We start from the raw sequence: 67147 nt of genomic DNA on the forward strand, positions 1-67147 counted from the left end.
TCCTGATTTTTCTCTCTAGGTCAATGCTGTCCAATTAAAATATAATGTGAGCCACACACATACATAATGTTAGGTTATCTAGTAGTGTTATTTTAAAAATAATAAGAAACAAGTGAAAGTAATTTAATAATATATTCTATTTAACACAATACAAACAAAATATTATCATTTCAATTTTGCCTGATGTATATTTTGTCTGGAATGTATTTTAATCAGGGAAGGATTATAATCATTATTTAAAGCTAATATAGTGATTCAGCAATCAGTACAAACAAATCATTAATGAGATATTTTTCATCCTTTTTTTCCATACTAAGTCCTTGAAATTCAGTATATATTTTACACTTACAGCATCTCTCAATTTGGACCGACCACATTTCAGAAGGCACACGTGGTGAATGGGTGGCTACTACATTGGGTGTTACAGCTCCTAGCTCTAGACTAGCAATTCTGCTTCTCAACCACTGCATATGGGACAGGTGGCGGGATATGTTCTCATGTGTGATTTGTTCTCACGGGGTCCCTGGTGGTGTATTCAATTGTAACATGCTGGCTGTACCTACTACCCTTTCTTTCCACTCAAGAAAACTTTCCAGTTTGTGAGCAAGGGAGGAAGATACTATTCTCGGGATTTTTTTTTTTTTTAAGCCAATTCTTTGTCTTGTTTTCCTTTCTTTTCTGCAGGTGCCTTACTTTTCTAATCCTATTTCCTTCTTTCCCTTCACTGCTCATCTCCAGGTACCACTCTTCTCTGTATACCTGGTTCTCCCCCACAAGCTCTGCTTCTCCGAGGCTGACACTTGTATCTTGTACACCTTGGGGCCCCTTCTCTTTAGCAAGGGCTGTGAACTTCCAGGTCATTTATGGCTTTACTTTCTGTTTCTGGGGGTGATTTTGTCTGTGCTTCTTCTAAGTCCTGTACTCCCAGGCTGTTTGTTTTTCTAACCTCCTCTTCCCCACCCTTTCCCAGCCACAAACTAGAGGGCTGGGGGAGCTAACTGGAATTTGTAAATTTTTTCTTTTTTATCCAGATTCTCCTTTAAATCAGCACCAATTTCTAGATATGGTCTGACTAATACAAAGTCAAGCAGTTCTGATGTCTATTTCTGTGAAAACTATGCTGCCATCAATGCATCCTAGTTTTGCTTTGAGTTGCTGGTAGTTCACATTAGGTTGTTAATTCATAATGAGCTTGAAATTGATTAAAACCTCTAAGTTTTTTCACATCAGCCAAGCCACATTTCTGCTCAGGATTGTATGTTGATGATTGTGACTTTTGTGGAAGTTATATTCCTTCTTGTTAAACTTCATTTCGCTTGACCAGCTTATCATTTGAGCCTTTTGTTTAAGAATCGGAAAGCATGACATTTGGTGATGGGTGCTTAAACGTTTCAGAAGACCTTTTGTCTAAAAGGCCTACTAAAGGAATTCAGGATTATTCCATATAATCTAGTTCATGAAAAAGAGTCATTTTTTGGCTTGATATATATTTTAATCAGGAGAGGATTGTAATCATATTTAAGACTAATGAAGAATAAGGTATTATTCTGGATCTCACACCCAAAAGAAGATCCCCCAGGATTTCCACTTTCGTTTCAGTTCAGCTCATTACATACTGGCTATGTTAACTATAGCTTCACTAGAATGACATGTAGAGCCTTAAAAAAAATACTCACAGCCAGGTTCTAATTCAGACCAATTAAATCAGAATCTATGGGGACTAGACCCAGACACTGGGGTTTTTGACAGTCCTCTTCTTCCCCCAGCATAAGTGATTCTACTCTGGCTCTCAGTTTGAGAGCCACTAGATCAAGTGGAGAAACCCAGCTGTGTGTGTGCGTGTGTGTATGTGTTCTCTCCACTCTGCACAAGTGTCCATGGACATCCCTCCGATTGCTGGGTCTGCTTTCTAAAAAGCAGAGATGGCTGCACTCTTCCCCACATCTGTAGAGTTTGCTGACACGACCTCAGCAAATACTCCCATCTTGCAAATTTTAACAAGAGCAGTAGACTTCATGTTACATAGGGGTTCTATGCTGAAAAATCCTTAGAAATAAAAAGTCAGACTGTTGAAACAGGCACCAAGCACTTTGAGATTCTTTACTTTGTAGAAAACCAGAATTCTCTAAATAGTACGTTTCACTGGAGAATTAAAGACATGAGTCATTACATAAAGTGAGACATACTGGTAATTTTATATTGCCTTTCTGGACTAAAAAGACTCATCACATACAGAGTCAAGGAAGTCAAAATTGTTTGCAATCATGGGATTTTAAAATGTGAAAGACCCTTAGGCAACCCTCTGCTTCAGCTTCTTTCTACAGAGAACAGCAATCTAGAGACAGTCTGTGTCCTAAGCACCCACCTGCTGACTGCAGTGTGGTACCTGACTGTCAGCTGAGGCATCACCAGAGCTGGTGTGACATGCAGCCTTTCAGGCCCCACTAGATACTTTCTGAATGAGAATCTGTATTTTATCAAGAAACTTAGGTGATTCATATGCACATTAAAGTTTGAGAAGCACTGGTCTAGAAATTTCATATTACAGATAACTGATAGGAAATGTCCATGTGTAGCCAAGTTTCAAAGAATCCAATTTAAATTTAATGCAGCTCCTTTGAGGAGAAAAAAAGGGGAAAACTGTTTTTTTCTGTGACCTTGTCAACTTGGATAATAAGAACTAATATAACAAAAAGGAATGTATTTTGACAGTAGTTCAGAAAATTAAACTCTGACTGAATGCACTTTCTTTTTCATACAGTTAAAGCTAAAATTTTCTTTCAAAACAGCATAAAGTGCTTATTATATTGTCCTTTGTTTCATTGCCAACTATGGATTTAGATGTGGAGCCATTCAAAAAGCAGTGGGACATTATGAGTCATTCACGACCTCCTGGGCTTTTGACATTACTGTAAAGCCACAGATTCCTGAGCACAGAGTTTAGTTAAGGCATTTCAAAAGCACAGCTCTGCAATTTTATTGAAGCCATGGTTGCAGATGTCATTCCCAGAGTGTATGGAAGTGCTGTGGCAGAGATTATTCGTAATTTTATCCTATTAGCATATTTTTTCTCATTGTCAAAGTTTATTTTGTTTGGTAATCCTTGCAATAATTTTTGAGGACTGCAGACCAGGGCCAGCTACTTACTTGCACTAATAGGCAAATCATGATTAATTCATAAAAGTATATATATTCTGGAATCTAAAAATATAAGAAAAATTGCACAAAAAATAAAACTAAAAGCATAGACATCATCAGGGCTTGACTTTAAATTTATTGTACTCACTTTTTTTTTGGTGGATATGAAAGTGGTAAGTTGTGTATTAATTGAGTGATGCTGGTTGTGTTACACACATAATCCAGTGTAGGGCAGTGGCTGTGGATGGGAATATGTTCTCATAAGATACGCAGGATAGTGAAGGGTTTTGGTGCCATGTTATATGAGGATAAACTGAAGAAAATAAGAATATTTAGCTTGAAGAGAGGTTAACTTCAGCATTTGAAGGAAGTACACAGACCCCTTTTGGATAAGGAGGCAGATTTTAGCACCATATGAAAAAGGAAGCAGGTAATGAATTACTGGAAATGTACAAGCAGGAGAATGTACATCTTTTGCTCTGGTTGTTAAGAAAGGCATATCAGCATCAAGTAGAAATTAGATTAGATGAGCTTAAAAGTCCCTCCAAACCTGGAGGCCTTTGGGCACCATTCTTTCTTATGTAATTGCCCCTCTACATCTCAAATGCTACCACTCCAATCCAAGCCACTGGCATTTCTCTCCTGGTCTATGACCACAACCTCCTAAGTGCTCCACCTTTGACCACCCTGGATTCTTTCCAACTGTTTCCATACAGCAACAGAGAACACTGTTATATATAAACCAGTTTCCACAGAAAGCAGAAGATTTCTGAGGATAGGCACCTTGTCTTTTTTTGGTCACATATATTCCCAATACTTCAAACAGTGCTACACAGTGGCTTCCATTTGGACTTAGAAGTAACTTGGAACTTTTTACCATGATCTATTAAATCTGTAATCTGGTCCATGCTTACTCCCCGACCTCATCTTAGGTCATGCTCTATCTTTCTTACCATGTTTTAGCTGCACTGGCCTTTCTGATCCCTGAGCATGCCATTCATCTCAGGGCCTTTGTACATCCTGTGTCTTCTTCTTGAAATGCCTACCCCATCTTCCCTGACCACTCCTCCTTAACCTTCAGATTACAACCTTTGGGTTCCATTTCCTTAGCAAGGCCTTCCTTCCTTCCCATCTGAGATCCCCAATTTACATATCGTGGTATTCTCTGCTTCCTAACACTTACAAATATGTGGTTGCATATTGTTATGTGTTTGATACCTTGGGGTTTGGCTCTTTCAATAGAGTGTAAGTTATTTGAAGACAGAAACCATTATATCCCCAAAGTCTTACACAATGCACAGGGGCTCAAGAAATATTTTTTGAATCAGTGGTTCTCACCTGGGGTGGTTTTGCTCCCCGCTTTGCCCCCTGGGACATTTGGTAATCTCTGGAGACAGTTTTGGTGGTCACAACTGGCATCTAGCGCACAGAGACCAGGAATACTTACTACTAACCCTTCTACAAAGGGCAGAACAGTCCCCACAGAATAAACTGGCTCGGATCCCTGGAATAAATGAGTAAACGCCTCTCTCTTTTGGTTGATTTCACTTTGTGGTTGGTGTTGATCCCAAATTATTCCTTGTTTTCCCACCTGACAGTGTCATCCTATACAGAGAGAAGTTAGGTTTATGCAAGAACAGCCAAACACACTATTTCTTGAGGAGCCAAGCTCTCCATAATTATCTGTTTAGCATTTCTTCAGGTGTTGGCAATTTAAAATTATTCAAGTGATAATCACAAATGGTTGCCAGCCATTTCCTTTAGAAATAAGACACCTGCATTTGGAAAGTTCTGATGGATTGAGAGAATGAGACTGTAGCTAATTGTTCAGGTGTAACTGAGAGAAAATTATGACTTTGATGGCACTACACCTTTCTGTTCCTGCATGGCTTTGTACAGTGTGGGTTGGAAAGGGCATTGCGGGTGAGGCAGTGTGGACTGTGCCGAACACTCGTTCCTCATTCATTCTAATTCACTTAGTGACCAGTTCTGTCTCCTTACTTTTCACCTCTTTAACCTCGCTGAATGTTGGGTCTAAGCCAGCAGAACCGTTCATGTCTTGGAGGCAGCCAGTTCTCACCTCCTGCCCTGCACGCACACCTTTCTCTCCCAGGGGCTGCAAGGCTTCTCATCTTTAGTTCAAGCCTCTGCATTTATGAGGAAGTCTTCTAAGGTTGCTACTTAAGAAAACATTGCATTCAGCTCTGTAGTCAGTCTAGGACACTGCTTCCCAGCTTCCTCACCTCAGGCACGGAAGAAATTGATATTTGTACAGCACACTGTGGGAAACTGACAGGACTACTCAAAGCAGGAGGAGACTGGGGCTCTGCTAGTTGCCCCAAGGCCTGAGAGAATCAGTATCTCAGCATATCTTTTAACCCTTTCCTGGCACATCAGTTGGGAAACACTGGTGTAGAAAAGCCCCACTATACTACGACTGCTCAGCTATGAGCCAGTTATGTATTTCCTTTTGAAAGTTGGCTGGTGAATTGGAGTTGTCTAAAAGCAAATCATATTTCTCTATCCCTAGAGAGAGGCAGGCAAGATATTTTTTAATTTTCCTTATTCAGAAATCTTGCCAACAACAGTAGTCTGGCTCCTCTGAGCTGTGGAAGCAGCACTGTCCGGCAGGAGCTGTCTGCAGTGGCCATCACAAGTCTTGCAAGGCAGTACTGCAGGGCACTGTAGGTCAGCAGGGGTCTTTCAGGACCCAAACCTGTGTGGCTGCATCTCAGAGGGCCAGCTGTGCTGCCCAGCTCAGCTGACTGCCGTGCCCTCAGACTCTGAGGTCCTAGGCAGGGACTCGTCAACAGAACAGTTCAGCTCAGAGTCTGGATGTGACCACAGATATTAGATGTAACTTGGAAACCACTAAGACAGGAGCTCAGGGATCTGTGTCAAAGAGTCCCTCTGAATGCGATAAGCTGGGAAACAAGATCTCCCATAAAGGGCAGGACTGAAGATGACCTGGCAGTTTCGCCTGGAGCAGCTGTGTGGATGGTAGTGTCAAGTGATGAAATACGAAGGCCAGAGAAGGTGGTGTAAACGGAGCCTCGAGTCTGACAAGGCCTTAGGCAGCTGAGAGGAGATGGTCTGAAGCCTGGAAGAAAGGTCCACGCTGGGATACAAATTTGGGATCACCTGCATTCAGATGGGATTTAAGAGTCCCATCTTGTGGTATTAGATTCATTCATTCACTTGCTCATCAAATATGCACTGAGTGCTTGCTGAGTGCTGGATGACATCACCTAAGAGAAACTAGAGGAGGAAGATGACACATTCCGGTATATTCCACCCCATCCTCTCTCCCTCCCTCTGCAGAAGGGAAGCTGATGTCCTTCCACCCATGCTTTTATATGCTTATTATGTTTGGATATAGCCACAATTAAAGCATTGCTTTTTTGTTTTTAAACTTTACATAAATGGTATGATTTAGTTTATATAATTGTACAACTTGTTTTCTTCACTCATTATGACGTTATTCATATTGACAAATATTACTGTGGACCAGTGCACTTACCTCCTGTATAGTATCCATCACAGAATAGTCCACAGTCTATGTATCCTCCTGTTTACATCTTTATATATGTCTCCTGGTGGCACATATGGGAGTTTCTCTGTAAGTAGAATTCCTCAGTCAAGTTTACCAGATGCTGCCAAACAATTTGTCAAAGTATATGAGAGTCTCTCTTGTCCCACATCCTCACCAACTTTCGGCACCATCAGACATTTTAATATTTACCAGTTTGATGAATAAGAGATTTTATCTCATTTTAATTTGCATTACTAAGCTTGAGCATTTTGTATAGTTTATTAGTCAATAGTTGTCTCTTCTGTGAATCATCTGTTTATATCCTTTGTCTGCTTTTCTGTCACATTGGATTTTTTTCCTTCTTAATGGTGCATATGAATTCTTTGTTGGATGCTAATATTTGAAACAAACTTTAACATTTTGTTGTTAATACACATTTTTCTGGGCTATATATTCAATACTTAATCTTCTGTCTTTCTATGGTTATTTCCTAAGTGTTGCTTACCTAAATCCTAATGATTTTTTTTCAAAATGGTTTTGTATATCTTTGCCCAGTTAAAGTTGTGGAATTTGCAGGCTGTTGAATCTAAAGCTGCGTCTAAAGGATGCAAAAAGTGTAGAAAATACACTAATTTTAATGGTTTTAATTCCCAAAGCAAAGTACATTCATGAAATCAAATCATTTTCTACATCACAAGTTGGTGATTACCACAGAGCCTTTTAAGTTTATTTTAAATTTACTTTTAGGTAATATAGAGAATATGAAAGAAATCCATGCATTTTTATCAAGAGCCACATAGTGTAATCTGAGCTCTTCTCCACCAAGCTGAGTCACTGAGCTGAGTGGGTTCAAGTCCTGTAGTTTTTATCTCTTCTGGAAAATGAATCTGCCCGACCAGATACTCTCTAGAGTCCATCTATCCCTAAAACTTACTTTTTCTCTTAGAAGCTCATTTTTTAAAGCCTGTAAGCCTTAGCAAAGTGAAATAATTTCTTAAGGAAATTAGGTACATTGATAGCAGCATGTGTAATGAAAATAAAAACCATCAGTGGAAAGTAGAATATATTTTACACCAGTGAGTTGGGACAGTTTAAAAAGCAACCTTTGAGTCCGGTTCTGAAATTCAAGAGGAGGCATTCTATGTATACAGACCAGTCACAAAAATTGGGAACCATGCGTAAGCGGTTTTAGGGCATGTTTTCGGTACTGCTTTGACTTGCACTCATGACTGCAGGGAGCCGGGACAGTGGCCTTAGTCCTGTATTCTGTGTCTGAGAGATTTGACACCAGCCAAAGCGAATTACTGTGTGATAATACAGGTTCAAGCATTTTTTCACAAGCCCCCCACCAAAAAGAAAAGGGTCAATAGGAGAAGTTGGAAGTGTGTCCATTGCTTTAAGATACTCCCGTGCTTGGGTGAATGAGTCTTTGAATGTGGTTCAGTTAAGCTCTGTGCCCCTGCTCCTGGAACATGCCCTTCAAAGAAGAATGTTGGCTTCAACCGACTTTAATCTGGGGAAGATCATTTTGGTCCCAGTTTCAGGGTTTCTGTTTCTCCTAGAGTATGGGATGCTTTCAGACTGATTGCTCGCCTTCCTTCATAGTGACTGTGACTTCAACCCCATCCTCTGAATGTGTGTCTTCCCTGCCCTCCTGGAGTGCCAGGCTGATGACATTTGCCAGTACTGGTACCATTAGTGATGTGGGGGTTCCAAAGCCCTTGTTAAGACCAGTAACAAGGTCTCTCTTCCATAAGTAACTTGTTCTTCATTCCCTTCACCATCATTTTGTGTAACTGAAGGGGGTTGCTGGGGAGAGGAAGGAGGTACTTTTAAAAGACACTGCAGAAATTATATTCATGCATTTCCATTTGTGGAATGAATAATATTGCCAATAATGTATTCTAGAGGACCCAGGTCATTTCTGGAAAATGTCCAGTTGAATATTAGATATCTTTGCTAATTCCTTAAAGAAAGTTATCTAAAGTTATCAGAATAGTAATATGCTGTCTGTAATGGCACTGCTAACCCAAGGGCAGCCGGTGGGCAGGTAACAGGAAGCATGTGTGCTGCGATATGCTTGGCACGTGTGAGAACTGTGCACCTGGTGGCTGCAGCCCTTGGCTGCTGAAGCCCAGACCCACCCTTCACTCTTCAAAGAAGGGTTTAGATCCTTCTTTTTGCATGGATTTTCTTGGGCCCTTAATGATTTGTGGGACGGTTCAGGGCCAACAAGTTGCATGAGACCAGTTCTACAAGCCCAGGGACAACTGAGAAGTAGGAAAGTAAGGGGTGCAGAGAAAAAGCAAAGGGAAGGGCAATACAAGAAAAGAAGCTGGCTGATTCCAGAAGAGAGACTCACTGCTGCTGGTGCAAGCAGAGTCTTGACATCCCATCAAAGCAGACAGGTAGAGTTCTAGAAAACACTGTGGCTTGACCTTTAGCAGGTATTTAGATTTTGTCCCCCTAGAGCAAGGTTGACTTGTTTTTGATTTCTATTAAGTATTGTAATTACTGGAAAAGATTTACCATTGTGAACATGTACTTTGCAGAATACGGATTGTGGTTTATATCTTAAACTTTTCTGATTTCAGCTGATTAGCAAAGCCTCATTTTTTCTAGCACACCTTAGCCAGTGTTTTTCAAACTGTAGGTTGCAGATAATTTATAGGTTGCCAAATCAGTTTTGTACATCATTTTAAAAATGAAATAGAATAGCATAAAGCATGCCAGTGTTTGTCTCACCCCCTGGGTGCCCTGTCTCTCGAAGTATTCCAGCAGGGGTTTGTAGAGCACTGTCTTTCAAGGTGTCTAAGTTTTGATCAGGGTTTTCACCCTGTCTGCCTCTGGTAGCTGTGTGGCCTTGAAAAAGTTACTTAACTCCTCTAAGCCTCATTTTCCTCTCCTTTAAAGTAAATAGAATAGGTCCTATGTCCTAGGGTTGCTGTGAGGAGGAAATGGTATTGTTCATACTAACTGCTTAGTTCAGTGCCTGGCACATGGACATTTATAACGTGGATAGTGCCTTCATTTATAATTGCCAAGTCTTGGAAGCAACCAAGGTGTCCTCCAATAGGTCAGTAGATGCATACCTGTGGTACACACATCCAAACAATGGAATATTCTTCAGCAATAAAAAGAAATGAGCTATTAAACCACAAAAAACCATGGAGGAACCCTACATGCTTATTACTAAGTGAAAGAAGCTAATCTTAAATGCTAAATGCTCTATGATTCCAACTACAAGACATTCTGGAAAAGACAAAACTATGATGACAATAAAAAGGTCAGTGAATGCCAGGGCTTGGGAGGGAGGGAGGGATGAACAGGAAGAGCACAGAGGATTTTTAGGACAGTGGAAAAAAAGCCCTTTAAGGGTGTCATTGCTGTTATTGTTATATTACAGATAGCATATACAAGATGAAATTGAATATAATGTGAGGTTTTATTAATATTTTTGAATACCATTCAATTTCCAATTTACATTATTCAAGTTTTTATAATGTGCAACCACCTATACATCTATCTAACAAACTCTTAACTACCAGGAAATCCTTTCTGAGCTTGATTCATCATCAAGGGCAGTGGTTCTCCATCCTGTTGGACCCACACCCTCTTCACTAGCCTGAAATTAAATTCCTAGGTAATGTCACTCACCTAAAAGCATAATTTCAAAAAGCAATATAATGCCACAATGTAATAAAAAAGAAATAAGATGAAGGACATTTCTGATAAAATATGCATTTCGTGTGTAACGTGTACATGACTGCCCTAGAGAATGTAATGAAGTTGGCAGATGCTGTGCTTGCTTATATGGAGACTCAGCATGAGTGGGGCAGCTGCAAATGCAGACTGACACAGCCTCAAATGCCACTGGTAGGGTTGCCATCAGTGACATGGCTTTCTGAAATTGTGAAGTTCTGAACAAAATGAAGTATAGTCTTCCTTGGATTTATGTACATAGTTGCAGTCCTGAAAAATTGAGAATATATTAAAACCATGCAAGAATTCCTGTGCTTGAATGTACAATGGAATTAGATTCTAGGCTTGGATAATTACAAATGCAGGTCTGGCAGGACATTTGGGTGTCATGCACATTGTAAGGTGTGTGGCATCCCTAGCCAATGCTCATTAAATATCAGTAGTGCTCCCCAACCTTTGTGACTGTGAGGACGTCATACATTTCTAAAAGCCTGAATATGGTCCAGGCCCTCTTCTCAGAGGTGAGGGTGCTGGAGGATGTGGCTTCAAGCTATGGGGAGCATCCTCCAGGATGAATTTATTTCTCAGCTAAAGCAGCTATTCAAGTCCTGGAGAAAGGGGTGGGAAGACGCTAGTATGCCTTTCTGGGGAGAAATTAGTTTCTTTGTTCTGATTCAGATTTCCCCTTGTTCCCTACAAAAATCTTTTGAGGAAAGAAAAGGAGAGCCAAGAGGCACGATCCATGAAAGCAAACATCAGCCAAGCATGGCCCTTCCCTAAAAGACTCCGTCAACAGGGGGAGCACTCTGATCCTGGCTCCCAGCAAATCATGGAAAGGCTGCGTTTCTCTGTTGCATCTTAACTGATGAGATGCCAAGTTTATTCCTCAGTGTTTACAGTGAGCCTTGTTTATTTTGGGACCCTTTCTGTGTTGTTGTGAAAAGAGCGGAATGTACAGAGAAGAGCCTATGAAGTTATATTTCTGTGATTAAGACAGCAGAATGTGTGTACGTTGTTGTTGATGTTGTTGTTGTTTAAGCCGTGTTTGCATGAAGCTTGTACGCAAGGAAGTATTTGGTTACATATACCCCAAGAATCTCTGGAGGTGGTCAGTTTTAGTCTTCAGGTCACAAAAGGGAAAACTCTTATGGTTATGGATGTCATCTTGAAAAATGATGTGTGAGGAAACAGCCTCCACCGTCCATATTTTTTTTTCTTTTCTAGGCTGGGTTTAATAGAGATGTTTCTGAACTGGCTTAGAGGGTCAGGGGTCAGGTCCAACACTGGCCTTGCAGAGAGCTTGAGTTCTTGGTATTGTTTTAATACTTCACACCATCATTATCTTTTGCAATGAAGTCTGATCTGTAGCAATTCCATCTGCGTTCTTTGGGACAGTGTTATTCTTCTAGGAGTTTTCCTCACAAAATTCCTTTCAGAACACTGTAAAGAAGAGGAGAAACATATTACTCTTAATTAAGAACTGTCCTTGAAGGAATTCCTGCATAAAGAAAATAGGAAACATCCTATTCCCAACAATAAAAATATCCTGACAACCAAAATGCCCACATGAGCAATACTTTACTTAGCAGATGTTTGTTGGGAAAACTGTAGTGTTTGCGTTCTAAAAAGAAATACATTTAAGTTTTATTTTTAAACTTATCATCAGTGAAATTTATTTTTTCCTGTTGGTGTACAGTTCTGTGAATTTTAACACTAGTGTAGATTTGTGTAGCCATCACTATAATCTGGATACAGAATAATTCTGTCACCCCAATAACTCCTTCCTCCACCCCAGCTCTTGGCAGCCACTTATCTGTTCACCATCCCTACAGTTTAGTCTTTTTAAGAATGTCATGAAAACTACATCAGTATGTCTTTTGGTAGGTATAATTGTTTTACAATGTTGTGTTAGTTTTTTTTGGGGGGGGTAATAGTTGTTTTACAGTGTTGTGTTAGTTTCTACTGTACAGTGAAGTGATGCAGAGTTCCCCGTGTTATACAACAGGTTCTCTTTAGTTATCTATTTTATGCATATTAGTGTATATATGTCAATCCCAATCTCCCAATTCATCGCACCCCCCTTTCTGACCGGTGTGAGGTGAACCTCCTTGTAGGTTTGATTTGCATTTCTCTAATAATTAGTGATGTTGAGAATCTTTTCATGTGCCTCTTGGCCATCTGTATGTCTTCTCTGGAGAAATGTTTATTTAGGTCTTCCACCCATTCTTTGATTGGGTTGGTTTTTCGTTTTTGGTTTTTTGGTTTTTTTTTTTGATATTGAGCTGCATGAGCTGTTTGTATATTTTGGAGATTAATTCTTTGTCCATTGATTCATTTGCAAATGTTTTCTCCCATTCTGAGGGTTGTCTTCATCTTGTTTATGGTTTCCTTTGCTGTGCAAAAGCTTTTAAGTTTCCTTAGGTCCCATTTGTTTATTTTTGTTTTTATTTCTATTACTCTACAAGATGGGTCAAAAAAGATCTTGCTGTGATTTATGTCATAGAGTGTTCTTCCTATGTTTTCCTCTAAGAGTTTTATAGTGTCTGGTCTTACATTTAGGTCTTTAATCCATTTGGAGTTTATTTTTGTGTATGGTGTTAGGGAGTATTCTAATTTCAGTCTTTTACGTGTAGCTGTCCAGTTTGCCCAGCACCACTTATTGAAGAGACTGTCTTTTCTCCATTGTATATCCTTGCCTCCTTTGTCATAGATTAGTTGATCATAGGTGCATGGGTTTATCTCTGGGCTGTCTATCCTGTTCCATTGATCTATATTTCTGTTTTTGTGCCAGTATCATACTGTCTTGATTACTGTAGCCCTGTAGTACAGTCTGAAGTCAGGGAGCCTGATTCCTCCAGCCCCATTTTTTTTTTTTTTTCTCAAGATTGCTTTGGCTATTCAGGGTCTTTTGTGTCTCCGTACAGATTTTTAAGATTTTTTTGTTCTAGTTCTGTGAAAAATGTCACTGGTAATTTGATAGGGATTGCACTGAATCTGTAGATTGCTTTGGGTAGTATAGTCATTTTCACAATATTGATTCTTCCAATCCAAGAACATGGTATATCTCTCCATCAGTTTGTGTCATCTTTGATTTATTTCATCAGTGTCTTATAGTTTTCTGAGTACAGGTCTTTTACCTCCTTAAGTAGGTTTATTCCTAGGTATTTTATTCTTTTTGTTGCAATGGTGAATGGGATTGTTTCCTTAATTTCTCTTTCTTACCTTTCGTTCTTAGTGTATAGGAATGCAAGAGATTTCTGTGCATTAATTTTGTATCCTGCAACTTTACCAAATTCATTGATTAGCTCTAGTAGTTTTCTGGTGGCATCTTTAGGATTTTCTATGTAGAGTATCATGTCATCTGTAAACGTGACAGTTTTACTTCTTCTTTTCCAATTTGTATTCCTTTTATTTCTTTTTCTTCTCTGATTGCCATGGCTAGGACTTCCAATACTATGTTGAATAATAGTGGTGAGAGCGGACATCCTTGTTTTGTTCCTGATCTTAGAGGAAATGCTTTCAGTTTTTCACCATTGAGAATGATGTTTGCTGTGGGTTTGTCATATATGGCCTTTATTATGTTGAGGTAGGTTCCCTCTATGCCCACTTTCTGGAGAGTTTTTATTATAAATGGGTGTTGGATTTTGTCAAAAGCTTTTTCTGCATCTATGGAGATGATCATATGGTTTTTATTCTTCAATTTGTTAATATGGTGTATCACATTGATTGATCTGCATATATTGAAGATTCCTTGCATCCCTGGGATAAATCCCACTTGATCATGGTGTATGATCCTTTTAATATGTTGTTGGATTCTGTTTGCTAGTATTTTGTTGAGGAATTTTGCATCTATATTCCTCAGTGATATTGGTCTGTAATTTTCTTTTTTTGTGATATCTTTGTCTGGTTTTCGTATCCGGGTGATGGTGGCCTCATAGTATGAGTCTGGGAGTGTTCCTTCTTCTGCAATTTTTTGGAATAGTTTGAGAGGGATGGGTGTTAGATCTTCTCTAAATGTTTGATAGAATTCACCTGTAAAGCCGTCTGGTCTTGGACTTTTGTTTGTTGGAAGGGTAGGTAACCTTTTGAAACAAACTTTTTTCACTTAACATAATGCTTTTGAGATTCATCCAACTTCTTATAAATGTCAGTAGTTTGTACCTATTTATTGGTAAGTAGTATTCCATTGTATGGACGTACCATTCATTTACTTGTTGAAGAACATTTGGGTTGCTTACAATTTTGGGCAATTATGAATAGAGCTTTTATAAACATTTGTTTTTGTGTGAATATAAATGTTCATTTCTCTAGGGTAGATACTCAGGGGTAGGAATGCTGAGACATACAGTATATGTATGTTTGCCTTTATAAGTAAAAACTGTTTCCAAAGTGTCTATACCATTTTGCATTTCCATCAGCAATGTATAAGAATTCCTTGCAGTTACTCTGCATCCTTGGTATTCTCAGGATTTTTAATTTTAGCTATTCTTATGATAGTTTTATCTAATCATGATTTTAATTTGCATTTTCCTAATGGCTAATGATGTTGAACATCTTTTCATATGTTTATTTGACATCCTATATCCTCCTAGAAGTGTGTATTTTTATATATTTTCCCATTTTTTTAATGTTTTTTCTTATTGTTGAGTTTTGAGAATTCTTTATTATCCATACAAGTTAGATATGGGATTTGTAATTACTATCTCCCAGTTTGCAACCTGTCTTTGTATTCTCTAAATAGTATCTTTCATAGAGCAAAAGTTTTTAATTTTGATGCAGTACAGTTTATCATTTTTTTATGGAGTATGCTTTTTGTGTCATGTCTAAGAACTCGTTACTCAACCCGAAGTTGTAGGTTTTCTTCTAAAAGTTTTATAGTTTTATATTTTACATTTAGATCTACAATTCATTTTGTGTTAACATATGTGTAAGGTTAAAATTTACTTTTTTGCCTATGGATTTCTCCTTGCTCCAGCACCATTTGTTGAAAAGCCTATCCTTTCTCCATTAAATTGCTTTTGCACCTTTGTCAAAACTCAATTGGCAGTATTTGTGTGGGTGTATTTCTAGATTCTCTATTCTGTTCCATTGATCTATTTGTTTACCCCTTTGCTAATACCATCCAGTCTTGATTACTATAACTTTATAGTAAAGTCTTAAAATTGGGTAGTTCGAATTTTCCAATTTTATTCTTCTTTTTCCTAATTGCTTTAGCTATTCTAGTTCCTTTGCCTCTCCATATAAATTTTAGAATCAGCTTGTCTATATCTATAAGAAATCTTGCTAAGATTTTAATTGGTATTAGGTGGAATCTGTAGATCAATATGGGGATAATTAACATTTTTACTGTATTGAAACTTCCAAGCCATGAACATAGTATGTCTCTTTAGTTATTTAGATCTTTGATTTCTTTCTTCAGAGTTTTGTAGGTTTTACATGCAGATCCTATACATGCTTTGTTACATTTGTACCTAAGTGTTTTATTTTTTGAAACTATTGTAAATGTTACTGACTTTTAAATTTCTGTTTTAGTTGGACATTGCTAGTCATGTTAGTTTAATATGGCTGCCATAACAAATTACTACAAACTTGGTGGCTTAAAAAAACAGAAATTTACTCTCTTACAGTTCTGGAGGTCAGAAGTCTATAATCAGTTTTGAGAAGAAATCAAAGTGTGGCAGATCTGTGTTCCCTTCACACACAGCGGGGAATCTGTTCTTTGCCTCTTCCAACTTCTGGTGGCTGCCAGCGTTCCTTGGCTTGTAGCTACATCACTTCAATCTCTACCTCTGTCTTCATATTGCCTTTCCTCTGTGTTGAATCCCCTCTGCCTCTCTTATAAAGACATGTGTGATGGCATTTAGTGTCCACCTGGATAATCTGTGATAATCTCTCATCTCAAAATCCTTAATTTAATCATATCTGCAAAAAACTTTACCATGTAAGGTAACATTCACAGATTCCAGGATTAGGACCTAATATTTTTGAGGACATTTTTTAGCCTACTACATTAGTGTCTAGAAATCAAGATTGTGTGTGTGTGTGTGTGTGTGTGTGTGTGTGTGTGTGTGTGAGAGAGAGAGAGAGAGAGAGAGAAAGAGACAGAGACAGAGACAGAGAGAGAAAGAAAGAGACAGAGAGACAGAGACAGAGAGAGATTTTATGTGTTGACCTTTTATCCTGCAGCCTTAGTGCTAAACTCATATATTAATTCTAGGAGTTTTTTGGTTGATTCTTTGGGATTTTGTACATAAATAATAGAGACACTTTTATTTCTTTCTTCCCAATTTGTATGACTTTTATTTCTTTTTCTTGCCTTATTTCATTGACTAGGATTTCCAATACAATGTGAATAGCAATGGTGAAAGTGGACATCCTTGCCTTATTCCTAATCTTAGGGGGAAAGCATTCAGTTATTCACCATTAAGTATGATGTTAGCTTCTATTCCTTCTTTGCAGAGAAGTTTTTAAATTTTATTTTATCATGAATGGATGTTGAATTTTGTCATATGATTTTTCTGCATCAATTGATATAATCATTTTTTCCCTTCTTTAGATTATTAATATGATGGATTACATTCATTGATTTCCAAATATTGAACCAGCTTTGCACTACTGGGACAAACCCCACTTTATCATAGTATATATTTTTTTATACATTGCTGGTTTTGATTTGGAATATTTTATTAAGGATTTTAATGTCTATGTTCATTAAAGATATTGGTCTGTAGCTGTATTTTCTTATACTGTCTGTCTGGTTTTGGTATCAGGGTAATTCTGGCCTCATAAAATAAATTGGGATGTGATCCCTCTTCTTTTTTCTGGAAGAGACTGTGGAGATTTGGTGTTATTTCTTCTTTATACATTTCATGGAATTTGCCAGTGAAACCATTTGTGCCTGATATTCTTTTTCAGAAGATTTTAAACTACATATTTAATTTTTTTCATAGTTTTAAGACTACTCAGGTTACCTCTGTTTTCAATTTCATTAATTTCTCATTTCTGTTATTTCCTTCCTTTTGCTCATTTTGGGCTTATTTTGCTTTTCTTTCTTTTTTTCTTTTTCCTAGTTTCGTAAGTTGGAAGCTTATATTATTACAGACTTTTCTTCTTTTCTAATATAAACATTTAATGGTATACATTTCCTTTTAAGCACCGTTTTAACTACACTGAAGAAAATTTGATATGTTGTGTTTTTATCTTAATTCAAAATGTTTTCTAATATCCTTTGAGACTTACTCTTTTGATCCACTGATTATTTATAAGGGTGTTGTTTAATTTCCAAGTGTTCTGAAATTTTCCCATTATTTTTTATATTAATTTCTAGCTTAATTCCATTAGGACATGAAACATACTTTGCATAATTTTGATTCTTTAAGTTTGTTAAGGTTTATTTTATGATCCATGATATGTTCTATGTTGGTGAATGTTTGGTTGTTTGAATATTGTGTTTTCTCTGAAGGGAGCCATATCTCTAAACTGGGCCCATTTGTTTGCTTATTCACTCAAGAGTCTTTCTGGAAGGTTGTCACTCACAGCCCATTGTTTCTTTTGTCTAGAATATCCAGGATGTGAGAAGTGATGATGAGGATGAATATGAAGAAGAAGAGGTTGAGGAAGAGGAGGAGGAGAAGGAAGAAGCCACCAAAGGCAAAGAGACAGACGGTTTGAAGAACAGCCTTGGGGACAACAGGCACCTCATTCCCAATGGTCAGCATGGCTGTTAGCTTGAAGCCCACATAGCTCCTGGCGCACAGTGCACTGCAAGGGCTGCTGGGAGCCGGAAGTGCTCCCTCCTCCCTTGCTGTGGCCTCAGGACCCACAGGGACCACAGATTTTGCCCTTCCCTCTTTCTAACCAGCACCTTCCCCCCCCTCCTAAGATGTATTTAACAAAATGTTGTTAATTTGTGTTAAAATGTTAAATATAAGCATCCCCATGGATTTTACTGGAGTTAGGACTCAGATTTCAAAGATTTCTCCAGAGAACCCTTCCAGTTCTAATTGTTCCATTCATGAATTTAGACGTTTGGAGTCCACTTTGTTGTAGGCCTTCCCCTTCCCACCTTGCCTGTGCTCAGGATACTTTGGGAAGTGCTAAGTCAACCCACTTTTTCCAGGTGCGTTTGGCCACAGAGAGCAGCTCATTTCCCAAAAATGAGCTAGAGGTGGCAATGGAATGATGGTGGCAGGACCAAACTAGGGGGCCAAGCTTCCAGGGCTCACGGACCCCTTTCTGCCATGGGCAGTGTTTAAACCTTCCATGCCGTGTGCTTCGTCTCTCCAATGGGAATAACCAGACCTGCCCTGCCCCCTCACAGGGTTGGAATAAGGATCAAATGAGATAATAATGGATATGAGAGTGCACACTGTAGGCTGTGGTGTTGCTGTTACCTGACCCTCTTTTCACTGTGATCACAGTCCCGTTTGGGAGAGAAGCCTGGTGAAACTTGGCACTGAACAGGCCTGAACAAAAGGCACAGTCTTGAAGAATTCCTTTTAAATGTGTCTGGAAATACCTAAAAATGCAAGTACCCAGAAAGCTGTTTCCAGTTTATCTGGTAACTGTTTATTTGTTAGCTTCCCAAAGGTAATTCTCATATCCCCCAGGTTCTCATCCCTCAGGCTCTATGGCCAAGGGGAGGGAGTTTGGGCCCCATTCCATCTTGTCCTTTGCTGATTTCTCACTTATTTCCTTTCTGAAAGGGACGCTTCCCTGCTGTGGCCCTGAGCCCCTCCTTCAGGCCAGCAGAGCTACCCAGCAGGCCATAGGGTCCACCTGGGGGCCTCTCTGGGGGCACTGGACCCAAGTCAGGTTGTTCCCCTAGCCACTATCACCCAGGAAGCCCAGTTTCTGGGGCATGCGTTTGAGCTCCTGATCCAAGGAGGTCTTGGAAAAGCAAAGAGACTCTGTACTTTAAACCCCTGCTCTCCAACCCAATCAGAGTGCATAACAGTAAAGCAGAACAAAACAAAGGGCTGGAAAACACCCCCGAGAATGTCCAAGGACAGGTGCTTGAGTCAATGTCAGCTCCTGGGGCTGCCTACCTCTCTGGGAGGACAGGTAGGGGCTGGAGGGTCAGTAGCCACCTCTCGGCCCCCACAGGGATACATCTCCTGAGGCCAGCATGCAGGGCAGACCTCAGAGACTTTCTCAGGTTACTGACTGAGGAGAGGCAGAGCCTTGTAGAGGAAGAGCCTGAGCAAAATGTGCAACTTTTCCCCACCCAATCTCATATTTTTGGGTCACATTTTGCATCTTCATCCTGTTTTGCTCAGGGCCCGTATTAATAAAGCCAAGTAAGTGGAAGCTAAGACTGTGGGGACTAGTAAAGCCCACACAGACTCCACCAATGGGGGCTGCAGCCTCTGGAGCACAAAGGACACTGTATACGGTAAAGGTGTCTGCTTTTTTTTTTTTTTTTTCAGTAAAAAGATGTTTTTAAAACCTTCAGGCTAAACAAAAACAAAAACCTTCAAAATTCTTTTGCAACAAAATCTCTTTTTGAGGAATTGTTAGAACAACAGAAAAACATGTGTCAGGTTTCTCTGCATAATATTTGCATTTATGAGTACAATAACATTATATGTGTAATGTATATTATAAATCTCAAATGCCTCCAGTCACTTTAGGGCGTAGCTGTTGAATTATTATTAATATTTATATATATTTTTTATTTTTGGTGAAAGATCACACTAAGATATTATTTTTATGTTCCAGTTAACAGACAGTTTTTTCCTTGATTTATTTTGGTCTTGTCTCTGTACCAAATAACTTCTTGCTTTAGGTTAAAAAAGTGTTTAGTTGTTGCTCTATCCTCCAGTTCTTTTTTTTTCTTATTTGAACATCGAAGGTAAAATTGATATGCCAATTTCAACTATCTGTGATACAGCTGGAAACACTAAACTATCTCTTAAGAGCTAGAGATGCATATTTTGTAACATTTTTAGGGCTTTTGTGGTTAATTTTAAGGGTAACCTCTCTTTCTACAGGAAACAAGAGCTCATAGTATATACCAGATGACTTTATAAAAATGTAGTCCACCATGCCACCAGTATTATTGTAATGGTAATGACTTACAATAAAATAGAGACAGAGCCCAGCATGTGTAGTGATTGAGTAGATTCAGCACACACATTGTTTGGCTTCTTAGAGATCATTACTAGTCCTACTGAGTGGTGGGAACAAAGATTTGCCAGTCCTCTAGAAACACCCTGCAGGGAATCAGGGTGAGCAGTGAGAAAAGAGCCAACTTAGGACATTAGGGCCGCTGGCCTTGGGGTACCAGACACCAGACAGGAGAGGTAACGGGTCGGGCCTGACTGGGGTGGGTCTCTTGTCCGTGCACAGTGTAGACAGACAGATGCTTGTGGGCTGGAGACTAACCTGGGTCACAGCACCTGAGCCCTGTAGCACAAGGCCCTGTAGAAGTGCTAAGTGAGGGGCATGGTCCTAAAGATATTTTCTCAGCCCCCTTTTCTGTACCTACCTTTCAAAGGTGGAGGAGGAAATAGGTCTATTGATGGTTCAACTGGCTGTCCATCAGAATTACCTATTGAGCTTAAAAACACACCTTGCCTGTTGCCGGCTCCACATTTAGATTCAGTACTTCTGGGGTAAGAAAAAGGAATTTGCATTTTAACCAAGTCCAGGTGCTTCTGAAGAGCAGTCAGGACTCTGTGTGACCCCAGTTGGTTTTATTCCTACTAGCAGTTTTATATGCTAATAAATGAGAATATACAATGATACAGAATATTTACTCCAAAATAAATTCAAATAAAATAATAAAGGAGGAAAGGAAACATGAGAGCAGTCAAGACAAATAGAAAACATTGTAAGAGTTTTACACTGGTTAGTACAATGGCAGTACTAATTACCAAATCCAAATTTATAGGTAATTACATCCAATGTAAGAACAGAGTACCAGATCAGATTTTTTAAAACTCCAACTATAGGCTACTTACAAGAGATATGCTATAAATATATGCAAAAAGAAATGTTGAAAGTAAAAGGAGGGATAAAGGTATACCATGCAAACTTTATCCCCAAAAAGCTGACATAGCTATTCTAATATCAGACAAAGGCAAGAAGAGCTAGTGGGTATTAAGAAGAATGTTTCATAACAGTGAAAGGGATCAGTCCACCAGGAAAATATTTAAAAATTAAATCTGTATACACTGAATAATACACCTTTAAAATATATAAAGAAAAATTTTACATAATTAAAAGGACTAACAAAGTCATAATTGTGTTTGGGTGGTTTTAACACACCATTCAGTATCTGATAGAAACAGCCAACCAAAAAGCAATAAGAATACAGAAGATTTGAACAATGAAATGAACAAAATTGGCCCAGATGACATATGTAGAGAGAGCACTGTACCCAACAAATGCAGGCACACTTTCTTTTCAGGTGCATGTGAACATTTACCCAAAATGACCACGTGACAGGCCTTAAAACAAATCCCAAAACATTTCAAAGGTTTTAAATCATATAGAGTATGATCACTGATCACAGTGAAATTAGACAAGAAAAATCACCTATTTTTAAGTTAAGTAATGCACTTCTAAATGTAGCAAAGAAGCAATCACAATGGAAATAAAACATTTTAAAATGAATTATAATAAAAAATAATGAAAAGTATGTGGGATTCAACTAGTGACAAATTTAGAGGAAATTTTATAATATTAAAAGCTTTTATAAGAAGGCTGATGAAAATTAATGATCTAAATGTCTCAAAAAAAGTAAAAAGGGAAATTAATAAAATAGGAAACAAACATATAATAGAGAATATCACAAAACCAAAAGTTGGTTCTTTAAAAGAAAAAAATTCATAAAATCCTAGCAAGACTGATCAAGAAAGACACAAATAATCAATATTAAGAATGAAAAGGATCTGTCACTATAGATCAAACAAAGAACAAATAATAGGAGAATATCATGAGCAACTTTATGTCAATAGATTTGAAGATGTAAATAAAATGTGCAAGTTCCTAGAAAAATACAGCTTGTCAAAATGGGCACAAGAAGAAACAGATATCTAAATAGCCTTCTATACAAAACAATTAAATCTGAAATTTTAAAATATGCCCCCGCTTAAAAAAATCTTTAGGCCCAGATGGCTTATACAGTGAATTCTTCCAGTATTTAAGGAAGAATTAACAGAAGTATTACACAAACTTTTCCAGAGAAAAAAGGAAGGAACACCTCACATTTGTTTTACAAGGCTAGCATAATCTTGATACTAAAATCTGACAAGAGTATTAGGAGAAAAAGACCCAACAAGTATAGGCTAAGTCATTCATAAACATAGGTGCAAATTTTCTAAACAAAAGCAAACTGAATTCAGCAATATGTAAAGAAGACAGTGCACGGCAAACAAGTTGGGTTTATTTCAGGGACATGTGGTTGATTTACTATTTGAAAATCAATGTTATTAACCATTTTAAGAGATGAAAACCCAAATCTTCAAAAGCCTTATGTAAAATTCAACCACCATTCATTAAAAAAAAAAAAAAAAAATTTCACAGAAAAGTAGGAAGGAATTTCCTTTATCTGATAAATAGCGTCTTCAAAAAGTGTAAAGCCAGTATCATATAATGCTATAATGGTGAGATATTGAGTTTTATCCCCTGGGATTATCACTGAGACAAAAATGTCCACTATCTTGAAGGAGGCCCATCATCCTGAATATATTCAACATTGTATTTTTCATCCCAGCCAATATAATATTTAATAAATAAATAAAAATTACAAGGCTCAAAAGGAAATAATTGTTACTACAAATGTAAATGCAAAAAATCCCTACACATTGTATGTGTGTGTAAATTTATACAGAAATGCCAAGGATTAAGACTGGCTAAGACAATTATCTGTAAAGGAACATATTAATGAATCAGATTAAATGATAATAAAGAACTTCTATTTCTCAAAAGACACCATTAAGAGAGTGAAAAGGCAAGTCATGGAGTTGGAGAAAATAATTGGCAACACTTATAACTGACAAAGGGCTCATATCCAGTATATATGAAGAGGTCCTACTCACCCTCCCAAAAATACTTACAACCCAAAAAAAAAAATGAGCAGGCACTTAACCAACACTTTACAAAACACCATATCTAAATGTCCAATAAACATATGAAAAGGTGCTCAATCTCATTAATCATTAGAAAGACTCATAGTACCAAATGGCAATCACATGGAACAATGGAAACTCACACACTGTTGGAGGAGTATAAACAGTTAAAACCACTTTGAAAAATAGTTTGTCATCATTTCCTAAAATTGGACATATGCACATATCATAATCCAGTAATTTCACTCCTAGGTACATACCAGAAAGGCACACGTAAAAGCACCAAAAGAATGCACATGAATGTTCATATCAGCAATGTTAACAACTCTAAAGGGCACTTCCCAAATGTCTATCAAGAGTAAAATGGATAATTGTGGTCTATTTACACTACAGGATACTGTAGAGCAATGAAAATGAACCAACTGGTACTTGCAACAATATAGCTTCTTCTTACGATCTTAATGTTTTGTAAAAGACTCTAATGCAAAATGAATAGATGCTTTATGTTTCCATTTATTATAATGTTCAAAAACAGACAAAACCAATCTATGATGGTAAAAGTCAGGGTAGTGGTTACCTTGGAGAAGAAGAAAGGGACTGTGCCTGGATGGGGCCCAAGGGGACTTCGGGTACTATTGATGTTCTGCTTCTTGACCATGGTGGTGCTTCCATGAGTGTGTTCAATTTGTGATACATCAGCAAACTGTACACTTAGGATTTGTATGCTGTTCTGTATAGATACTATAATTTTTTGGAAGTTGTTATAAGGAAAAAGAAAAGGCTAGCTACTTTTAAGTTCTTACCTTTCTAAGACAGCTAATGTCCCAGTCTCTTCTTTTTTATATAAACTTTAATACCAAAAGTGTCTACCTTAAGATATACATAAAAGCCTATAATCGCACTATCATATAATCCCCATTGGCATTTAAAGTAGTACTAATGTAGCAATTCTCATATCAGACAAAATAGACTTTAAAATAAAGACTATTACAAGAGACAAAGAAGGACACTATATAATGATCAAGGGATCGATCCAAGAGGAAGGTATAACAATTGTAAATATTTATGCACCCAACATAGGAGCACCTCAATACATAAGGCAAATACTAACAGCCATAAAAGGGGAAATCGACAGCAACACAATCATAGTAGGGGACTTTAACACCCCACTTTCACCAATGGACAGATCATCCAAAATGAAAATAAATAAGGAAACACAAGCTTTAAATGATACATTAAACAAGATGGACTTAATTGATATTTATAGGACATTCCACCCAAAAACAACAGAATACACATTTTTCTCAAGTGCTCATGGAACATTCTCCAGGATAGATCATATCTTGGGTCACAAATCAAGCCTTGGTAAATTTAAGAAAATTGAAATCGTATCAAGTATCTTTTCCGACCACAACGGTATGAGACTAGATATCAATTACAGGAAAAGATCTGTAAAAAATACAAACACATGGAAGCTACACAATACATTACTTAATAACGAAGTGATTACTGAAGAAATCAAAGGGGAAATCAAAAAATACCTAGAAACAAATGACAATGGAGATACGACGACCCAAAACCTATGGGACGCAGCAAAAGCAGTGCTAAGAGGGAAGTTTATAGCAATACAAGCCTACCTCAAGAAACAGGAAACATCTCGAATAAACAACCTAACCTTGCACCTAAAGCAATTAGAGAAAGAAGAACAAAAAAACCCCAAAGCCAGCAGAAGGAAAGAAATTATAAAGATCAGGTCAGAAATAAATGAAAAAGAAATGAAGGAAACAATAGCAAAAATCAATGAAACTAAAAGCTGGTTCTTTGAGAAGATAAACAAAATTGATAAACCATTAGCCAGACTCATCAAGAGAAAAAGGGAGAAGACTCAGATCAATAGAATTAGAAATGAAAAAGGAGAAGTAACCACTGACACTGCAGAAATACAAAAGATCATGAGAGATTACTACAAGCAACTCTATGCCAATAAAATGGACAACCTGGAAGAAATGGACAGATTCTTAGAAATGCACAAACTGCCGAGACTGAACCAGGAAGAAATAGAAAATATGAACAGACCAATCACAAGCACTGAAATTGAAACTGTGATTAAAAACCTTCCAACAAACAAAAGCCCAGGACCAGATGGCTTCACAGGTGAATTCTATCAAACATTTAGAGAAGACCTAACACCTATCCTTCTCAAACTCTTCCAAAATATTGCAGAGGGAGGAACACTCCCAAACGCATTCTACGAGGCCACCATCACCCTGATACCAAAACCAGACAAAGATGTCACAAAGAAAGAAAACTACAGGCCAATATCACTGATGAACATAGATGCAAAAATCCTCAACAAAATACTAGCAAACAGAATCCAACAGCACATTAAAAGGATCATACACCATGATCAAGTGGGGTTTATCCCAGGAATGCAAGGAATCTTCAATATACGCAAATCAATCAATGTGATACATCATATTAACAAATTGAAGGAGAAAAACCATATGATCATCTCAATAGATGCAGAGAAAGCTTTCGACAAAATTCAGCACCCATTTATGATAAAAGCCCTGCAGAAAGTAGGCATAGAGGGAACTTTCCTCAACATAATAAAGGCCATATATGACAAACCCACAGCCAACATTGTCCTCAATGGTGAAAAACTGAAACCATTTCCACTAAGATCAGGAACAAGACAAGGTTGCCCACTCTCACCACTATTATTCAACATAGTTTGGGAAGTGTTAGCCACAGCAATCAGAGAAGACAAAGAAATAAAAGGAATCCAAATCGGAAAAGAAGAAGTAAAGCTGTCACTATTTGCAGATGACATGATACTATACACAGAGAATCCTAAAGATGCTACCAGAAAACTCCTAGAGCTAATCAATGAATTTGGTAAAGTAGCAGGATACAAAATTAATGCACAGAAATCTCTTGCATTTCTATACACTAATGACGAAAAATCTGAAAGTGAAATTAAGAAAACACTCCCATTTACCATTGCAACAAAAAGAATAAAATATCTAGGAATAAACCTACCTAAGGAGACAAAAGACCTGTATGCAGAAAATTATAAGACACTGATGAAAGAAATTAAAGATGATACAAATAGATGGAGAGATATACCATGTTCCTGGATTGGAAGAATCAACATTGTGAAAATGACTCTACTACCCAAAGCAATCTACAGATTCAATGCAATCCCTATCAAACTACCACTGGCATTTTTCACAGAACTAGAACAAAAAATTTCACAATTTGTATGGAAACACAAAAGACCCCGAATAGCCAAAGCAATCTTGAGAACGAAAAATGGAGCTGGGGGAATCAGGCTCCCTGACTTCAGACTATATTACAAAGCTTCAGTAATCAAGACAGTTTGGTACTGGCACAAAAACAGAAATATAGATCAATGGAACAGGATAGAAAGCCCAGAGATAAACCCACACACATATGGTCACCTTATCTTTGATAAAGGAGGCAAGCATATACAGTGGAGAAAAGACAGCCTCTTCAATAAGTGGTGCTGGGAAAATTGGACAGGTACATGTAAAAGTATGAAATTAGAACACTCCCTGACACCATGCACAAAAATAAACTCAAAATGGATTAAAGATCTAAGTGTAAGGGCAGACACTATCAAACTCTTAGAGGAAAACATAGGCAGAACACTCTATGACATACATCACAGCAAGATTCTTTTTGACCCAGCTCCCAGAGAAATGGAAATAAGAACACAAATAAACAAATGGGACCTAATGAAACTTACAAGCTTTTGCACAGCAAAGGAAACCATAAACAAGACCAAAAGACAACCATCAGAATGGGAGAAAATATTTGCAAATGAAGCAACTGACAAAGGATTAATCTCCAAGATTTACAAGCAGCTCATGCAGCTCAATAACAAAAAAACGAACAACCCAATCCAAAAATGGGCCAAAGACCTAAATAGACATTTCTCCAAAGAAGATATACAGATGGCCTACAGACACATGAAAGAATGCTCAACATCATTAATCATTAGAGAAATGCAAATCAAAACTACAATGAGATATCATCTCACACCGGTCAGAATGGCCATCATCAAAAAATCTAGAAACAATAAATGCTGGAGAGGGTGTGGAGGAAAGGGAACACTCTTGCACTGTTGGTGGGAATGTAAATTGATACAGCCACTATGGAGAACAGTATGGAGGTTCCTTAAAAAACTACAAATAGAACTACCATACGACCCAGCAATCCCACTACTGGGCATATACCCTGAGAAAACCATAGGTCAAAAAGAGTCATGTACCAAAATGTTCATTGCAGCTCTATTTACAATAGCCAGGACATGGAAGCAACCTAAATGTCCATCGACAGATGAATGGATAAAGAAGATGTGGCACATATATACAATGGAATATTACTCAGCCATAAAAAGAAATGAAATGGAGGTATTTGTAATGAGGTGGATGGAGTTAGAGTCTGTCATACAGAGTGAAGTAAGTCAGAAAGAGAAAAACAAATACAGTATGCTAACACATATATACGGAATATAAGGGAAAAAAAAAAAAAAAAAAGGCCATGAAGAACCTAGTGGCAAGACGGGAATAAAGACACAGACCTACTAGAGAATGGACTTGAGGATATGGGGAGGGGGTGGGGTGAGATGTGACAGGGTAAGAGAGTGTCATGGACATATATACACTACCAAGTGTAAAATAGATAACTAGTGGGAAGCAGCCGCATAGCACAGGGAGATCAGCTCGGTGCTTTGTGACCACCTAGAGGGGTGGGATGGGGAGGGTGGGAGGGAGGGAGATGCAAGAGGGAAGAGAAATGGGAACATATTGTATATGTATAACTGATTCACTTTGTTATAAAGCAGAAGCTAACACACCATTGTAAGGCAATTATACTTCAATAAAGATGTTAATAAAAAAAAAAAAGTAGTACTAATAAGAGTGCATTTAAATAATGCAAAAATAATGTCTGTATCAGAGGAAAAGTGAAAAACTCTCTGCAAAAGGGAAACACTCTTAACGTTCATTGTGATTCCATCCAGAAACATTCTTATGCCTATTTTAGCCTGAATTTGTTGTGGAATGCCAGCTCCCCAAACATCCCCAGTGCAGCCTGTTTTTGAGACGGATGGAGGTGATTGCCCATGGCAGTAAGACAGAGCACCTAGAGAGGACTGGCAATGCTCAGTGAGGGAAGGCCAAGGTCAGATTATTTTTGAGAATTTGAAGTTTGTTTTATGGGTCTTTCAACGCCAAGACTTAATTAAGATCAGCTAAGGAACATAACAGTTTAGGACTGGTGAACGCAGCAAGGGAAAGATTTTGAGGTGAAGGGTTCAAGGAATCATAAGTTTCTTATGCAGTAAACTATGTGGATGTTTTCTGTTGAGGAGTTGATGGGTCTTGAGAGAAGGTTCTGAAATAAACGATAATTATTTGCCTGGCAAAAGTCTTCTAGAATCATAAAGTTATGCTAGTGAAGACAGTGGAATAGTCAAGTCATGTAAATGGGGACAGTGAGCTGTGTGGGGTTGGTGATCTGGGTTCGCAGTATACACTTACATTATCTATGTACATACTCATGTTACCTTTATCCATGAACTCTGCTATAATGTGCTCAGGTGAGGGGGAAATGAAAATAGAAGCACCTTCTGTGTATTCCCCTGAGACTATGAACACCCAGAGGGGGCATCTTTAACTAATTTGCACTAAGGCTCCATATAGGCAATTGGCACCACTATACAATATACTTTTTAAACACAAAGATCTGCACTCTAAGTCTACACATGATCTGTTCCTTGCTTTTTGCTCACCAATGCATTGTAGGGATCTTTCCATATTGGCACATATAGATCGCTTTCATTTCTGTAATCCTTAGAAATTTATCATCAAGTATTTAACCAGTCTCATATTTTTGGACACTTGTATGGTTTCTAGTTTTTAGCTCTTATAATATTGCCATGAACATCCTTCGGTGGAAGAGAGATTTAATATCTTATTGTTGTTTTGACTTGCATCTCTTTCATGTGAATGAGATGGAACATTTGTGTTTCTTTTACTTGCTTACCCATTTTTCTATTGGGTTATTGTACTTTTCCTTAGATTTCTATGAGCCCACTGTAAGGAGATTGACTTCTATCATCTGTAATATAGAATTTTCTGCTTGCCTTTGGTCTTATGATTTTATATGTAGTAATTTGGGGGAGTCCATTCATGAATTTTAATCTTTCCAGTAGTAAAATACATCAGTCTTTTCCTTAACAGTCTCTGGAGTCTGCTTCCTGCTTGGAAAGTCTTCCCTAAACAAAAGTATACGTAAAAAATCATTCATGCTTCTTTTTACAGCTTCCATGGATTCATTGATTCTCTGCTCCAGATGGTATTTATTTTGATGTAAGAAGTAAGATGAGAAGGGATTTGAGAAGGGATTTTTTTTTAATGGTTGCTGGTTTTCCCCCAAGACATTTGCTGAATTCTGTTTCTTTTTTCTTGTGTTTGAAATGCCACCCTTAAATTCCCATATGTATTTTGTGTCTCCTGCCTCTGTTCACTTTCCACTCTGTTTCACTGAAGTGCTTATCCTATACTATCCTGTTTTAATTTGAATAACTTTATAATAGGTTTTAATATGGTTGGGTCAGTGACCCATCTCTACTCTTTTACTTCCAAATTTCATTGGCCCATCTCACACTTTTATTTTATTTCCAACATTTCTTTTATTACAAACTAGAAGCCAGATGAATTCTAGAGTTTTTTGGTTAGGTTTCCCCCCAAATCTTGATGGTATGCTATTTTGAGATTGCTCTGAATTTATAATTAATTTAAGGGAGTTAAATTATAGTTTTGAGTCATCCTATCCAAAAGTAATGTGTGTGTTCTTATTCAGTTAAATCCTCTTTTATGTCTTCCAGTAGAATTGGGAGATTTTGTTCACATAGACCCTGAAAATTTCCTTTAAGGTTTATACCAAGGTAATGTATCTTTTTTTATTATTTTTGAAAATATGATCATTACTTCCTTTATATATAAAGGTATATATATACATATATATATATAATATTTAGAAAAGCTACTGATTTTTGTATGTTAGTTGTATAACCTGACACTCCACTCATATTCCTAATAGGTTTTCAGCTCTTCTAAAATCAGGAATGGGTGTGGGTGTTGAATTGCCTTTCTTGGGGTGCTGATCTAGTAGTTGCTCTTTGCTCTGTTAATCTGATCATATTAGTTTCTTACTATTGGACTAGCCTGGCATTCAGGGAGCCAGCTCCTCTTGGTCACAATGTGTTATTTTAAAGTTTACTGACAAATTTCTTTTTTGTTGAATATTTTAGCATGGATTTTGTTAAAATATTTTTGTACAGTTTTCTATTTTGTGTTCTAAATGTTTTTTGTATAAAGTGTAGAGTTGATAAAGAAAAATTTGGGGGATTCTTTCTTTTCTTGTTCCTTTTTTACTTTACTGTTTCACTTATTTTTTTTATTGTTTGCTCTGAGTATTGCATTCTACAGACATAATTTATCACTAGTTTTGACATTTTACAAATTTGAGTGAAGTGCAAGAATCTTATTTCCCTCTATGTCCCTTTACCATCCCCCATTATAATTGTTTTAAATATTTCCTCTATATACTTTGAGAATCACATCAGTTAATGTTAGAATTTTTGCTCCAATCCTCAAACATAATTTAGCAAAGTTGAACAGAAAAGACTCCATTGTATTCACCCATATCCTTTCTATTGTTTTCTCTTCTGTTCTGGAGTTCTAAGATTCCTTCTTTTATCGTGTCTTTCTGTTTCAAGGACTCCATTTAGACATTTTTTAGGGTAGGTGCTGATAATATTTTCTTATTTCTTTTACCTAAGAATATTTTGATTTTCCCTGCATTTCTGAAGGATATTTTCACTGAATATAGAATTATAGAATAAATATATAACTAAATAACTATCAAATTATAGTTATTTTCTTTCAGCAAGTGAAAACTGTTGTGTCACTTCCTTCCGGTCTTCATGGTTTCTGATGAGAAATCTGCTGTGATTTGAATTATCTATCCTCTATTGGTAGCTATCATTTGTGCTTGCTGCTTTAAGAATGTTTCCTTTGTCTTTAGTTTTTAAAAGTTTGATTATGACTTGTATTGATATGAATTTCTTTGGGTTTATCCTGTATTGTGTTTGCTCAGCTTCTTAAATCTGTATGTTATGTCTTTTACTGAATTTGAGAATTTTTCAGTCAATATTTATTTGAATATTTATTTGAATGCTTTTTCAGCACCTCTCCTTTCCACCTGGGATTCCGATGACACAAATGTTAGCTCTTTCATTAGACTCCCACAGGCCCCTGAGGCTACCTACATTCATGGTTTTGGTTTTGGTTTTGGTTTTCTTCACTCTATTTTCTCTTTGTTGTTCAGACTGGATAGTTCCTACTGTATTAATTTCCAGATCATGAATTCTCTCCATTCTGTTGTTAAGAGAAATAGCATAAAACTCCACTGAGTTTTTAAATTTTGGTTAGTGTATTTTTTAATTCTAAGATTTCCATTTGGTTTTCCTTTATATTTTCTGTTACTTCAATGAGTGTTCTGTTACTTCAATGAGACTTTCTCATGCTTCCCTTTGTTTCAAGTATGTTTGTAACTGCTCCTTGAAGCATTTTTTAATTGAGAACTGCTTTAAAATCCTTGTCAGGAAGCAAATAATAAAATGAAAGTAGAAGTGAATAAAAGTGAAAACAAAAACAATAAGAAAAAATCAATGAAACAAAAAGCTGATTCTTTGAAAATATCAGTAAAATTGAAAGACTTCTTGAAAGACTAAAAAAGATAAAAAGAAAATATACAAATAATTAATATCAGGAATGATAGAGGTGCTACATAGACCTTGAATCTGTTAAAAAAAAAAAAAAGGCAGTAAGAGACTACTATAAACAACTTTATTTCATAAATTCAATAGCTCAGAAGAAATGGACCAATTCCTTGAAAACTGCAACCTACTAACAACACTTAGCCAAGATAAAACAGATAAGTTGAGTAGCACTGTATTTATAAAAGAAATAGAATTTATAATTAAAAAGCTTTTTGGAGGGCTGTCTGTGCCCGTTATTTCTGGATCACCAGCTTCCCCAGCACCCACTCCTGGACACCTGAGGCAGAAAGAAAACTCAAGGAACTCACCCCTGTGTTGTTCCTTGGTCCTGCTGTCCCTAGCCAGCCTGACTTCTTTTCTCCACCTCTCAGTGTCTTCTTGTGCTTGTTTGATGTATAATATCCAGGGGTTATAACTGTACTTAGTGGGAAGAATAGGGAGAAGTGCATTTATTCCATCTTGTCCAGAAGCTCTTTCTTTTAATAAGTTTCTTCCATTTATATTTATTGATATAATATTTATGTTTGTTATAAATTCTCTTATTTTCAGTTTTTAAAAAATTTTTATTGGGGTAGAGTTGATTTACAATGTTGTGTTACTTTCTACTGATTCAGCAAAGTGAATCAGTTATATATATACATATATCCACTCTTTTTTAGATTCTTTTCCCATATAGGTCATTACAGAGTATTGAGTAGAGTGTCCTGTGCTATACAGTAGGTCGTTATTAGTTATCTATTTTATATATAGTAGCATGTATATGTCAATCCCAATTTCCCAATTTATCCCTCCTCCCCTTCCCCACTGGTAACCATAAGATTGTTTTCTATATCTGTGACTCTATTTCTGTTTTGTAAATAAGTTCATTTGTACCATTTTTTTTTTTTAGATTCCACATATAAGCAATATTGTACGATATTTGTCTTTTTCTGTCTGACTTACTTCACTCAGTATGACAATCTCTAGGTCCATCCATGTTGCTGCAAATGGCATTATTTCATTCTTTTTATGCCCGAGCAATATTCCATTGTATATATATATATATATACCACATCTTCTTTATCCATCCCTCTGTCAATGGACATTTAGGTTGCTCCCATGTCCTGGCTATTGTAAATAGTGCTGCAATGAACATTGGGGTGCATGGATCTTTTCGAATTATTGTTTTTTCCAGATATATGCCCAGGAGTGGGATTGCTGGGTCATAAGGTAGTTCTATTTTTAGTTTTTTAAGGAACCTCCATACTGTTCTCCACAGTGGCTGTATCAATTTACATTCCCACCAACAGTGCAAGAGTGTTCCCTTTTCTCCACACCCTCTCCAGCATGTATTGTTTGTAGATTTTTTGATGATGGCCACTCTGACTGATATAAGGTGATACCTCACTGTAGTTTTGATTTGCATTTATCTAATAGTGATGTTGAGCATCTTTTCATGTGCTTTTTGACCATCTGTATGTCTTCTTTGGAGAAATGTCTATTTAGATCTTCCACCCATTTTTTGATTGGGTTGTTTGTTTTTTTGTTATTGTGCTGCATGAGCTGTTTGTATATTTTGGAGATTAATCCCTTATCAGTCGCTTTGTTTGCAAATATTTTCTCCCATTCTGTGGGTTGTCTTTTCGTTTTGTTTATGGTTTCCTTAATTCTTCCCCCTTTCCTGTCTCTTGTAAAAAAGAAAAAATTAATAAACAGAAACCACAATTAAATAGAGTAGGAGACCAGAAGGGGGAGCTCTCATGCCCTATAATGACAGCAGAGCCCAACAAGAAGAAAGACTCCTCTGACTTGTTAAGAACTCAGTCAATGAAAAGCCATGGATTCTTTGTTTATTAAAGCCCTCCCAACTTCCTTTTTCCCTCTCCAGAAGTGTTCTTATTCTCTTTCCTTTGCTGTGTATTTGAATGTGTCTTGCCCTGGTTGCAGACCCCCAATTCTCTGCTGATCCCAAATGAACTCATTTTTGCTGGAGAAATATCTGGCAGTCTATTTGCTTTAGGTCAATGCTTTTCCATAGGTATGATTTTTCAGTGCCTGTGGATATGTGTTTTCCTTCTGCTAATTTGGAAGTTTAACAGTTGTGTTAGGTTTTCTAATGATTATTTTTATATATATGTTATGTAGGAGGTGATAATTTCATATATTAACTAGATATCAGATATTCCCCTAGTTCTAGTCATGTTAGAGCTGCCTGTTCAGGGTGGCCCAGGCCAGAGGCTATAGCGTGACACCTGGCTCTGGCAGGGCCCTGAAGAAGCTTAGTCCTTCCATTTCCATGTGAAATGTCTTCACACACAGAGTGGCTGAGAAAGGGAAGGGGAATCTGGTTCAAGTTTCTAATAGGGAACCCTTGGTGTCTACCTAATTGGGGAGGTGCTCCTTTAGAAAAAGAGGGGCTCACTGGGGTTTACTAATAGATATTTTTAAAATAATATAAATTGGGTATTTTGCTTATATTTTACTCAATCCACAACCACTTAGGAGTACTTTTGTGCAACTAGGTTTGGTTTTCTACTGGACACCCCCATATGTTCTGGAATTACAGAAGGGAAACGAAAGCCCCGAGGGAGGCCTGGGGATTCCCACCAACTCTACCTGGAGCTGGTTCCACCCACTGCCTACTGACTTTGGAGAAGGCAACACTTTTTTTCATCTTCCACTACCTCCAACAAGAGGAAGATTTTGTTGAACTTTACTTTCTGTACCTGGCATTAGGAAAATGAGGATCACTGCAGGGGTGAATTTTTAATGAGAAGACCTAGGAGAAGGGGCTTGCCCAGTACTGCCTGTCACACTTGGTGCCATCTGGGTGCCCTCGTGTACTTTTTGGTAAAGGACTCAGCCACCTTGCTATAGCAGCAGGGACCCGGCCAGAATACAGGATTGGTGAAGTCCGTGCAAAATGTATGACGTTTTCCCACTTGAAATTTGAATAGGAACCCCCACACCTTCCCATCAAGGCCTGGCTCTGAATGTCCACACTGCAAGCAGGCTGCTTACTTTGGCAGTTTTCTTGGCTCTCCACCACCCCGCTCCACCCAGTGATACCATCTCCCCCTCAGAGTCTCATCTGCTGGCATTCCTGGATTCCTGAGGACAGCCCTGGCTCAAGTCCAGAACTTGTACGCAAGTGAGTGACTCAGCCTGTCTCACGCAGTGAGCAAAGGCTTCCGGTTCAGAGAATGTTAAGCAGTTGCTAAGTAAATCTGTCCTGTATCCCAGAGAAGCAGGACCCAGCTCTCTCCTGGGCTGTTGTCTCAGCTGCCTCCCCACACAAAAGCTGTTGCTTTAAAGAGGAGGCCCTTTGCCAAGATGCCAAACTCTCCTTTGTCCCTGCAAATAAAACTTTCCACTAGGTGGCCTTCAAGTTCCTGTTAAGGAGAAGAGGGGGAAAAAAGACAAAATCCAAATCTTAATAGAGAGAGAGAGAGAGAGAGAAAGCAACAGAGAGAGAGGGAAACCAGAGAGCCTCAACCGGGGCTGCTCTGGGAAGACACCAGTCCCTGAGCAGCTGATTTGGGCACCCAGCAATTAGTCTGGGATTTGGGACAAAAAGAGCTTGGCCAGCGATTCTTCTGGGCTGGGCATCACCTAGCATGTCCTATTCCCACTGGTCTCTGTGGGTGGTGGAAATGTGCCCTGGACTTACTGTATGGCCTTACTGTATGGCTAACTGACAGGGCCTGGGCCTGTGCTTGGTCTTTCATGGGTGCCCTTTCTCTTCATGAAAATGACATCAGTGCACAAACTTAGTGATAGGACACACTGGGCCACATCGCTGGGCTTCTTCTGCACCAGCTCCATTGGGTTGAAACAGACTTGAACACATCCATCTTCTCCCCATAGAGGCTGCTGGCTTGGGGCTCAAGTCCCTCCCTATCCCAGGTTTTCTGATGCTGCACTTCTGAGGAAGGGGAACGCCTTTGTAACGTTTACATTGGGGCCCTAGAATATGAACTTGATCTTGGAAGACAGAACTCAATGCTTCTCCCCCGCAGTTTGCCAGTACCACTGAAGGGTCCAGATGCTGCCTGGCTTTGTATCCAACACACTCACGAGTGGGAGCCTTTAACCCTCCCAGCCAAGACATCCTCTGCCTCTGCAGAGGAATCTGTCCTCTTGAGCATCCGAAGACAGCCATGCTGGGGTCAGGTCAGAGATCAGAGGACAACAAGTCAGATGGCAAGTGTGACCCAAGAGACTGTGCAAGTGGCCAACAAGTAAAGGCTTGGGAAGGCCAGGCCCACCAGTAAAAGTGTTGTTTCGAATTTGTTACTGAGGTTAAAGTACTGAAGTGGCAGGTAACTTATTTTTTTTTAATAGAGTTGATTCAAAATTATTTATATAATTTCATCTATGACATTTCATATAATTTCATCCAAATGATGAATTCCATTTCATCAGTCTGCAGAAAGGAGACAGGTGCTAACAAGGAGCTGGCTGAAATGCACAGGGCATGGTTTCCAGAGTCGGGCAGACCTGTGCTGGAGTCATAGCCCCACTTATGAGAAGTGCAGCCTAGGGAAACTTCTTCATCCCTCTGAGCCTCAACTTCCTTCTTTGTAAAAACGTCTTCCTCTGAGGTATGTTGTAAGGTTTAAATGAGATCTATTTTGAAGCACCCAACACAGAAATGTTACTCAGCAAATACCAGCTTCACTTCCAAAATACAGGCCGAAGTCACCCAACTTGTAAATGGCAGGGCTTAGAGTTCAATCTGTACTTTTGGCTGATCTCCAAGAACCAGTGCCTTTTGCATTGATGTAATTAAAACAATGAGGCCCACTTTGTGTCAGTCCAGGGGGTTAAAATGTACAGCGAGACAGACCCCTTCCCTGCTCCTGCTGAATCTAGGGGACGAGGGACAAGGAAACAGGTGTTTCAGTCAGAGCCCAGTCAGGAAAACATAAATCACATGAGGTATTTCAGACAGAGGGGATTTAATGCAGGGAATTGGCTATACAGGTGTTGAAGGGCTGAGAAAAGCCAAAAGGGAGCACTGTCAACCAGGGATAATAACTGCAGGAAGCAGAGGTGAAGGCTTTTCCAGAATGCAGGTGCCTAGAGGAGGGGCCCCATGGATCTAATGCATGGATTCCTGGGGGGCTGGCTCTGCACAGCTGGCCCCCAAACTCTGGGTCAGTTGCAGGGGCTGGTAGCTGCTGCTTATACCACTGAGGAGATGAAGACCCTGCGACTGGTGCTGGGACCATACCCTGTTTGTCAACAGGGCACCACCAGGTTGTTGCTGGCATCTCTGAGGGGCTCAGGTGTACCTGATGCTAAGTGCTAGGGTCCTGGCTGTGAGCTTCTGCCAATAGAAGCTGGAAAATAGGAAGGAATCCCCTTCTCACTTCCTTCTGTGTTCCAGTGCCTTTCTAACTGTTCCTATTGGCATACTTAACAAGAATCCAACTGGCAAGGGGATCTGGGACAGAGAGTTTGTAGAGAACAAGCACCAGACCATGGAGCAAAGTGTAGAAGGAGGAACTGAAGCTGAGACATAAGAGATAAATAAGCAGCACAGTCTATCCCTTTGGCAACTCAGCACCCACACATACCCTTATGCACATATTTAAAATTCCATACAACAATAACATCATGCTTCTGCCTAACAAGATGCAACTGGAAAAGAAGAGATAAAAATTAGTATAGAGATTGGTTCAAGATGGCGGAGTAGAAGGATGTGCACTCATTCCCTCTTGCAAGGGCACCAGAATCACAGCTAACTCTGAACAATCATCAGTAGGAAGACACTGGAACTCACCAAAACAGATACCCCACATCCAAAGACAAAGGAGAAGCCACATGAGATGGCAGGAGGGGCAAAATCACAATAAAATCAAATCCCATAACTGCTGGGTGGGTGATTCATGGGCTGGAAAACAATTATACCACAGAAGTCCACCCACTGGAGTGAAGGTTCTGAGCCCCAAGTCAGGCTTCCCAGCCTGGGAGTCCGGCAATGGGAGAAGGAATTCCCAGAGAATCAGACTTTGAAGGCTAGCGGGATTTGATTGCAAGACTTTGACAAGACTAGGGGAAACAGAGACTCCAGTCTTCGAGGGCACACACAAAGTAGTGTGTGCATCAGGACCAAGGGGGAAGGAGCAGTGACCTCATAGGAGACTGAAGCAGACCTACCTGCTAGTGTTGGAGGGTCTCCTGCAGAGGCGGGGGGTGGCTGTGGCTCACTGTGGGGACAGGGACACTGGCAACAGAAGTTCTGGGAAGTACTCCTTGGCGTGAGCCCTCCGGGAATCCGCCATTAGCCCCACCAAAGAGCCTGTAGGCTCCAGTGCTGGGTTGCCTCAAGCCAAACAACCAAGAGAAAGGGAACTCAGCCCCACCCGTCAGCAGACAGGATTAAAGTTTTACTGAGCTCTTCCCACCTGAGCAACACCCAGCTCTACCCACCACCAGTCCCTCCCATCAGGAAGCTTGCACAAGCCTCTTAGATAGCCTCATCCACCAGAGGGCAGACAGCAGAAGCAAGAAGAACTACAATCCTGCAGCCTGTGGAATGAAAACCACATTCACAGAAAGATAGACAAAATGAAAAGGCAGAAGACTATGTACCAGATGAAGGCACAAGATAAAACCCCAGAAAAATAACTAAATGAAGTGGAGATAGGCAACCTTCCAGAAAAAGAATTCAGAATAATGATAGTGAAGATGATCCAGGACCTTGGAAAAAGAATGGAGGCAAAGATCGAGAAGATGCAAGAAATGTTTTACAAAGACCTAAAAGAAATAAAGAACAAACAAACAGAGATGAGCAATACAATAAGTGAACTGAAAAATACACTAGAAGAAATCAATAGCCAAATAACTGAGGCAGAAGAACGGATGAGTGACCGGGAAGATAGAGTGGTGGAAATCACTGCCATGGAACAGAATAAAGAAAAAAGAATGAAAAGAAATGAAGACAGCCTAAGAGACCTCTGGGACAACATTAAACCCACCAACATTTGCATTACATGGCTCCCAGAAGGAGAAAAGAGAGAGAAAGGACCAAAGAAAATATTTGAAGAGATTATAGTTGAAAACTTCCCTAACATGGGAAAGAAAAAAGCCTGGACTACTTGGGTAGTCCAGGAAGTGCAGACAGTCCCAGGCAGAACAAACCCAATGAGAAACATGCCAAGACACATAGTAATCAAACTGACAAAAATTAAAGACAAAGAAAAATTATTGAAAGCAGCAAGGGAAAAAATGACAAATAACATACAAGGGAATCCCCATAAGGTTAACAGCTGATTTCTCAGCAGAAACTCTACAAGCGAGAAGGGAGTGGCATGATATATTTAAAGTGATGAAAGGGAAGAACCTATAAGCAAGATTACATCACCCAGCAAGGATCTCATGCAGATTCGATGGAGAAATCAAAAGCTTTACAGACAAGCAAAAGCCAAGAGAATTCAGCACCACCAAACCAGCTCTACAACAGATGCTAAAGGAATTTCTCTAAGCGAGAAACACAAGAGAAGAAAAGGGCCTTCAAAAACAAACCCAAGACAGATACCAAAAACAAGAGGAACAACGAACTTGCAGCCTGTGAAAAGGAGACCCCAAACACAGTAAGATAAGCAAAATGAGAAGACAGAAAAACACACAGCAGATGAAGGAACAAGGTAAAAACACACCAGACCTAACAAATGAAGAGGAAATAGGCAGTCTACCTGAAAAAGAATTTGGAATAATGATAGTAAAGATGATCCAAAATCTTGGAAATAGAATAGTCAAAATGCAAGAAACATTTAACAAAGACCTAGAAGAACTAAAGAGGAACCAAGCAACGATGAAAAACACAATAAATGAAATGAAAAATACTCTAGAAGGGATCAATAGCAGAATGAGGCAGAAGAACAGATAAGTGACCTGGAAGATAAAATAGTGGAAATAACTACTGCAGAGCAGAGTAAAAAAAAAAGAATGAAAAGAACAGAGGACAGTGTCAGAGACCTCTGGGACAACATTAAATGCACCAACATTCGAATTATAGGGGTCCCAGAAGAAGAAGAGAAAAAGAAAGGAACTGAGAAAATATTTGAAGAGATTATAGTTGAAAACTTCCCTGATATAGGAAAGGAAATAGTTAAGTCCTGGAAGCACAGAGAGTCCCATACAGGATAAATCCAAGGAGAAACACGCCAAGACACATATTAATCAAACTATCAAAAATTAAATATAAAGAAAACATATTAAAAGCAGCAAGGGAAAAACAACAAATAACACACAAGGGAATCCCCATAAGGTTAACAGCTGATCTTTCAGCAGAAACTCTGCAAGCCAGAACGGAGTGGCAGGACATATTTAAAATGATGAAGGAGAAAAACCTACAACCAAGATTACTCTACCCAGCAAGCATCTCATTCAGATTTGATGGAGAAATTAAAACCTTTACAGACAAGCAAAAGCTGAGAGAGTTCAGCACCACCAAACCAGCTTTACAACAAATGCTAAAGGAACTTCTCTAGGCAAGAAACACAAGAGAAGGAAAACACCTACAATAACAAACCCAAAATATTTAAGAAAATGGGAATAGGAACATACATATCAATAATTACCTTAAATGTAAATGGATTAAATGCTCCCACCAAAAGACACAGACTGGCTGAACAGATACAAAAACAAGACCCGTATATATGCTGTCTACAAGAGACCCACTTCAGACCTAGGGACACATACAGAATGAAAGTGAGGGGATGGAAAAAGATATTCCATGCAAATGGAAATCAAAAGAAAGCTGGAGTAGCAATTCTCATATCAGACAAAATAGACTTTAAAATAAAGACTATTACAAGAGACAAAGAAGGACACTACATAATGATCAAGGGATCGATCCAAGAAGAAGATATACCAATTATAAATATATATGCACCCGACATAGGAGCACCTCAATATATAAGGCAAATGATAACAGCTCTAAAAGAGGAAACTGACAGTAACACAATAATAGTGGGGGACTTTAACACCTCACACTAATGGACAGATCATCCGGACAGAAAATTAATAAGGAAAGACAAGCTTTAAATGACACAATAGACCAGATAGATTTAATTGATATTTATAAGACATTCCATCCAAAAACAGCAGATTACACTTTCTTCTCAAGTGCACGCAGAACATTCTCCAGGATAGATCACATCTTGGGTCACAAATCAAGCCTTGGTAGATTTAAGAAAATTGAATCATATCAAGCATCTTTTCCAACCACAATGCCATGAAATTAGAAATCAATTACAGGGAAAAAACCATAAAAACACAAACACATGGAGGCTATACAATACATTACTAAGTAACCAAGAGATCATTGAAGAAATCAAAGAGGAAATAAAAAAATACCTAGAGATAAATGACAATGAAAATACAATGATTCAAAACCTATGGGATGCAACAAAAGCAGTTCTAAGAGGAAAGTTTAAAGCAATACAATCTTACCTCAAGAAACAAGAAAAATCTCAAAAAAGCAATCTAACTTTACAGCTAAAGGAACTAGAGAAAGAAGAACAAACAAAACCCAAAGTTAGTAGAAGGAAAGAAATCATAAAGATCAGAGGAGAAATAAATGAAATAGAAACAAAGAAAAGAATAGCAAAGATCAATAAAACTAAAAGCTGGCTCTTTGAGAAGATAAACAAAATTGATAAACCTTTAGCCAGACTAAACAAGTAAAATGGACAACCAGGAAGAAATGGACAAATTCTTAGAAAGGTATAGCCTTCCAGGACTGAACCAGGAAGAAATAGAAAATATGAACAGACCAATCACAAGTAACGAAATTGAGACTGTGATGAAAAATCTTCCAACAAACAAAAGCCTAGGACCAGATGGCTTCACAGGTGAATTCTATCAAACATTTAGAGAAGAGCTAATACCCATCCTTCTCAAACTCTTCCAAAAAACTGCAGAGGAAGGAACACCCCCAAACTCATTCTATGAGGCCACCATCACCCTGATACCAAAACCAGACAAAGATACTACAAAAAAAAGTACAGACTAATATCACTGATGAATATAGATGCAAAAATCCTCAACAAAATACTAACAAACAGAATCCAACTACGCATTAAAAGGATCATACACCATGATCAAGTGGGATTTTTCCCAGGGATGCAAGGATTCTTCAATATTTGCAAATCAATCAATGTGATACACCACATTAACAAATTGAAGAATAAAAACCATATGATCATCTCAGTAGATGCAGAAAAAGCTTTTGACAAAATTCAACACCGATTTATGACTAAAAACTCTCCAGAAAGTGGCAGAGAGGGAAACTACCTCAACATAATAATGGCCGTATACGACAAACACACAGCAAACATCATTCTCAATGGTGAAAACCTAAAAGCATTTCCTCTGCGGTCAGGAACAAGACAAGGATGTCCACTCTCACCTCTATTATTCAACATAGTTTTGCATATCCTAGCTATGGCAATCAGAGAGGAAAAAGAAAGAAAAAGAATCCAAATTGGAAAAGAAGAAGTAAAACTGTCACTGTTTGCAGATGACATGATACTATACATAGAGAATCCTAAAGATGCTACCAGAAAACTACTAGAGCTAAGCAATGAATTTGACAAAGTTGCAGGGTGCAAAAGTAATGCACAGAAATCTCTTGCATTCCTGTACACTAACAACGAAAGTTCAGAAAGAGAAATTAAGGAAACAATCCCATTTACCATTGCAACAAAAGGAATAAAATACCTAGGAATAAACCTACCTAAGGAGGTAAAAGACCTGTACTCAGAAAACTATAAGACACTGATGAAAGAAATCAAAGATGACCCAAACAGGTGGAGAGATTTATCATGTTCTTGGATTGGAAGAATCAATATTTTGAAAATGTCTATACTACCCAAAGCTATCTACAGGTTCATTGCAATCCCTATCAAATTACCAATGGCATTTTTTTTACAGGACTAGAACAAAAAATCTTAAAATTTGTATGGAGTCACAAAAGACCCCAAATAGCCAAAGGAATCTTGAGGGGAGAAAAACAGAGCTGGAGGAATAAGACTCCCTGACTTCACACTGTACTACAAAGCTACAATAATCAAGACAATATGGTACTGGCACAAAACAAGAAATATAGATCAATGGAACAGGATAGAAGGCTCAGAGATAAACCCACACACCTATGGTTAACTACCCTATGACAGAGGAGGCAAGGATATACAATAGAGATAAGACAGTCTCTTCAGTAAGTGGTGCTGGGAAAAACTGGATGGCTACATGTAAAAGAATGAAATTAGAACACTTGCTAACACCATACACAAAAATAAACTCAAAATGAATTAGAGACCTAAATGTAAGACCAGGCACTATAAAACTCTTAGAGGAAAACATAGGAAGAACACTCTTTGACATAAATCCCAGCAAGATCTTTTTTGACCCACCTCCTAGAATAATGGAAATAAAAACAAAAATAAACAAATGGCACCTAATTAAACTTAAAAACTTTTGCACAACAAAGGAAACAATAAAGAAGATGAAAAGACAACCCTCTGAATGGGAGAAACTATTTGCAAAAGAATCAATGGGCAAAAGATTATCTCCAAAATATATAAACAGCTCATGCAGCTCAATATCAAAAAAACAAACAACCCAATCAAAAAATAGACAAAAGACCTAAATAGACATTTCTCCAAGGAAGACATACAGATGGCCAAGAGGCACATGAAAATATGCTCAACATCACTAATTATTAGAGAAATGCAAATCAAAACTACAACGAGGTATCACCTCACACCAGTTAGAATGGGCATCATCAGAAAATCTACAAACAACAAATGCTGGAGAGGGTGTGGAGAAAAGGGAACCCTCTTGCACTGTTGGTGGGAATGTAAATTGATACAGCCACTCTGGAGAACAGTATGGAGTTTCCTTAAAAAACTGAAAATAGAATTACCATATGATCCAGCAATCTTACTACTGAGCATATACCCAGAGAAAACCATAATTCAAAAAGATGCATTCACCCTAATGTTCATTGCAGCAGTATTTACAATAGCCAGGTCATGGAAGCAACCTAAATGCCCATTGACAGATGAATGGATAAGGAAGATGTGGTACATATATACAACAGAATATTACTCAGCCATAAAAAGGAATGAAATTGCGTCATTTGTAGAGACGTGGATGGGCCTAGGGACTGTCATACAAAGTGAAGTAAGTCAGAAAGAGAAAAACAAATATTGTATATTAATGCATATATGTGGAATCTAGAAAAATGGTACAGATGAACCGTTTTGCAGGGCAGAAATTGAGACACAGATGTAGAGAACAAACGTATGGACACCAAGGGAGAAAAGTGGGGGGCGGGGTGGTGGTGGTGGGATGAATTGGGAGATTGGGTTTGACATATATACACTAATATGTATAAAATAGATAACTAGTAAGAACCTGCCATATAAAAAATTAAAGTAAGAAAAAAGAAGACAGTATAAAGTACACCTTATGTGGGGGAAAATTTTGAAACAAATGATTCATCAGTATAGATAATTTCTACAAATAAATAAGGAAAAGATAACAAAAAATTGGGTAAAAGACTTAATATAGGCACTTCAAGCCCCCTATTCTTGTTAGTTTCATTTAATGCATCACACACATACTTAGAAAAGAACCTATAAAAGGCTTTGATTTAACTTCTAATACATGAGAAAACTGAAGCCCACAGAACTCTCGGGATTGATATTTAGCTAGAATTCTCACAGAACTCAGGAAAGTGCTATACTACAAGATTATAGTCTTGGGAATTTCCTCGCATCCAGTGGTTAGGACTCCGCTCTTTCACTGCCTGGGGTCCGGATTCAATCCCTGGTGGGGGAAATAAGATCCTGCAAGCTACAGGGTGCGGCCAGAAAATAATTAAAATTTTATTATAAAGGAAACAGTTCAAAGCAACCAAATGAAGAGACACGAAAGACAAGGTCTGGGAGAGTCTCAGAGTTTCTGTGCCTATTCCCTGTGGAATCAGGTTACTTCTCCCTCAGAGCACATCAGTGTGTTCACCAACCAGAACGCTCCACTGAACTTCGGCATCCAGAGTGTTTACTGAAGACTAATTAAATAGGCATGATTGACTGACTCATTGGCATGGAATTGAAGTCAGTCCCCAGTCATTGTCCCCTTCCCAGAAGCTGGGCTGGCTCAGAGCCCCAACCTTCAAATCACAGGTTGGTCTTCCTGGTGACCAGCCCTCATCCTGAGTCATCTCATCTCTTAGCAGAAACTCAGGTATGATCTAAGAGGCTCATGAATAACAAAGACACTCTTGTTAGCTGGAAAATTCCAAGGATTTAGAGTCTCCCTACCAGGAACCAGAGCCAAAAGCCAGTCATCTTTTTTATTATACAACAGTAGCAGACGGAATTCATTAGAAAGTCTCTGATCAGAGCCTGCAAGCTACACCTGATATTTCGAGGAGAGCAGTCACTTCTCACGCTGACCAACGTTAAAACATCTTTTGCTTCCTTCCACAGACTGAGCAAGTGGAATAGCAGAGCCAGGAACCTCTTACATGCATGAGAGAAGACTGCTGCCTTTTCAGCGGCAGAGAAATTTCTAGGACTGGCTGTCCCCTACTGAGATCAGTGTAGTGTATGTACCATGGCCCGCATCTCCTGCTCATTTGCCAGTCTCCTCCCACTGAACGGGTGGGATATCAGCACACATTTGGACCCTCCTGAGTGACCTGCTTCTCGAGTACAGCGCTCTTGATCCTATTTACATGCACAGCCCTGTGGAGAAGGAGCCCAGAGGGGATGTGTGCTTTCTATTAAAAGTGCTCTGGTCCTCATCTTTTCTTACCAGATTCCAAACTTTGTTTTCAAAGGGAGGGTTTAAAAATGGGATTCTGTAAGCAAAATTGGGCAGTTTTATCTTGCAGTAGGTTGTCTGTACATGTTCTAATGTTTTGTAGAACACTTGTACCTGTTTAAATGTATTGATGTGGATAATATTAAATATCTTAACTATTTAAATAATTCATTGTATTGTTTCTGAGAAGTTGAGGAATTACCACATACATTTACAACTTGATGACTTTTGTATTTTTCAGAATAAAAGCTTTAAAGCAAAAAAAAAAAAAAGAAATCAGCTTGTGTTGTAGGTATTATTCTTGTCTATATATTAGTATTCACTACACATAAAATGTATTTTTCTGAAGAATGAAAAAAAATTAGTATAAACACACACACACAAAGAGCAAGCAAGGAAGACATATACACAGTGCTATAATCCTCATTGCAGTGTCTGGTCATGGGTCCATTTTTCATAATTTATTGTTTCCTTAAAAAGTTGGGATATTTATCTTTTTCTATTCTCTGGAAGGGTCTGTGGAAGACTGGCATTGGACCTTTTTTGGATGTTGGTTGGAATTCTTTGGTGAATCCACCTAGGCTTGGCTTATGCTTTTAGGAAAGTTTTAAATAATGGATTCAATTTTCTTTAATAATTATAAAACTCCCCAAATTTTTACATATTAATGTATCTAATATTATTGTGTATTTTACTAGTAATTTGTCATTTCATCTAAATTTTCAAATTTATTGGCATAGAGAAGTTCATAGTATCTTCCTAGGACTCTTTTTAAATCTGTAGGGCTTCAGTGATATCTCTTTTTCATACACAGTATTAGTTATTTGTATTTTTTTTTTTTTCTTGATCAATCTTCCAAGGGTTTAACAATGTTGCTAGTCATTTCAAAGAATCTACTTTGGCTTTGTTGCTCATCTATATTATATGTTTGTTTCTATATCATTATCTACTACTATTTTTATAATTTCCTCTTGTAGTTGTTTGGGTTTTAATCTTTTATTATTTTCTTAACTTTTTGATATGGGTATTTATAGATTTTTCAGCCATTCTTCCCTTCCATTATAAAGGCTACAAATTCTCCCTTAAGCATGGCTTTAGTTATATCAGAGAAATTTTTAATACATAGTACGTTCATTGTCACTTAACTTAAAAAATTGTCACTTAAATTTAAAAATTTCCATTATAATTTCAATTTGATCCATAGGTTATACGGAAATGTGTCTTTTAATTTTTAAACATATGTAATTTTTCTAGCAATATTTTTATTGTCAATTTCTAGCTGCATTGCACTGTGATCAGAGATTGGGCTCTGGATGAAATAATCCTAAACTATTTAAAAACTAAATTATTAATTAAAAGCCATCCCACAGGGCTTCCCTGGTGGCGCAGCGGTTGAGAATCTGCCTGCTAATGCAGGGGACATGGGTTCGAGCCCTGGTCTGGGAAGATCCCACATGCCACGGAGCAAGTAGGCCCGTGAGCCACAACTACTGAGCCTGCGTGTCTGGAGTCTGTGCTCCGCAACAGGAGAGGCCACGATAGTGAAAGGCCCACGCACCACGATGAAGAGTGGCCCCCCACTTGCCGCAACTAGAGAATGCCCTCGCACAGAAACGGAGACCCAACATAGCCAAAAATAAATAAATAAATAAATTAATTAATTTTAAAAAAAAAAGAAGCCATCCCACAAAAAACACTGCAGATCCAACGGTTTCATTGTTCAATTCTACTAAATATTTAGGAAATAAATAATGGCAGTCAATATATACTCTTCCAGAGAATAGAAAAAGAGGAACCACTTCCCAACTTACTTTATGAGACCATAATAATCTTGATTATCTCACAAAAGCATCATGAGAAAGGAAAATTACAGGTCAGTCTCATTCATGAACATGGAAACACCTAAACAAATTATGAGCAAATAGAATCCAAAAATGTAAAAATACATCATACCAAGTTAAGTTTATTCTAGAAAAGCAAGGCTGCTTTACTGTTAAAAAAAATTAGTGTTCAACAAATGGTGATGGAACAATTGGATATCCACATGCAAAAAACAAACAAAAAAATAACTTGGATCCATATCTAACACCATGTACAAAAATTAACTCAAAATCATCATGCATCTAAATGTAAAATCTAAAAATATAAAATTTCTAGAAGAAATCATAGGATTTCTCCTTTGTTTCTTTTGACCTTGGACTGGTACAACACAGAAAGCAGGATCCATAAAAGAAAAAATGATAAACTGGATTCCATCACAATTAAGAATGTTTAGGGGCTTCCCCAGAAGTCCAGTGGTTAAGACTCTGCCTTCCAGTGCAGGAGGCATGGGTTCATTCCCTGGTCAGGGAACTAAAATCCCACATGCTGTCGGGTGTGGCAAAAATCTAAAAAAAAAAAAAAAAAGTTTACTCTTCCAAAAACACTGTTAAGAAAATGAAAAGACCAGCTACAAAGTCAGAGGAAAATATTTTCAAATATATACATATCTAATAAAGGACTTGTGTCAGAATACATAAAGAACTCTCAAGCCTAAATAATAAGAAAACAGCACAATTTTTAAAACAGGAAAAAGATTTGATCAGATTCTTAACCAAATTAGATAGTTGAATGGCAAATAAACACATCATCAGACATTAAGGATATGCAAACTAAAACTACACTACTACACATGTATTAGAATGTCTCAAATTGAAGAGACTGACCATTGTAAGTGTTGGCAAGGATGTGAAGCAAGTACAAATCTCATACACTGTGGATAGGACTGTAATGCTGTACAGCCAATTTGGAAAATAATTTGACATTTAAAGTAAAAAGTTAAATATTCACCTATCATATGACCCAGTCATCCCACTCTTAGGTATCTACCCAAGAGAAATAAAAGCATATGTCCATATAAAGATTTTTATTAAAATGTTCATAGAGATTTTATTTGTAGTTGTAAAAAACGGGAAACAACCCAAATGTTGATGAGCAGGTGAATGGGTAAATGAATTTGGATTATCCATACATGATGAAATACTACTTGGCAAGAAGAAGGAATAAACTACTGATATACACAACAACATGGGAGGATGAATGCTGAGTGAAAAAAGCCAGACAAAAAAGAGTACATACTACATGATAGTCCATTTATATGAAACTCTAGAAAACACAAACTAATCCATAGTGACAGAAAGCAGATCAATGACAACCACTGGGGTTGCGGGAGGGGTGAGGAGAGGTGGGAGAGTGAAGCTTTCGTGGGTGATGGATGTATTCATTATCTTGATTATGGTCTTGTTTTCAAATATATGTATATATATTTGTTTAGTCACACTTCAATATGTGAAGTTTATTATATGTCAGTTTTACCTCAATAAAGTTTTTTAAAGTTTAGGAATATTGCAAGTAAAAACAAAAAATCAATATAATTCTACCTCCACCTCTAGGTAGGATGACATAGCCTTCAACAGGCTAATGTTCCTGCTGAAAACCAACTAGAAAAGGTGAATACATTTTAAAATCCTATATACTTAAGCCCTGGGGAGCTGGAGAAACAGTGAGGACAAGAGAGGGAAAGCTCAGCAGAGAAAGGCCCTTAGAGAAGGGAGTGAGGCTCTCCTGCTGTCCCTGCAGGGACTTGGCCCCACCCAGATGGAGCACTGCTGCCAGGGCCAGAGAAGCCAGCAGGACTTTTGGCAGGACAGGGAGTGATGGAATATGAGCCTGAGGGGAAACACATGGCTGGTGTTTCCCTCAAGACATTTGCTGAATTTTGGAGGCATATGGGCAAGAAGCTGAAGAGTGAAGCCAAAACTTCAGAGCAGAGAGGAATTTCCCACTGCTTGGGAGACAGCGACCCAAGAAAGGGAGAGGCCCTGGGAAACAGTGAGAACTGAACATCCTCAAGGGAAGAGTGAATTGACTGGCTCCTGGAGATTACTTTTTCCCTGGGCACACTTCCCAGTTTGTCTCAGTGAGAATCTGAGAATCCAGGTGTGGCCCATAGAACAGAGCTGCTTCTGTGGGACAAAGAGCCCAGCACAATTTTTTGGTTGGTTGGGGCTGGAGTGATAAAATTGGAGACTGGAAGGTCTTCAGACACCCAGATGGACCCTTGAGACATTAGTCAAATTTTGAAACTGCACAGGAGAAGAAAATACTAAGTTAAAAATCAATGAAAAATGGAGAGAACATTCCTACAGTACCTCAGTGTTGAGAAGACAAAGACCTAACAAGCTCTCAGAGGAAAGCCCAGGAACAGTTTCTAGGTTTACATTCTAGGAACTGTGATAAGCAAGATGCAGACTGAACCTTAAGCTGATTCCAAGAGATACACTTTAAATATAAGGACATAGAAAGTTTGAACTAAAAGCATGGAAAATAATTTACCATAGAAAAACTTTCCAAAAGTAAAAGGCAAATATTGACAAAACTAAAATGACAGACAAATTCATCTGTAGTGGAAGACTAACACACCTCTCTTAATAACAGATAGAAAAGCAGAGCACAAAATAGAAAAAAAAAAAAAAGATACAGATATAGATGATCTGAATAAGACAGTCAACAAACTTGACCTAACTAACACATAGAGAACATTTGGTAAAATGTTCACATTCTTGTCAAGTACACATATCAAATTTGACTGAATGCTAGGCCAGAAAGAAAGCCTCAATAAATTTCTTTTTAACAGGACAGAGTATGTTCTTTTACAGTGTATTAAGCCAGAAAACAGTAACTATAGGATAATTAGAAAATTTCCAGCTGCCTAGAAATTAAAGACTATATTAATAAATAACCCATGTTCAAAAATTAAAAACAAAAATTTGAAAATATTTTAAAGTGAATGATAAACAAGAGAAAGCATATCAAAACTTGTGGGCAGTAGCTACAGCAGTACCAGGAGGAGATTTTGGCTTTACATGCATATATATGGAATGCAGAAAGGCTAAAAAACCAGGGATATTAAGTGCCATCAAAAGAGCTATAAAGAGGAGGTGGAGTCAAGACGGCAGACTAGGAGGACACGGGGTTCGCATCTCCTCACAACTAGGGCACATACCAGGCACTAGTGGGGGACCATGGACACTTAAGTGTATGGGAGGAACCCCTGAGTGACTGGGTAGAATGTGGTGGAAAGGAGGGGGAGCAGAAGTGGAGGAGGGGATGGGACCGGTGTCCCTGAGAGGCAGCTGGGGGAGGGGAGGGGTTCCCATGGTCAGGAGGGACCCACTCACAGTAAGGGTATCAACAGGGACAGGGAGAGACCCTCGGGAGATTGGAGGATCAGAAGAGAACGTGGCCAGCATTTCCTCTGACCACTTGGGCCCTGGGGAGCCTGCTGAGGTCCTGGGCCAAATCCTCCACCCTCTGAGGCTCCCTCCCTCAGGCCACACTGCGCTGCCTAAGTCCCGCCCCGAACACCTCCACTCAGGACCTTACTTCTGCACTCTGCACTCCAAGGGCCCCAACAGCCATGCTGCCAGCTGTGCAGGTACTGAGCCTAGGCTCCATGCCTGCCTAAGATCAGCCCCCCACAGCCAAGGCATTTTCTGGCCTTTTTTTTTTTTTTTTTTTTCAAGGATGTGGTTCTGTTTTACCTTGTTGCTGTTTCATTTATATTTTTATTTTTTATAATAAATTTTTATTTTTCTAATTTTATTTTATTTTTTATTCTTTGTTATTGTTCTGCTCCTTTTAGTTTGTCCACCCCCCTTTCTTTTTTCTTTTTTGCTTTTTCTATTTTGGTTCTGTTTTACCTTGTTGCTGTTGTTTCACTTATATATTTATTTTTTCTAATATATTTTTATTTTTCTAATTTTATTTATTTTTATTTTTTGTTACTGTACAGCTCCTTTTTTTTTTCAATGCTGCGCAGCTTGTGGGATCTTGATTCCCAGGGAGGGGTCTGAGCTCCTGTGCTGGGAGCACCAAGTCCAGACCAGTGGACTAAGAGAGAACCTCAGACTCCAGTGAATATCAATCAGAGTGAAGTCTCCCAAAGGTCCTCATCTTGGCACCAAGACCCAGCTCTACCCAACTGCCTGTGAATCCAGTGCTGGACACCTCAGGCAAAACAATCAGTAAGACAGGAACATAGCCCCACCCATCAAAAAAAATGAGAGGACAAAGAAATATGTTACAGATGAAGTAGCAAGGTAAAAACATACAAGACCAAATAAATGAACAGGAAATAGGCACCCTACCTGAAAACAGAATTCAGAGTAATTATAGTAAAGGTGATCCAAAATCTCAGAAATAGAATGGAGGCACAGATCGAGAAAATAAAAGAAATGTTTAACAAAGACCTAGAAGAACAAACAGTGATGAACAACACAATAACTGAAATGAAAGATACACTAGAAGGAATCAACAGCAGAATAACTGAGCAGAGGAGCGACTAAGTGAGCTTGAAGATAGAATGGTGGAAATAACTGCCAAGGAGCAGAATAAAGAAAAAAGAATGAAAAGAATTGAGGACAGTCTCAGAGACCTCTGGGGCAACATTAAAAGCACCAACATTCAAATTATAGGGGTCCCAGGGAAGAAGAGAAAGAGGAAGGGTCTGAAAAAATATTTGAAGAGACTATAATTGAAAACTTCCCTAACATGGGAAATAGCCACCGAATTCCAGGAAGCCCAGAGAGGCCCATACAGGATAAACCCTAGGAGAAACACACCAACACACATATTAATCAAACTAACAAAAATTAAATTCAAAGAAAAAAATAAAAGCAGCAAGAGAAAAGCAACAAATAACATACAAGGGACTCCCCATAGGTTAACAGCTGATTATTCAGCAGAAACTCTACAGGCCAGAAGGGAGTGGCAGGATATATTTAAAGTGATGAAAGGGGAAAACCTACAACCAAGAATACTCTACCCAGCAAGGCTCTCATTCAGATTCAACAGAGAAATCAAAACCTTTACAGGCAAGCAAAAGCTAAGAGAATTCAGCACCACCAAACCAGCTCTACAACAAATGCTAAAGGAACTTCTCTAGGCAGGAAACACAAGGGAAGAAAAAGACTCACAAAAAACAAACCCAAGACAACTAAGAAAATGGAAATAGGAACATACATATCAATAATTACCTTAAATGTAAATGGATAAAATGCCCCAACCAAAAGACACAGACTGGCTGAATGGATACAAAAAAAAGACCCGTATAAATGCTGTCTACAAGAGACCCATGTCAGACCTCGGGACACATACAGACTGAAAGTGAGGGGATGGAAAAAGATATTCTATGCAAATGAAAATCACAAGAAAGCTGGAGTAACAATATTCATATCAGACAAAATAGACTTTAAAATAAAGACTGTTACAAGAGAGGGTGGGAGGGAGGGAGACGCAAGAGGGAAGAGATATGGGAACATATGTATATGTATAACTGATTCACTTTGTTATAAAGCAGAAACTAACACACCATTGTAAAGCAATTATACTCCAAGAAAGATGTTAAAAAATAAATAAATACAAATAGGAAAAAAAAAACTGTTACAAGAGATAAGGAAGAACACTACATAATGATCAAGGGATCAATCCAAAAAGAAGATCTAACAATTATAAATATATATGCACCCAACATAGGAGCACCTAAATATATAAGGTAAACACTAACAGCCATAAAAGGGGAAATCGACAGTAACAAAATGGGGGACTTTAACACCCCACTTTCACCAATGGACAGATCATCCAGACAGAAAATTAATAAGGAAACACAAGCTTTAAATGACACAATAGATCACAAAGATTTAATTGATATTTATAGGACATCCCACCCAAAAGTGGAAGAATAAACTTCCTTCTCAAATGCACACAGAACATTCTCCAGGACAGATCACATTTAGGGTCACAAATCAAGCCTCAGAAAATTTAATAATATTAAAATCATATCAAGCATCTTTTCTGACCACAATGCTATGAGATTAGAAATCAATTAGAGGAAAAAAATTGTAAAAAACACAAACACACGGAGGCTAAACAGTGCACTGCTAAATAACCAAGAGATTACTGAAGAAATCAAAGAGGAAATAACTACAAACAAAAGATAACAATAACACGATGCCCCATAACCTATGGGACACAGCAAAAGTAATTCTAAGAGGGAGGTTTATAGCAATTCAATCTCACCTCAAAAAAACAAGAAAAATCTCAAATAAACAATCTAACCTTATACCTAAAGCAACTAGAGAAAGAATAACAAAGAAAACCCAAAGTGTCAGTAGAAGGAAAGAAATCATAAAGATCAGAGCAGAAATAAATGAAATAGAAATGAAGAAAACAATAGCAAAGATCAATAAAGCTAAAAGCTGGTTCTTTGAGAAGGTAAACAAAATTGATAAACCTATAGCCAGACTCATCAAGAAAAAAAGGGAGAGGACTCAAAACAATAAAATAGAATGAAAAAGGAGAAATTACAACTGACACCACAGAAATACAAGGGATCATAAGAGACAACTACAAGCAACTCTTTGCCAATAAAATGGACAACGTGGAAGAAATGGACAAATTCTAGGAAAGGTACAACTTTCCAAGACTGAACCAGGAAGAATTAGAAAATATAAACAGACCTATCACAAGTAATGAAATTGAAACTGTAATTTAAAAATTTCCAACAAACGAAAGTCCAGTACCAGATGGCTTCACAGATGAATTCTATCCAACATTTAGAGAAGAGCTAACACCTACCTATCCTTCTCAAACTCTTCTAAAAAATTGCAGGAGTAACACTCCCAAACTCATTCTACGAGGCCACCATCACCCTGATACCAAAACCAGACAAAGATATCACAAAAGAAGAAAATTACAGACCAATATCACTGATGAATATAGACTCAAAAATCCTCAACAAAATACTAGCAAACAGAATCCAACAGCACATTAAAAGGATCATACACCATGATCAAGTGGGATTTACCCCAGGGATGCAAGGATTCTTCAATACACGCAAATCAATCAATGCGATACACCATATTAAGAAATTGAAGAATATAAACCATACGATCATCTCAACAGATGCAGAAAAATCTTTTGACAAAATTCAAGACCGATTTATGACAAAAACTCTCCAGAAAGTGGGCATAGAGAGAACCTACCTCAACATAATAAAGGCCATATGTGACAAACCCACAGCAAACATTCTCAGTGGTGAAAAACTGAAAGCATTTTCTCTAAGATCAGGGACAAGACAAGGATGTCCACTCTCACCACTAATATTCAACATAGTATTGGAAGTCCTAGCCACAGCAATTGGAGAAGAAAAAGAAATAAAAGTATCCAAATTGGAAAAGAAGTAAAACTGTCACTTTGTGCAGATGACATGATACTATACATAGAAAATCCTAAAGATGCTACCAGAAAACTACTAGAGCTAATCAATGAATTTGGTAAGGCTGCAGGATGCAAAACTAATGCACAGAAATCTCTTGCATTCCTGTATACTAACAATGAAAGATCAGAGAGAGAAATTAAGGAAACAATCCCATTTACCATTGCAACAAAAAGAATAAAATACCTAGGAATAAAGCTACAAAAGGAGGCAAAAGACCTGTACTCAGAAAACTATAAAACACTGATGAAAAAAATCAAAGATGACAGAAACAGATGGAGAGATATACCACACTCCTGGAATGGAAGAATCAATATTGTGAAAATGACGATACTACACAAAGCAATCTACAGGTTCAGTGCAATCCCTGTCAAGTTACCAAAAGCATTTTTTACAGAACTAAAACAAAAAATTTTACAATTTGTATGGAAACACAAAAGACCCCGAATAGTAAAAGCAATTTTGAGAAAGAAAAGCAGAGCTGGAGGAATCAGGCTCCCTGACTTCAGACTATACTACAAAGCTACAGTAATCAAGACAGTATGGTACTGGCATAAAAACAGAAATATAGATCAATGGAACAGGATAGAGAGCTCAGAGATAAACCCACGTACATATGGTCACCTTATCTTTGATAAAGGAGGCAAGAATATACAATGGAGAAAAGACAGCCTCTTCAATAAGTGGTGCTGGGAAAACTGGACAGATACATGTAAAAGAATGAAATTAGAACACTCCCTAACACCATACGCAAAAATTAACTCAAAATGGATTAAAGACCTAAATGTAAGACCAGACACTATAAAACTCTTAGAGGAAAACATAGGAAGAGCACTCTTTGACATAAATCACAGCAAGATCTTTTTTGACCCACCTCCTAGAATAATGAAAATAAAATGGAACCTAATTAAACTTAAAAGCTTTTGCACAGCAAAGGAAACCATAAACAAGATGAAAAGACAACTCTCCGAATGGGAGAAAATATTTGCAAACAAAGCAACGGACAAAGCAGTCTCCAAAATATGCAAACAACTCATGCAACTCAATATGAAAAAAAAACCCAATCAAAAAATGGGTGGAAGACCTAAATAGACATTTCTCCAAAGAAGGCATACAGATGGCCAAGAGGTGCATGAAAAGATGCTCAACATCACTAATTATTAGAAAAATGCAAATCAAAACTGCAATGAGGTTATCACCTCACACCGGTCAGAATGGCCATCATCACAAAACCTACAAACAACAAATGCTGGAGAGAGTGTGGAGAAAAGGGAACCCCCCTGCACCACTGGTGGGATTGTAAATTGATACATCCATTGTGCAGAACAGTATGGAGGTTCCTTAAAAAACTAAAAATAGAATTACCATATGACCCAGCAATCCTATTTAATGGGCATATACCCTGAGAAAACCATAATTCAGAAAGTCACATGTACTCCAATGTTCATTGCAGCACTATTTACAATAGCCAGGACATGGAAACAACCTAAATGTCCATTGACAGATGAATTGATAAAGAAGATATTGGACATATATATAATGGAATATTGCTCAGCCATAAAAAGGAATGAAACTGGGTCATTTGTGGAGATGTGGATGGACCTAGAGTCTGTCATACAGAGTGAAGTAAATCAGAAAGAGAAAAACAAATATCATATATTAACATGTATATATGGAATCTAGAAAAATAGTACAGATGAACTTATTTCCAGGGCAGGAAAAGAAACGCAGACATAGAGAACAGACATGTGGACACGGGGAGGGGGAGAGAAGGGGAGGGTGGGATGAATTGGGAGATTAGGTTTAACATAAATACACTACAATGCATAAAATAGATAGCTAGTGGGAACCTGCTGTATAGCACAGGGAATTCAGCTCAGTGTTCTGTGAAGAGCTAGTAGGGTGGGAAGGGGGGGATGGAAGGGAGGTCCAAGAGGGAGGGTATATATGTATACATATAGCTGATTCACTTCATTGTACAGCAGAAACTAACACAACATTGTAAAGCAATTATATTCCAATTTAAAAAAAGAGCTATAAAGAAAGAAAAACAAACTTAAGAAAATACAAGGAGCAAAATAATAAAGCCAAGCCAGAAATTAATGAACTAGTAAATCAATGTGCATTAGAAAACTTAACAAGGGCAGAAATTGGTCCTTTGGAAAGAATAATAAAATTGATAAGCTCTTGAAAAACTAACCAAGAAAAAAAAGAAGGAAAACACCAACTACTAGTAATAGGAGTGAAAGAGGATTATCTACAGATTCTATAAACATTAGAGATAATAATGAGGAAATTATCAATAACTTTATGTAAATAAATTGGACAATTTTCATGAAATGGACAAAAGATTCTTCAACTAATAAAAATTACTCAAGCTGACAGAGGAAGAAACAGAAAATCATAATAGTCATACGTCTCTTAAAGCAATGGAATCTGTTGTTATAAATCTTCTTACAAAGAAAATCCCAAGCCCCAACAATTTTCTTGATTACGTTTCCTAATTATTTAAGGAATAAAACCAATCTCACATAAAATTCTTTCAGATAATAGAAAAAGACGAAACATTCTAACACTTTTGAGAGACTAGAATAATCTTGATTCCAAAGCCTAACATGGACAATATGAGACAGAAAACTATACACCATCTCTCTGATGAGCATGGATGCAAAATCCTTAATAAAATATTAGCAAATCCAATCCAGTGATATATAAAGATAATACATCATGACTAATTGAGGTTTATTCTAGGAATGCAGTCATGGTTTAACAACATATCAGAATTGTTGTTGAATTAATGCAATATATCATATTAAAGGAAAAAAAATGAGAAAATCATATGATCATCATACTATATGCATTCTTAGTAGAAATGATACTGCTCTCAAAGGGATGAAAATTGGCTTGTGGGAAGTGAAAAAAGCCTACACTCTTTAAGTGGGAAGCACAAATATATAAGTATACCAGATATACAGTATGTATGTAACATTTAAATCTAATGGAGGGGCAGCAATTAGGAAAAAAAATGTTTAAAAGACTCTGGCAGAGTAAGGTAGATGATGAAAAAACACATTGAGAAATGATATTATTAGATGTAGAAAAAACGTTTGACAAAATTCAAACATCCATTCATGATTTTTTTTAAAGTTCTTAGAAAATTGGGTATTAAATTTCCTTGATCTGATAAAGTACATCTTAAATTCCAAATGGCATACTTATCAGTGAAATACTGAAAACTTTCTCCCTTAGATCCAGAAGAAGACAATAATGTCCTTCACCAGCACTTCTATTCAACATTGTACTGGAGGTACTAGATGGTGAATAAGATAAGATGAAGAATTAAAAGGCAAAGAAATGGAAAGAAAAAAATAAAACTATAATTTTCAAATGACATGATTATATACAGAGACAATTCAAGAAGGTCTACTTACAAACTACTAGAATTAGTAAGAGAATTTACTAACATCTGAGTATAAAGTCAATATACCAAAATCAATTGAATTTTTATATGCCAGCAACAAAGAGAGAAAATGAAAATTTAAAAATTTAAACCACTTCCTATGACATGCAAAAAATCAAATTCCTAAGAATAAAAATATAACAAAAAATTTCTGAGACCTCAGTGCTGAAAACCTCATAACATTATTGTAGTAGTGCCTCAAGGACAGACAAAGACAAATGAAATAGATCAGAGTCCACCCACGCACCAACACAGATCTAGGGACCTATGCCGCACTGCAATGAGGAAATTATGGTAATGTACCAGTTAGTGTCCAATCAGGGGACAGAAACCACACAGTGATTTAAACAGGGGAAGTTTAACATAAAGAATTATTAAGCTATGATAAAAGAGTAAGTATAAATTATAAGGGATCCCTAGGGCTGAGGGAAAGTGCCCAAGGGGGAATAAACTTGGAAGTGTTAACAACCAGGGTCCTTGGACTCTTAAATCAATAGAAATTAAGAAGCCAGATGAGCAATTCAGGTAAGATTTCACTGGGACTTGTGCTGCAGCACGAGGGAGTGAGAACAAGTAAGAGGTGCCCTTATGCATTCTTGGAGGAGGGCGGGCTGGTTCCTTAAATGTGGTGAGGGTAGGGGGGGATTGGTGGGTGAGGCCATAGGGGTGGCTAAGGTAGTCTGCTCACCCACTTGGTGGTGCTGTGTGCAGGGATAAGGCATAGTACCCTGCTTTTGCTCCTGGCACCACAGAAGTGGCAGTTGGATTGTGGCCTTTTTGAATCTTATTGTTCATAATTGCCCCATTTGCACATGCATGCAGTTATTTTTAGTCCCTTATAGTTTCTTGGTATTCTATTACTGGAGGAGACGTTTATATGCAAGTGCAAGCATTCCGGTAGAGTGTCCCAGGTCCCAGCGTATCTCACACCCTTGGCAGAGAAGTTCTCTGATTTGTCCAGAGAAGAGCTGGACCACAGTTGCTGAGCAAGCAGGAAGCAACCCTGGGAAGCAGGTGAGCCACAGCTGGAAGCTGAGCAGGCAAGTGTGCAGGGAGAGTGGAGGCAGTGGCATAGATGTGAGGCCAGTACTACATAGTGTCCAAGAAAGCCATGGGGAGGTGAGAACAAGGCTGGGCTGGGTTTGCCAAGTTGCTGAGAGACCGCACATACTGGGCATGTGGTTTAGGCAAGCACCACTGGGTGTTCCCCCTCATACTGCTGACTCAGTGTGCAGCCACTGGAAGCAGCAGGAGAGCACCTTTCCTTTGTAGTCTTCCTCCAGTGCTCTCTACTGAGAAAGGTTACCATGGTGCTAACTTAATGGAGAGCTGCTTAAGGAGCTACATCCACTGTTACAGAGAGAGCACTGAAAAGTGCAATAGGGGCTGAGAGGCAATAAATTGATAACTGGTACAGTTATTTTCAGTAAATAGTACTGGTTCAATTGGAGATATACATGGAAAATGTATCTTTCCCTATTCCTGCACTATGTGCAAAATTAATTCTATCGACAATGAATCTAAGTGTTAAAGATAAAATAACCTTAGAAGAAAACATAGATTTTTAGAAAGATTTCTAGATTTCAGAGTGCTTTCTAGCTTTTCAGAATGTTTTCTAGATTTTTAGAAGAAAACATAGGTGATATCTTCATTATTTGGTAATAGGCAAGTATTTCTTAAGTAGGACATGAAAAGCACTAAAAATAAAGGCAAAAATTGGTAAATTGGACTATGTTTAGATTTAAAACACCTGTTCTTCAAAAAACGTTATTAAACTAAAATGAAAAGAAAGTCAACAAAGTGGGAGAACATGTTTCTAATACATACATCTGGACAAAAATTAGTATCCGGAATATAGGAAGAGTGTCTAGATATCAACAAGAGAAAGACAACTCAATTGAAAATGGTCAAAAGACTTGAACTGGCACTTTACAAAAAAATATTAGTGGCCAAGAAACATCTAAAGCATTGCTAATTTTTTAGTAATTAGGGACATGGACATTGAAAACGCTATTAATGTCTAACATTAAAGAGTTACATCTGAGTTTATTTCTGGACTCTCAATTCTACTCCACTGATTTATGTGTCTGTCCTGATGCCAGTACTTTAGTCTTGATTACTATAGATTTGTAGTAAGTTGTGAAATCAAGAGTGTGATTCCTTCAATCTTGTTTCAACATTGTTTTGTTATTCTGTATCCCTTGTATCTCTATATGACTTTTAGGATCAGCTAGTTGATTTCTGTAAATGTCAACTAGGATTTTGATAGAGATTGTATTGAATCTGTAGATCACCTTGCCTACACAACAACTGACATGTTAAAAATATTGTCTTCCTGTCCAGAAACACACAAAAATTTGTATACAAATGTTCATAGCAGCATTATTCATAATACCCACAAAATAAAAACAATTCAAATGTTCATCAATTAATTAATAAATAAAATGTGTACAGTCACACAATGGAGTATTGTTTGGCAATAAAAAGAAAAAAGTACTGATACATTCTACAACATGGGTGAACCTTGAAAACATTATTCCATGTTAAAGAAGTTTGTTGCAAAAGACTCATTCCAGTTATATGAAATACTCAGAATAAGTAAATCTATGGAGACAAAAAGTAGATCCTCAGTATGCAGGTGTGATGGGGGGGTAGGGAGTGAGAGCTAGTTTACAGGATTTCTTTGACGGGGACAAAGATATTCTAAAAGTAGACAGTGGTAATAGCTTCACAACCCTGTGAATGCCCTTAAAATATTGAAACATATACTTTCTTTATTTTTTAAAATTTATTTATTTTATTTATTTATTTTTGGCTGCGTTGGGTCTTCATTGCTGCGCGCGGGCTTTCTCTAGCTGGGGCGAACGGGGGCTACTCTTCGTTTTGGCACGCGGGCTTTTCATTGCCGTGGCTTCTCTTGCTGCAGAGCACAGGCTCTAGGCGCGCGGGCTTCAGTAGTTGTGGCTCACGGGCTCTAGAGCATAGGCTCAGTAGCTGTGGTGCACGGGCTTAGTTTCTCTGCAGCAATGAGAGATCTTCCCCGACCAAGGCTCGAGCCTGTGTCCCCTCCATTGGCAGGCGGATTCTTAGCCACTGCACCACCAGGGAAGTCCCGAAACATATACTTTAAAAGAATGAATTTTATGGTATGTGAATTATATCTCAATAAAGCTGTCAAACATAAATTGTGATCATTTTAAACAATGGAATAATAAATAGCAATGAAATGAACAAACCACTGCAGTACACAATATGGTGTGTGCATGGATGAATTTCACAAACACGTGATTTAAGTAAAAAAAGACAGATACAGCGACTTCCCTGGTGGTCCAGTGGTTAAGACTCCATGCTCCCAATGCAGGGGGCCCAGGTTCAATCCCTGGTGGGGGAACTAGATCCCGCATGCAGACCACAACTAAGAGTCCACATGCCACAACTAAAGATCCCACATGCGGCAATGAAGAGCCGGCGCAGCCAAATATATATATATATATATATATATATATATATATATTAAAGCCAGATAAAAATAGCATGTGATTCCATCTACGTAAAGTTTAAAAATCAGCAAAATTAAGCCATAGTGTTAAAGTTAAGATAGCAGTGATGGCAGGTACCAATGGGGCTTCTGATACGATGGCAACTTTTTTTTTTTAATCTGTATGTTGATTTTCATTCTGTAATGGTTCACTGAGCTGCACACTTATGTTTTTAAAATTGTATTTGTTCTTATGTTCTATATTATTTTTTGGAGGAGCTGTTGGTAGATCTGAATTTATGCAGCTGCCATTACCTTGACTATCCGACTCTCTCATTTTTAAAAAAGAAGCTGGGAATTCCCTGGTGGTGCAGTGGTTAAGAATTCGCCTGCGAATGCAGGGGACACGGTTTGAGCCCTGCTCTGGGAAGATCCCACATGCTGCAGAGCAACTAAGCCCCTGGGCCACAGCTACCGAGCCTGTGTTCTAGAGCCCATGAGCCACAACTACTGAGCCCGTGTGCCACAACTACTGAAGCCCACGTGCCTAGAGCCCATGCTCCACAAGAGAAGCCACCACAGCGAGAAGCCCACACACCACAAGGAAGAGTAGCACCTGCTCGCCGCAACTAGAGAAAGCCCGTGTGCAGCAACAAAGACCCAACACAGCCAAAAATAAATAAATTTTAAAAATAAAAATAAAATAAAGAAGAAGCTAAAACCTAGAGACAGAATCATTGGTCAAAAATGACCCAGTTCAGTAAACAGAGCAGGGCTTGGAAATGGCAGGACTTAGCCCAAGACATTTCCTATCTCATCTCACGAAGTTTGTAGCACCAAAATCACCTCTATCACAATATATTTCTATCTGAAAATAAATAAAATTTCAAGTTTATTTATTTTCTCAACATAGGTGAGTTCTATTTGAAGGAAATCCTGCTACTGGGGACTTAGCTGAAGAGGGAATCTGGACGATTTCCAAACTTCACTCAATAAAAGCTTTCCTTGTAGCTTTCCCTTAAAGGGTCATAGTCCCAACTGCACTCAAAGCACAATTCAGTTAGGAAGAATTCAACCTATGTGCAGATTTTCCAGAAATGGTCAGATACATCAACCTATGTACAACTTTGTTCTGATCCCTTTTTTCCTCTATCATCCTCCTTTATTTTTCTAAAAATAAACCACATGCTAGTATGAGATTGGTTTCGTCATTGGGTACAATATTTGAATCAATTATAAGAAGATAAGTAGTAGTTACAATCAACTTTACTATTGTATTTTTAAATGTCTTTTACACAAGAGAAAGAATGTGGACTTGACTTCTGTATTAATATTGGATTGAACACATGCATCTAATTTCATTCCTTCTCAAAAGTCCATTAAAACTAAAATAACAGAATTTTTTTAAAAAGACATAAACCCACAGGATGGGGAGAGCAAGATAGGAGTCCATAGCAACATCATTTTGGAAGCTGAAAAGCAGATAAATGAATCAAAACTGACTTAATGGGCACAAGAGCACTGAACCCCTAGACAGCAGTGGGGAAAACTATGGCTAGTTGAATTATATTGCTGAATCTTTACAATGCACAAGAAATGGCACCATCAGATACCTCTGGAGCTGAAAGTGAGGAGGGTCTTAACCTAAAATAAGGATAATGTGGATGAATGATGCTGAGAGCAGTTTTATCTCTAGATGCTTCTTCCCATTTCATGCTACTGGGCAACTGCTTCTCCCCACCCCTATAGAAGTCTGCACATTTATTCTCTGGAGTGGGTAAAACAGAAGATCTTGAAAGGGGGCACTGGACTAGAAACAGGGATTAAGTGGCCATATGCATATTGAATGATAAATGTAGAGGCAAACTTTTTTCTCTCCAAGAATGCTGCAACCAAAATCTCACCTTCCAGTCAGGCTATTAGAGAACACTTTGGAGAATCTAATCAGGTCAACAAGAAAGACTTCTAGATACTGACCTCAGGAGTTTCCCCAAAATATTACTGTCATACCACTGAACAGTGAAGTTCAAAGTCAACACGCCCCACCTACAGACCCAGAGCTTCAGTGATGATTTTAGTTCCTCTTAATTAGGAGCAGATGGGGGAACATTATCAGTCTTCTGAGAAATACCTCAGACAGAGGTATATTAATTTTCTAGGGCTGTCATAACAAAGTACCACAGTCTGGGTGGCTTAAACAACAGAAATTTATCTTCTCACAATTCAGAAGACTGGAAGTCTACGATCAAGGTGTCAGTAGGGTTGGTGTGTTCTGAGGCCTTTCTCCTTGCTTGGAGATGGCCATCTTCTCCCTGTGTCTTCACCGGCTCTTCCCTCAATGCAAGTCTGTGTCTTAATTTCTTATAAGGACACCAGTCATATTAGATTAGGTCATACTAATGACCTCTTTTTAACTATTTTCCCCTTTAAAGACTCTATCTCCAAATACAGTCACATTCTGAGGCATTGGGAGTTAGGATTTCAACCTATGAATTTGAGGGAGATACAACTCAGCCCATAATAAGATGATAGAGACCAAAAAAGAAGCCATAATAAAAATGCAACTGAAGAAAACACTGCACAAGAACAAGAAACCTATTAATCTTAGAGACATAAGAGAAGAGATCACATCCATTAAATAAGAACAAGATGCCATAAAAAATAAACAATCAGAGAGTGGAAGACGGGCTCTTGAAAGTTAAGAACATAATAGCTGAGATGAAAATGTCAATAGAAGAACTGGAAGATAAAGCTGAGGAAATCTTCTAGAAAGTAGAGCATAAAGAATTGGAAAACAGGATGAAATGTTTAAGAAAATGTTAAAACCAATTCAGGAAGTCTAATATCCAAATAGTAGGATTTCCACAAAGAATGTGCAGAGTAAACAAAGAGAGGAAATCACCAAGGAAAGAGCTCATGAGCTACAAGAGTTCCCTTCTGGTTAAATTGTAAAATGTCTTAAAGACCATCAATCCCACCCTAACTATGAGAAGAAGCAAGATAAGTTACAAAATCATGGTTTTAAAAATCTGATCAAACTGCTGACTGTACAAAGAAACCAAAATGAACTAAATTCCAGGAAGTCATACGTCCTTTTTAAGAAAGAAGATACCCACAGCTGATTTCATCTTGGGTAGAGCTGTGGGAGGAGGAAGAGTCTTACAGACAAATTTAATATCCATACGTCATGGTTACTTACATATATGGTTAATTACTTTAAAAAATCAAGGTGACAAGTCAATTCAATGGGGAAAGGAACTTTTTCTTGCCTTTAAAAAAAAACAGCTGATGTTGCAAGAATTAACCATATGGGAAAAAAATAAACATTTTCATGCCAGAGACAAAAATTAATCATAGATCTAAATGTAAAAGCTAAAACAATAAAACTACAATAAAAGAGAAAAATATGTTTGCAATTGTGGTGTAGACAAAGATTTTTAGATTGGACATAAGAAACACTAGCCATGAAGTTAAATATTAAATTAAAAGTCTCTGCTCATTAGAAGATACCAATATAGGGACTTCCCTGGTGGTGCAGTGGTTAAGAATCTGCCTGCCAATGCAGAGAACATGGGTTTGGGCCCTGGTCTTGGAAGATCCCACATGCTGCAGAGCAACTAGGTCCATGCACCACAACTACTGAGCCTGTGCTCTAGAGCCCACAAGCCACAACTATTGAGCCTACACACCACAACAACTGAAGCCCATGTGCCTAGATCCTGTGTTCCACAACAAGAGAAGACACTGCAAGGAGAAGCCTGCACACCACAACAAATAGTAGTCCCTGCTCACTGCAACTATAAAAAGCCCACACGCAGCAACGAAAACCCAATGCAGCCAATAAATAAATAAATAAATAAATAAATAAATAAGAAAAGAATTATATATTAAAAAAAGAAGACATCAATATAATAGCGAAACACTGGAAATATCTCCAAATGTCCATCAATAAGAGAACTGATAAACACACAGAAACATATTTATACAATGGAATCTACTCAGCAATATAAAGGAATAAAACTAGAGATACATGTTATAACATGTATGAATCTCAAAAATATCGTGCTGGGGAAAAGAAGTTAGACAAAAAAGATACATATTGCATAAGACCATTTATGTGATATTCAAAAGTAGGAAAAAGTAATCTAAGATCATAGAAATCAGAAAATGGTTGCCTCTGGGGTAGGGGGAATTGACTAGAAAGGGGAATGATAGAACTTTCTGGGGTGATAGAAGTGTTCCATATCATGTTTGGCAGTTACACATGTGTATACTATTGTCAATTTTTTCAGAATGAAACTTAAGATTTGTTCATTTTATTGTTGGCAGTTACACCTTATCAAATTGTATTGAACTCTCAGAAAACTGGGAATATAAGGAAAATTCCTCAACTTGATAAAAAATATCTACAAAAAGCTACAGCTGGAACTTCCCTGGCGGTCCAGTGGTTAAGACTCTGTGCTTCCACCACAGGGGCCGTGGGTTCAGTCCCTGGCTGGGGAACTAAGATCCCACATGCCACATGGTGCAGTTAAACAAACAAACAAACAAAAACAAAAAAACCAAACAAACAAAAACAAAACAAACAAACAAAAAGAGCTACAGCTAACATCATACTTAAAGATGAGAAACTAGAAGCTTCCCCATTAAGATCAGGAACAAGGCAAAGATGTCCCCTCTCACAACTCCTTTCAACATCATATTAGAAGACCTAGCTAATGCCATAAGACAAGAAAATAA

At 38.0% G+C, this 67147-nt stretch overlaps 1 protein-coding gene and 1 long non-coding RNA gene across 2 annotated transcripts in view; both read left to right on the forward strand.

The window, feature by feature from the left end:
- Positions 1-21115, forward strand: part of CERS3 (ceramide synthase 3) — a 120119-nt gene extending 99004 nt beyond the window's left edge. Inside the window, exon 12 of the mRNA XM_082448459.1 lies at positions 17932-21115. Coding sequence (XP_082304585.1) covers positions 17932-18099 — 168 coding nt within the window. The 3' untranslated portion in view covers positions 18100-21115. The remainder of the gene's footprint in view (positions 1-17931) is intronic.
- Positions 21116-29442: 8327 nt separating this feature from the next.
- Positions 29443-59436, forward strand: LOC309654477. Its single transcript, XR_014260280.1, has 2 exons — positions 29443-36627; positions 36731-59436. It is a non-coding gene; the product is annotated as an uncharacterized lncRNA (long non-coding RNA).
- Positions 59437-67147: the final 7711 nt, after the last annotated feature.

Source organism: Balaenoptera physalus (assembly GCF_965194825.1).
Source record: "Balaenoptera physalus genome assembly, chromosome: 2".
NCBI classification, from domain to species: Eukaryota; Metazoa; Chordata; class Mammalia; order Artiodactyla; family Balaenopteridae; genus Balaenoptera; species Balaenoptera physalus.